The sequence below is a fragment of the Oryctolagus cuniculus genome, chromosome 6, assembly GCF_051225735.1.
Source record: "Oryctolagus cuniculus isolate XC-2025 breed Fujian yellow rabbit chromosome 6, ASM5122573v1, whole genome shotgun sequence".
Classification (NCBI taxonomy): domain Eukaryota; kingdom Metazoa; phylum Chordata; class Mammalia; order Lagomorpha; family Leporidae; genus Oryctolagus; species Oryctolagus cuniculus.
The window spans coordinates 50,934,683-51,006,771 of record NC_142872.1 but is presented as its reverse complement, the minus strand read 5'-3'; the positions used below and the strand labels follow the sequence as shown (position 1 = coordinate 51,006,771).

The following is a 72,089-nucleotide window of genomic DNA, read 5'->3' as shown; positions in this document are numbered from 1 at the left end:
ACAAGAAGAAAAGTAGGAATCATCTTGGAGAAGCTCTACCATTTTGTGGTTAGATAGTGAAAAGTTAAGGGAAAGAGAGAGGAGGAAAATTAGGAAGAAAAAGGGAGGAAAGTAGGATAAAAAAAGGGGGGAGGGAGATGGAGAAGACAAAAGGAAGAGGAGGGAGGGAGAGGAAGAAGGAGGAGACACAGAAAGGAAGGAGGGAAGGAGAGGGAGGAAGAAAATTCTAGCAAGAAAGGTAGAGAAGGAGATTGTTGTGCACAGGAACCAAGGAAAGGAAGTTCAGTGTTAGGCTTGGAAATGCAAGTATGCAGCTGAGTGAAAGAATAAGTGTCAGTGGCCTCTCCAAGAATCTTAGCTATGAAGGGGAGATGAAGGACTGGACAGGGGTTAAGATAAACATTAATTTGGGTGGCTATTCAGCCTACCAGTTAAGACACAGGTTAATGTGCTCACCTGACAGTTTGAATCTGGCTCTGGCTCCTGAATTCAGCTTCCTGCTAATACAGACCCTGAGAAGCAGCAGGTAATGGCTCAGATAACTGGGCTCATAACATTCATGTGTTAGACTTGGACTGTAAATCTGACCCCTGACTTCAAATTGGCCCAGTGTCAGTTGTGGGGTTTTGGAGAGTGAATAACCTGATTGTTACCACCACATCCCAGTCTTTCTATCTCTTATCTCTCTTTCTGAGCCTCTCAAATAAATAAATAAATAAAAACTAAGTGACAAAAGAGATAAACATAAGTGTTCATTATAAATTAATGAATATTTTAAAAAGTGGGTAATGCAAATGAAAAGGATCTATTTAAGAGGGCTTAAACATTCTGGAGAGAAAAGTTATTATTATAGAGAAAGGCATAACTAGAAAAGTAATTCTTAACTGGGAGTCATTTGACTTTGCCCTTGCTGTCCGGACATTCAGGAAACTCTCGAGATATTTTTGGTTTTCACAATGATGAACAGTGATACTACTGGCATCTGCTGGATTGATACCAGGGCTACTGTTAAGCATTCTGCAATGCATAGGACAGACACCTAAAACAAATAAACATTCAGTCCAAAAATTCAGTAGTACCCAAGATGATAAGCCATGCTCAGAAGGACAGAAAATAATTCCAGTGTAGAGAAAGGAAGAAGGATGGGATGAGAAAGAAGTAGGCACATTTTACATTCCACATTAAATGCATAGTTAGCACTTAATAAATGTTGGTCTTGATTTTTATTTTTTATTTCTTCCCAACTCATTTTTTTTTACTGAGATCCATCCTCAGTTGACTTTATACACATATGATTATATCTGTGTTATGTCAAGAGTTCAACAAATAGTATGAAGGGAAAAAAAAAAACAAAAAAATAATTAAAAAATGGAACTGTTCCTCGACAGTCATGACAAAGGCAGCTCAAGTCATCCCTTCTCAAAGTGTCAATTTAGGTGCTCGATTAGTACTTACAGATCAGGGGGAACATATGGTATTTGTCCCTTTGGGGCTGGCTTATTTCACTAAATATGATTTTTCCAGATTCATCCATTTTGTTGCAAATGATTGGATTTCATTTTTTTTTACCGCTGTGTAGCATTCCATACTGTACATATCCCACAACTGCTTTATCCAGTCTTTGGTTGACAGGCATTCAAATTGATACCATGTCTTAAGTATTGTGAATTGAGCTGTAATAAACATGGGGGTAGAGATAACTCTTTTATTTGCTGTTTTCATTTCTCTTGGGTAAATTCCCAGGAGTGGGACAGCTGGGTTATATCATAGGCCTATAGTCATATTTGTGAGGTATCTCCAAACTATATTCTATAGTGGATTTACCAGTTTACATTCCCACCAACAGTGGATTAGGATGCTTTTTTCCCCACATCCTCCCCAGCATTTGTTGTTTGATAATTTCTGTATGAAAGCCATTCTAATCAGGGTGAGATGAAACCTCATCGTGGTTTTGATTTGCATTTCCCTGAGCATTTTCTCCTGTGTCTGCTGGTCATTTGGATTTCCTCTTTTGAAAAATGTCTATTGAAGTCATTTACCAATTTATTACCTGGGGTGTTTATTTTGTTGTTGTGGAGTTCCTTGATCTCTTTATATATTCTGGTTATTAATCCTTTATCAGTTGCATATTTTACAAATAATTTCTCCCATTCTGTTGTCTGCTTCTTCACTTTTCCTGAGTATTTCTTTGGCAGTACAGAAACTTTTCAATTTGATGTCATCTTATTTGGTAATATTGGCACTGACGGCTTGTGCCTCTGCAGTCTTTTCCAAGAATTCTTTGCCTGTACCAATATCTTGCAGTGTTTCCCAATGTTCTCTACTTATTTGGTAGTGTAGGGTCATAGATTTAGATCTTCAATCCAATTGATTGGATTTTTGTGTAAGGTGTAATGTAGGGGTCTTGCTTCATGCTCCTGTTCATGGAAATACAGTTTTTCTAGCACCATTTGTTGAAGAGACTGTCCTTGCTCCAGAGATTTGTTTTAGCTCCCTGGTCAAATATAAGTTAGTTGTAGATGCTTGAATTGATTTCTGGCATTTCTATTCTGTGCCATTGATCTATCCCTCTGTTTTTATAACAGTAACAGGCTGTTTGAATATAACTGCCTTGTAGTATGTCTTGAAATCTGTTATTGTGATGCTTCCGGCTTTGTTTTTGTTGTATAAGATTGCTTTGGCTATTCAAGATATTTTTTTTGTATTCACTTTTGTTGATTTCTCCTCTAACCTTAATTATTTCTTTCTCCTGCTAGTTTTGGGTTTGATTTGTTGTTGTTTTTCTAGGTCATTGAGATGCATTTGATAGCTCATTTATTTGGTGCCTTTCCAATTTCTTGATGTAGGCACTGATCAGTATAAACTTTCCTCTTAACACTGTTTTTGCTGTATCCCATAAATTTTGATATGTTGTATTGTTGTCTTTATTTGTTTCCAGAAATTTTTTCATTACTCTTTTGGTTTCTTCTATGACCCACTGTTCATTCAAGAACACGTTGTTCAGTCTCCATGTGTTTGCATATGTTCTAGGCATTCTTGAGTTGCTTGTTTCCAGGCTCATTCCTTTGTGGTTCGAGAAGAGGCATGGTATGATTTTGATTTTTTTGATTTTGTTGAGACTTGTTTATGGCCTAGCATGTGGTCATCCTAGAGAAAGCTCCATGCACTGGTGATAAGAATGTATATTCTGCAATTGTAGAATGAAAAATTCTGTAGATCTCTGTTAGGTGCATTTGGTCAATTAACTCTACTGTTTCTTTGCTGATTTTCTGTCTGGTTGATCTTTCCATTGCTGAATGTGGGATATTGAAGTCCCCCATTAGTATTGTATTTGGGTCTATGTCTCCCTTTATATCTGTTAACATTTCTTTTAAATAGCCAGATGCCCTGTAATTAGGTGCATATATGGTTATAATAGTTACATCTCTCTGTTGAATTGGTTCTTTGTCTCTTTTAACAGTTTTTGTGTTAAAGTCTATTTTGTCTAATATTAGGATGGTTATACCAGCTCTTTTTTTGTTTCTGTTGGCATGGAATATGTTGTTCCATCCTTTCACTTTCAGTCTGCATGCATCTTTGTTGGTGAAATGTGTTTCTTGAAGGCATCAAATAGATGGGTATTGTTTTTTTAATGCATTCAGCCAGTATGTGTTTTTTAACTGGAGCTTTGAGGTCATTTACATTCAAGGTGACTATTGATTAATAATGACTTTGCCCTGCCATTTTTACAAAAATATTCCTATTTTTTACTTTGAATTTCCTTTGAACTTTTACTGGGAGATTTTCTTCCTTTACCTTCTTTCTTAGTGATTACCATGTTTCTGTGTTTGAGTGCAGCACATCCTTAAGCTTCTTTTGTAAGGATGAATGGGTGGTGACACATTCCTTCAATTTCTGTTTGTTGTGGAAGGTCTTTTTTCACTTTCATTCATAAATGAGAGCTTTGTAGGTTATGGTATTCTGCGTTGACAGTTTTTTTTTTCTCTTATGATGTGGAATATATTCTACCATTCTCTCCTAGCCTGCAGAGTTTCTGATGAGTAGTCTGCTGTGAGTCTAATTGGAGATCCTCTGAAAGTAATCTGGTATTTCTCTTGTGTACATTTTAGAATCTTTATGTTTTACTGTGGTGAGTTTGACTACAATGTGAGGGTCTTTTCTGGTCATGTCTATCAGGAGTTCTATGTGCTTCCTATACTTGTATGTTCCTTTCTTTGTCCAAATTAGGAAAGTTTTCTGTTATTATTTCACTAAAAAAGCCATCTAATCCTTTCTCTCTTTTAGAAACTTCAGGAACTACTAGAACTAGTATGTTGAGTCATTTGATAGTATCTTGTAGGTTTCCAACAGTGGTTTTTAGTTTTCTAATTTCCTCTTCTTGTTTTTGGTTTGTCTGTATAATTTCCTGTGCTTTGTCTTCTAAGTCAGATATTCTTTCTTCTGCTCCACTATTCTGTTGTTAAGGCTTTCTGCTGCATTTTTATTTGTTCTGTTGAATTCTTCATTTCATTTTGATTTCTCTTTAAGATCTCAAATTCATGGGAGAAGTTTTTTTCATGTCCTGTATGGACTTTAGTAGTTCATGCATTTGCTTCTGATTGCCTGTATGTAATCTTATGATCAATTTTTTTAATTCCATTTCTGGCATTTGTTCCATCTCATGATCTTCAAAATCTGGTATTGAAGTGTTGGGGCTGTCATGTTGTCTTCCTTATTCTTGTTTCTTGAATTGGTGCATTTTTTATTAGGCATTTGTGGAGATACTTGTTGGTTTCTTCTTTGTTTTTTCACTGTGGTGGATTTTATCTTTGTGCTATGCCTCTGTAGATTCGTGGAGTATCTGCTTTCAATGACTACATAGTGGTTAGGGAGCTCTGTTCAGTGCTTCAGGGTGAAGGGCATGTCTAAGGTGACACACCCGCATTAGCGTAGTAAATGTGCTCTTTTTTTTTTTTTTATCAGAAATGAGGTTTATTCTGCTCAGCAGAGCTCTTCCCCTCAAAGACCAGTGTCTGACCGCTAGCCCCAGTGGATATAACATTCTTCTGCTCTGCCCCAAGGACCACACAAATTATCTGTTCAGTCCTCAGTGTAGGCTCAGATTCCCAAGTGATGTCCCTCACCAGGTGATGAAACCCTGAGCATGTGGCGTCTCCCACAGTGACTGCCAAAAGTCTCAGCCACACCATGAGCCCTCCCATATAGCTTTAGCTTTTTTTCACAGTACTGGTACAGAAGCATCTTACAGTCACATGATCCTAGCCCCCTGTTACTTCTCCCCACCAGAGTCAGGAGTCTCCACTTGGCTGGTTCCTGGGTGTGGACACGACATGATTTTTATCATTTGGTTATATTATGTCTCTGGTTATGTGATTACTTCCTGGTAAGATCTGAATAATGGGCATTTGAAAAAAGATTACTAGCTGAATTTACTAAAGGATTATTTTTATTTATTTTTATACTGTGAGATTTGAATGTAATAGGTGTTCTTGAACCTCCTGCATTTAATACTATTTAAATAAAATTATAGATACCATCTGGGACTAAGTCAGTTGAATTATGTTTGAGGATTCTGATGAGAATCAATTCAATAAATTTCTCTTAAATAAGAATCAAAACAGTCTGGTGACTTTTACATGGTGGGTAAAAACTCAGGTCTGAGAAGCCTATCTTTAATTCTAAGTTCTAAAATATTACTCCAATTAAATGATTATATATATATATGTTGCTTAACTACTCTAGGCTTCAGTTTCTTTTTCTATAAAATAGAAATAGGGCCATACTTCAAAACTAGATGCAAGCATAGAGAGTCATGTTTGTGTTTCAAGAACATACTAGAACTTTAGAAAATACTACTCTGTTAATGATGACACTGAGGATTTCTTACAAGCCTACTAACCACATTATAAAGTAGTCATTGGTCAAACTGCCTACTGTAGCATATTGGATAGATAAAAGAGTTTTTATGTGTTCTTGGCTAGTAAATAAATATACCTAATATCCTAATTTTCACATCAAGTTAAAAATTGGTGAGTCTCAAAATAAGAAATTGTCTCTTAGGCCTGTAGTGTTACAAAGCATGTATTTTCCTTGTTTAATACTATTTCTGTTATGTTAAAACCACATAATTGTTTTTAATGATGCTCAGAAACTGTTGACAATAAGAAGGCAAGTTTTTATACCATACAATAAAATAAAAACATATGCATTTTAAAAATTATTTTATTTAAGGAATACAAGCTTCATGCATTTAATATATACAAATTTGGTGACATAGTGATTCTTCCCCCCTACCTCCCTCCCACCCATTCTCAAAACCCTTCTTCCTCCTCCATCTACCTTTCCCATTCTTATTTTTTACAAAGACCTATTTTCAGTTGCTTTTATACTCATAAGATTAACCCTACACTAAGTAGAGAGTTCACTTAATAGTATGAAGAAAAAAGAAAAAAAAGAACAAAAACTAACAAACAAACAAGAAAAACATTGTTTCTAAATAGTTAGGACAAGGGCTGTTAAAAATCATCACATCTTAAGGTGCCAGTTCATTCCTTAAGGTACTCTATTAGTTACCTCAGATCAGAGAGACCATATGGTGTTTGTCTTTCACACATACATATTTGCATCTGGCCTCTGCTGGAAGGGTCTGTGGCTGTTTGATTTCCTTATCATACCAGCAAGCGTGAAATAGCAAGAGTTCCGCATTGCAGGGTTGGTTCCTAGACTGAAGTATTGAAATAACATCTGCAGGAAGATAACTGGTGTAGAGTAAGAAGACAAATCAAGAGATGTGAACAAAATCCCTCACGGAGATTATTGACCTCTAATGGAATCTGCTTTCTCAATCTTATGTTAATCAAAGAGAAAATATGAAGGTCATTGGAGTGTGTAATTGTTATATATTCCTTTTCACATTTGAAAACAGTACTCCCATTTTTTTGAAGAATTACTTTTCCTCTATGCAGTTTTGTTTGAAAGGCCCATCAAAACATTCTACCTTCTCTCAGCATAGTGTCTCAAACTAGGCAAGACACACTCTTTTGTGCATTTGAGTATTAAGTACAGTTTCCCGAATTCTTGTCCTTTCACGAATTTTACACCCTAATAGTATAAACTTCGAGTCTGTGTGCTACATGGCAACCTTGTAGTAAATTGGCTTTCTTTTTCAGCTATTGAATGATAGTTTTTATTGGTTATAACCCACACACTCCTAATTGACTCACACTGTACTGTGACTAGAGACTAGAAAAAAATAAACTATTAATTTTGGGACCAAGGTATGATTGAATAATTGTAATTGTTTGCTAACTAAGGAGCAGTAGGCAAAATCTGTATACAGTTGTTTACACTCTAGACAAGAACATCTGTGCTCTTTTAAAAATTCCAGTGAGTGGTTTTATTTCCATTAAGATACCAATGAGTACTTCCTTGTATAACTTTCCCATTTTATTAAAACTCTTTTACCAGATCAAAGTGTTATTCAATCAAACAAGACACATTTTTGAATGAACATATTTATTCTAATGGTCTCAGTCACATTTGCCAAAAAAGGAAATCAAACCAACTCATTCACAGGAATAGGTTGGGTTATATCCTCTCATCTCTCATCATTGTGTACATGGTAGAATTATGCTTCTATTTTAAGAACAAAGAACACATTTCTAGAAAAGAAAAGATAAATTGGTATTGAAGAATTCCTATGCAATCAGAAGCCTTAGAGACAAATAAAATTTGCAGTTTGGAACCAGAAATTGATTCCGTTTTGATAATGATACTCAGTAGGTTTTTTTTATTTCCCTTCTCTGGCTTATATAGGAGCAGCAATTGCTTAATGTCTTGATGCACATAACCAATGTAAACAGGATGATGATTACTCATATAATGTCATCTTTGTAGATCACCATATTGAAGGCTCCAGTTTCTTCCCACATCTCATCTAAGCAAAACTGAATTTTTCCCAAAATGCAATGACACATGTTTTGGTTGTGCAAAAAGCAAATAAATAAAAAAGTATGATGAGCCTATGTGAAGTTGGTTTGCTTGCCGGAAAACATTTGTTATTTTTTGGTTGTTCTTAACAAATTTTCTTTTATTAAAAGCCAACTGTGAATATTTATGCCAGGCCAATCAGGGGATTATAAAATGTTTTTTTTTATCCCTAAGTAACTATACAAATATAGCAGAATTAGATATTAATAAAGAGTATCATAGGATAAATTTTCATTATTAATTATGTCTGTTCTCTCACAGAACAGACTTCACATTTGGTTCTTTGTAACTTACAAAATAGTATAATATTTGCAACAAAATATAGATGAATACCTAGTAAATGTGTTTATAAGATTTCTTCACTATATTTTACTTCACATAGTAATCTTTTCTTAATGGAAAAAACAAAAGACACCAGAAATTATGTTTATGAAAACATTAATGCACAATTAAACCATTTTATATGCACAATAATATTTTAAAGGCTAGAGCTATAGGTTTTGGATTTCCAAATGGAGTCAATTTTGTAACTTAAAGTCATATAACCAAATGACAAAAACACCTAAAATGTAGATCTGGCTTTTCCAAAACTGGTAATATGATTTTGAATAGGTAGACTTATGTAACTTAATTTCTACTTCACTTGTGTTATCAGTAAAGTAAAATGGCTTCACACCTAGTTGGCTCTGAATCAGATCGGGTTCAGAGAGACGTTTTGTTTGATCATCTTGTAGTTTTTGTACATCCAATGTGATGCAATTAGTCAAGGGATAGTCTATAATTCAACACAAGGTTCATCACTCTCTGATGTCTTTCATCTTTTTATTACCTGACTGATCCCTAAAGACAATTGATTCTGTGATTCTCTGAAGGACTTATTCCCTGAGGGCAGATGATGTCTCAGAATCTTAAGAAACAACTGTGAATTTGGACTGGGACAGTTAACTCTGTTTTGAATTTTACTTAATGTACTTGAATAGCAAAGAAGAGAGAGAACCAAATTATTTATATATATGTAATCTAACCACAGTCATTTATGACTGGAGAGTGAATTTCTTTTTTTTTAAGTTTTATTTATTTATTTGAAAGGAAGAGGCAGAGATAGGCAGAGGGATAGAAGTCTTCCATCCACTGGTTTAATCCCCAAATGGCTGCAACTGCCACAGTATGGCCGATGCAAACCCAGGAGTCAAGAGCTTTTTCTGAGTCTCCCACGTGGGTGCAGGGGCCCAGGGACTTGGGCCATCTTCCACTGCTTTCCCAGGCCATAACAGAGAGCTGGATTGGAAGTGGAGAAGCCTGGACAAGAACAAGAACCCATATGGGATGACGCCACTTGCAGGCTGTGCCTTTAACTGCTGAGTCACAGTGCCAGCCCCTGTGTTGAGTGAATTTCTAGTTTTCCCTTATAGTTCAATAAAATGCAAGGAAGTTTTTTTTATTTAAAACTATATTTGTTTTCCAAATTCCTAACAGGGATCACTTTTCAGTTAAAATTTAAACACCTAAGAATAATTGTGTGTTAATTATAGAGTTCAACCAATGGTACTAGAACTAAAAAAATACTAAAATGGATAAAGTATTACATTGTACATCAACAGTCGGGACAAGAGCTGATCAAGTCACTGTTTCTCATAGTGTCCATTTCACTTCAACAAGTTTCCCCTTCGGTGCTCAGTTAGTTGTCACCGATCAGGGAGAATATACGATATTTGTCCCTTTGGGACTGGCTTAATTCACTCAGCATGATGTTTTCCAAATTCCTCCATCTTGTTGCAAATGACCGGGTTTCATTGTTTTTGACTGCTGTATAGTATTCTATAGAGTACATGTCCCATAATTTCTTTATCCAGTCTACTGTTGATGGGCATTTGGGTTGGTAAATAAGCCAATCCCAAAGGGACAAATACCACATGTTCTCCCTGATAGGTGACAACTAACTGAGCACCAAAAAGGAAACCTGTTAAAGTGAAATGAACACTATGAGAAACGGTGACTTGATCAGCCCTCACCCTGACTGTTGATGAGCAACTTAATATGTTATCCCTCTTAGTATTTTTTTTGTTTGTTCTACTTAATACTTTTGGTTGAATACTGTAATCAATACACAATTCTTCTTAAGTGCTGAAACTTAACTGAAAAGTGATTGCTGTTAAATATAAGAGTGGGAATAAGTGGGAATAAGAGAGGGAAGAGATGTGCAATTCGGGACATGCTCAAGCTGACTTACCTCAAACGGTAGACTTAGAAACATACCAGGGGATTCCAATTCAATCCCATCGAGGTGGCAGGTACCAATGCCATCTCACTAGTCCCAGTGATCAATTTCTGTTCACAATTGATCATAATGATAGGACTAAGAACCAAAGGGATCACATAAACAAGAATAGTGTCTGCAAATACTAGCTGATAGAATAAAAAAGGGAGAGAACGATCCAACATGGGAAGTGAGATACACAGCAGACCCAGAGAACGGCAGATGTCCTAAACAGCACTCTGGCCTCAGAATCAGCCCTTAAGGCATGCGGATCTGGCTGAAACTTACCATTAAACTAACATTAAGGCATTAGTAACAGGGAGAAATTGCCAACAATGAAGTTTATAAAGAAATAACTGGCTGCCACTTGACATTATTACCCTGTGATCCTATGCTTCTAAATATCATGTTACTTTATTACTGAGTGTAATCTGAGTTCAAACACAGGAAGGATGAGGCTTTAAATTATATGCTAGTTTTTTCTCTAGGAAATGCTAAATGTGCACAAAATCAAGAAGTAAAGATTGATTTAAAAAAGTCATACCAAGACATAAATTTCAAAGTAATTATTGAAAAACAATTTACCATTACATTCCTAAGCCATGGAGATACCACAGCATTCTGTGTAAAAACTTGAAGATACAGGACCTATCCTGAAAATATATTTGGAGGTATTAAGGAAGATAGAGCTGAGTTAACTTAAAAGTGTTAGTCCTTGGTTACTTAAAATATTTGGTAATTGGTAAAGAAGTGCCTCTTGACATTAGATTGAAATTAAGTGAGAGGGGGACCAGCTTCATAAATTGCGGGTGTGCCAGAATAATCTTTCTGAATTCAAAAAGAAAATGATTGAATTTGGGAAATAAAGCCAGATTTCTAAATCTCATCCTTATCATCTTTGGTGTGCTCTTAAATAAATAAATTAAAATAAAATAAATCTCTTAAAGATTTATTCATTTGAAAGTCAGAGAGAGAGACAGAGAGAGAGAGAGAGATCCATCTGCTGGTCCAGCCCCACAAATGGCAGCAATGGCCAGGCTGTGCCAGGCTGTGCCAGGCCTAAGCCAGGAGCCAGGAGCTTCATCCGGGTCTCCCACATGGGTGCAAGAACTTGGGCCATCTTTCACTTCTTTCCTAGGGCACATTAACAAGGAGCTAGATTGGAAGTAGAGCAACCAGGGCTCAAAATGATACCCATACGGGATGCCAGTGCTGCACAGCTGACATCTCACTATGCCACAGTGCCAGCCTTGCATGTTCATTTCTTTAGGTCCGTCCTGGGACTTGAATGCATTGGCTTATAGGAAGACTGCAAATAACAGACTCAAACAGGGTAAAATTGAGGAAGTTCAAATATGCAATGAAAATACATTTTAAAAGCAATGGAAAATGGCCCCAGTACTTGCACCCATGTGGGAGACCTGGATATAATTTTCAGTACTCAAATGGCAGACAGTTCAGATTCTTCTCCTCCCTCCCAATGTGCACATTAAAAGAAAACCAAAACCCAACACATTCACTTACCTGCTATAGATAGCTCCCGGCGTTAGCCAGGAACAACATCTTTTAACAGCCAAGTCATGAACCACTGACAATAGAGAGAAACTGAGATTCTCAACTATAGAAGTATCACATGGGCCACTATAATAACAACTGAGGTAACCGTCAAAAATATTTTTGTTTCTTGGATTGCTACATGTCATAACTTGTCAAATTTGATTACTTCAGCAATAAAGAATTTGGCTTAAACAATTAAAACGCAATAAATAGAAGGACAAATTAATGAAACAGACATATCATTAAGGGATCTTTTGATTTGACTCTTGAATTTCAAATAAAATGATCTAACTGTTATTTAATTTAAAAAATGAAGGATTTTTCTAAGAAAACATATTTTGGGCATTCGTTTTCATGAATCCTCACAAACCATCCAGTAACCTAAAAGTCTCATGTGGTCAAGAGCTAATTTATGCTTCCATTAATGGGAATTATAGACAAATTGCACGTTCACATTGAAACATATGCTTATAATCATAAATGTATGCTTATAATTATAAACTTAATAGTTACATCCAAGCCACACTGAAAACAGTGTGGTGAGCAAAAGCTAATTTTCTTCTCTCCTTTTAACTATTCAGAACCATCTTCCTAAGAATAGACAGCATATTATTCAATGATTTTTCCTTTGAAAAAGTCTTTTCCCACAACATGTCAGTGTAGCTTCTTCATACCGTATTGATAATTTAAAAATGACTATTTATAATTTAAAATTTGTGTGGTCAAAGAGACTTTGGGGCACTTCTATACAGTCTGTACAACACTCTGACACTTGGTTGATTTGCTATCCTACACTTGAACCTTTCTACTAACAGGAAGATGATGATTTTGCAGCATTGTCTCTTTGCTTATGGATAGTTATAATTGCTAGATATATTTTCAATTCAAAGTTCTTTTTTCTGATGTAGTATTCTGATGAAAACACTCTAGAATATTTATTTTTCATGGATAATCATCCCTGATAGTTTCAAAACTTCTTGTGACAGTTTCCAAATAATTCAGCTACTTCTTCTTTGAAGAGAGGCTCTTAATGTTCTGAACATGTTTGCTTGTTGTAGATGGTACCATACAGGGTGTTTAGTTTTCTCCTCTGAGATACACAGCAACTCCATTTTCATAGATTAGGACTTCATTAGGTGTTTTGCAGCTAATTAATTCTGTGAGAGATCATGCTCTCTCTATTTTAAACTGTATTCTTAAGTATTCTTTCCTGTCTTTGTATATGATTAACTTATTTTGAAAAATTGAGTTTTTTAACTTAAGTGAAGAACTTGACATATTTCTACTAAGCTTGTTTTATCCTTAAAATGATACTCAAGATAGGGAGGAAAGATATTTACATTTTATTGGCAAAAATAGTGATTTAGAGTGAAACATGTCTGGAATAGCAAGTTAGTGGCTACTTTATGTCTCTGAACTGATTTTTATTTTGTGAGTAAATGTCTAACAGTAATAACTTAGAAACATGAATTCTGTTCATAACAGAGTTAAAATAAGAAATAAAAGTGCTGATTGTACATGAAGGAGGTAGCTGCACTCCCATGTTTATAGCAGTTCAATTCACAATAATTAAGATATGGAATCAACCTAGATATCCACCAACTGATGATTACATAAAGAAAATATTGTATATATACACAATGGGCTATTATTCAACCATAAAAATCAAAATGGAATCCTGACCCTTGAAACAAAATGGATGCAACTGGAGATCATTTTGCTAAGTGAAATACCGTACCCAAAAAAGAAAATATTACATATTTTATTCAATTTGTGGAAGTTAACACACGTTGAGTCATATCATTTGGTATATAGTTATAAGCATTGCTTCACTGAATCATACCATGTACATAACAGTGTATCCTTCTTTCTCCTCACTATGATCATTGTCATAAATCCCTCACTTGCGATTAATCGATATCTCTGTTTTCAGGGGAAAAGTGTATATGCATGTATATAATGTCTACTTATGAAGTAAATGTGGCAAAATGTTAAATTTTAAAGCTAAAAAATGAACATTAAAAAAGAAATGACTGATAGTTATATAATGCATTATCCTCTTTTTACTTCAGTTTTATTATAAATTGCTTCATGTTTCTATAAAACTTAATTATCAATAGCATTCTTCTCTATCCTGTTAGAGAAATCAGTCATTTAGCAAAAATGTTTGCATGTGCCTTTGCTTTATTCTATGGAAATGTAGGCATTACATTTTAGATCTAAATAGTTCTTTCTAGATCAACAGCTACAGTTGTTGGCGCCAAACTGAAAATTTACTGAGTTTGAATCTCGACTTTGGCTGCTTATATGAAAAATCTCTGATGATCAAGGTAGGAATTACAGCACATTTTAGCTTTTACTTAAAAGGTTTAATTAGTACTTGACAAAATGGTTTCAGTGACTTGTAGATTAGCATCTCCCCATTTCCAGAAAGTTCCATAAATATTTTACTTATTTCTTTTGCATGTGTTTTGGTAATAACTGGTACCTTCCCCTGAGGTAGAAAGAGCATCCATTTACCAGTCTCAAGCAACAGCAACAGTGAAGGATCTCTCTCTCTCTCTTTTTTTTTTTTTTTTTTTTTTTTTTTTTTTTTTTTTTGACAGGCAGAGTGGATAGTGTGAGAGAGAGACAGAGAGAAAGGTCTTCCTTTTGCCGTTGGTTCACCCTCCAATGGCTGCCACAGCTGGCGCGCTGCGGCCGGCGCACTGCGCTGATCCAAAGGCAGGAGCCAGGTGCTTCTCCTGGTCTCCCATGTGGTGCAGGACCCAAGCACTTGGGCCATCAGTGCAGGATCTCTTATAAGGACATAGAAAATACTTACCTGGAAATAAGTTTATTTCTTTGCACAATCATATGTAACCCTGATGTGATGGCTTATTACCCATCCCCATATAGAGATTGACGTGGGCAGGTGCTACTGACAAATTTGTCAGTTCCAGCCTAGAGCTACAAAATTCCTTGTCCAAGGACACAGTGTCGACTAATTCTGTAATAACGCTGAAAAATGCCAAAGACAGTTCTGTTCTCTCAAGCATTCCATTTGGTCTAATTGAGCTTTGCTAACCTTTTCTCTCTGACAGAACAACTTTGAATGTGTGTCAGGAGGGAGCTTTATAAATATTTATTGAATAAAATAGCTTGTTTGGATATGAAATGAGTTTAGAGACAGGAATTAAGGCCAGTAAAACTCTAACTTTCTGGTGTGGAAAATGTGAGCTGGGAGAATGCCCAGCATCAAATTTTAAATCCTAACTGATTTTGGTTTTGGTATTAAACTTAATATGATGCTTTATTGAAACTACAGAACTTGCATTTGTCGGTAACCTGTAAAAATCTGAGGGGAATATGGAAATCTTCAGTTTCTAATTCTTTAATTTAGTTGCTTTTTTTCATTCTTTTTTTTTTTTTTGACTGGCTTAAGGTCATTTATGAAACTATGTCTGAGTTCCTTCTTATGTCTTTGAACGTAAACCCAGGATACTAAAAACTAATTGTTCTTTCATATTCCCAAGTTCTCAAGGTGATGTTTATTTGGCAGCTACGTTTCTTTTTAAATAAAAATTTCTATGATTTAAATGTGTCCCCTCTACAATTCAGGTGTTGCCAATGTGATAACAGGTGTGGCCTTTAAGAGGTCATTAGGCCATTTGATAGCTCTTATACCCATGGTATTGGGTAATCTTGTAAAGTGGTGTCGGTGAGTTTCTTCTATGTGGAGATCCAGCAAAAAGTTTTTACCAGATGCCTTGATCTTGGACTTGTCAGCCTCTAAAACTGTAAGAAACAATTATTTTTATTCTTTATAAAGTATTGAGTCTATTATAGTAGCACAAACAGACTAAGAAAGCCAAATAACTGAATCAAAAGATTTTCTTAGGTAAATTACCAAATACTGGAGAGCTGGCTAATAAACTTGAATTTTCTTGTAAGATAACAGACACCATATCCCTGTTCCAGTAAACCATTTAAGAGCTGCACTTGGAAAATATGAAGCTTGTACCCTTTGTTGTCCTGTTTAACATGGATCAGAATGAATCAACATGCATAAAGCTTTGTATACTATAGATGACTTTCCAGAATTATAGAGGTTAAAACACTGAGTCATACATTGCCTTTTACATCGGCATTAAGAGATGTGGGGTTATGGGGATAGAAGAAATTTTCTGGGAGTATAGAGTTGTAGATTTCTTTAGTTGCTCCCTTAGAAACATTTCATGGATGCTGGTATGTTTGGGAGGTGCAAGATCGCAGATTTTGAATGGAGTATGGTCTCTTGCATCAGGACTTTATAATGTATTGCCCATAAATCATTGCAGCAAGTTCTACAATTAAGAAGGTTACCAATCTGGTGAAAGACATTTTGTGTAATGGCCTAGCTGCCTCTTGAGATACCAGCATTTCACTTTACATTGCCCTGGGTTTCTGTCCATGCTCTACTCCGTTTCCTGCTTCTTATTAGTGTGTATCCTGAGAGGCAGGAGGTGAAGGCTCATATACTGGGATCACTGCCACCCATGTGGGAGACCTGGATTGCCTTTCAGACTTCAGGCTTTGGCCTGGCCAACAACTAGCCTTTGAGAACGTTTGGGAGTTACTCAGCAGATGGGTGATCCAGTCTGTCTCTATGCCTTTCAAATAAGTAAATAAAATATGTTTTTTTTTTATTTGACAGGTAGAGCTATAGACAGTGAGAGATAGAGAGACAGAGAGAAAGGTTTTCCTTCTATTGGTTCACTCCCCACATGGCTGCTACAGCTGGCGCTGTGCCCATCCGAAGCCAAGAACCAGGTGCTTCTTCCTGGTCTCCCATGTGGGTGCAGGGGCCCAAGCACTTGGGCCATCCTCCACTGCCCTCCCGAGCTACAGGATAACGGTGAGTAAAATAAAGTATTATAAAGCACAGTAAAGCGTGACACTGTGGAAGGTTAGGTGGGAAAGGCCTCTCTGAAGAGGTGACATTTTTAGAACCTCTACAGGACAACTAATGGTGCCAATTTTTAATTCTCTGATCTTCCTTTAGAGTTCTTAGGTCAATAATTGCTTGATATAAGCAAAAGTAAGTAAGTTCTCACATATGAATAATTAATTTATTTTCAAATTCCAATTTCACTTTCTTAGCTGCCCTAAAACTGGACCCCTGAGCAGATGCCACATATTTTTACATTTATTTTTGTTACAGAAGCTCCTGAACATTCCTGGTATCAAGTTTGTTATTTTTTAACATAATTAGTTATAGCTGCTAAAAAATGCAGATTTCATAATCTCAGTTGTTTGAGCCAATAGAAGTGTGTGTCTCATCTCACAGCTGAATGCAGCTGTGGCATCTCTTCTAATGGTGCCTCATGAACCTAAACATCTTCAGTCTTCTTATCTGTGCCATTGGGATATGTAGTCATCAAATCTCCACAGCTGAAGAAGAGAGTGACAAAGGAGACACACCAGTTCCCAGGTGCCTTAGAATAGGAATGAAACTGTTGGCAGTTACTTTAGCTTGACTTAATTCCATGGTTCCAACCTAATTATGTGGGGATTGGGACACGTGGAGAAGACTTGAGATACTTTTTATTTTAAAGACTAACAGTTATTTCTATCAGAAATGTGTTTTCAAAATAGTGCCTAAGGCTATGGTGATGGGTGGATGGACTCATAAGAATGTGAGAAAGTGTAAAATGAAACAATGGTTCTTAAGTTTTGGCCTGTGTAGTTGGGGAAATAGATGGTAAAGGATACAGACATAGCTACAAATCTGAGTTTAGTAGTGTGCAAAGGTATCTTACTTTATCTGTAGCCATAGCTGTTATTGCTTTGTAACATTATCTATAATTGATTTAGTGAGATGGTGATATGCTTTAGCTTATGTGTTTCTTTTTAGCTCATAAAGATTTAGTGCTTTTTCTAAATTTGATTTTCAGCTCCATCCCTAGCTTGTAGAGCATGAAAAATTTCATGTTCATTTATTCATTCTATATGCTGTTCAGTAACTTACATTGAATGTTGACTGTGCACTAGGCACAGGAGTTACAAAATAAATGAGATGTAATTCTTTATCTCAAGGAGTTCAAAAGTAAGCATAAATTTAAAAATAGTGATAAGTATAGGTTTATGAAATTTTTAACCCATGTGAAGACCTTTTTTCCCTAGCTGCCTGTGGTTTCTGTCTAGGACGCTTTGGAGCACTTTACTCCACCTGCATTTATTTTAGCGTCTGATTTAAGCTGTAAGCTGTGTGAATCTGGCTTTGATGGTGTTGACATTGTTACTTAGAAGCTTAGTGGCAAACATGAAGCAGATACTCAAAAACATTTTAGAAAATCATACTTTGGTTACTAACAGTATTATGTAAGAATGAATTTCCTTTTAGGTTATCATGTGGAGCCAAATAAAATAACTTGATGATGACGAAAATTCTTCAAGACACTTACAGTCCCTGGGGATCCTACCAGCAATGAAGAGGTCACAAGTCACTGAAATAATTAACTGTTAATTAAACAAACAGAAAAATAAGCACTGTTTTAGGTTCTTTGGATGAAGTATTGACCCAAATGAACAGAATTCCTATTTCAAGGTTCATTCATTTGAGATGAATATAGTAGGCAGAATAATGACCCCAGAGACTCCCACATCCTAATCTGTGGAACCTGTGAATATGTTACCTGAGGTAGCTAAAGGGATTTTGCATGTGTGATTAAGTGAATGGTTTCCATATGGGAGAGTACGCTGAATGATCAAGGTGTGTCTAATTCCTGGATCTTTATAAAAGGAAGAGGAAGGCAGGGGAGTTAGAATCAGAGCGGATGTGAATACCGAGGGTTTGTGGCTCTTCAGTGCTCCATTCATGCTCACCCTCTGGAGTCTTCATCAGAGCCAAGTAAATACTTGTGCCTTGCTTTTGTATCTCCAAAACCGTAAGGTAAATATGCTTGTTTTCTTTAAAAACTGCCAAGCTTCGGGTGTTTAACTGTACTAATAGAAAACTGGCTAACGAAGAGGCCCCAAGCCAAAAACTAGTATACATTTTCCAGAAGTTGGAGAGAGTAAGAAAACATTGTTTTCTAGATCTTCTAGAAGGAACAGAGGCCCTCTGACACTTCTATTTTATTTCAAGTATTTACTTGGAATGGGACAGAGGGAAAGGGAGGGAGAAGGGGTGGAGAGAGAGAGAGAGAGAGATTGTATCTGCTGGTTCACTTTATATGTCTGCAATCATCCAGGGCAGGTCCAGATTAAAGCCAGGAACTAGGAACTCCATCTAGGTCTCCCATGTAGGTGCTCAGGACCCAGATAACTAGAACTACCGTTTGCTGCCTCCCAGGGTGTGTATTAGTTGGAAACTGGTTCTGAAGTGAAGGTGGGACTCAAACTCAGGAACTCCTATATGAGGTGTGGGTGTCCAAACACAGCTTAACTGCTATACCACAAGACCTACCCCCTGAGAACTTCATTTTAGCATGTTAATATTCACTTCTGGACTTCTGACCTCCATATCTGTAAGATAATACATTTCTGTTGGCTTAAGATCCCACAGTTGTGGAAATGTGTTGTAACAGCATTAGAAAACTAGCACATGAAGCTAAATCATACCAAATAAGTACACTTAATGGCGTAAGATAAATGGTTTGGAGAAAATAAGATGGAAAAGCAGTTGAGAGGGAGACTAGGTCAGGCGATGACTCTGTGATTCTTTAAGAGCTGCAGCTGGTGAACGAATGACCTATGCAGGTAAACGGGTTGGAAGGTTTCCAGTCAGTGGAAGGAAAAGTCACTCTTTGAACTGGGCGCTTCGTATAGTGTGTTCAAAGAAGGGAAAGTGGTCTAAGGGAGGATATAGCTCAGCACAATGTGGGGGGAGGGGGATGTGGTTGAGAATAAAGACACTTCTAAAGCAGTACCTCCCTACTCTAGATGTTCTTCTGAAGAGCTAACATTAGCATTGCCTGCAAGCAGTGCTACTTGATTTGTTTGTGCTGGGGCTCAGGCTTGAGTCACTTTAAAATCTTACCAGGTGATTCTTAGATACATCCAGGATTGAGATCCGCTAGTGTCAGGCTTTGTAGACTTGCAGCAAAACAAAACAAAAAACTGGATTTGAATCTAATAAGATAAGCTGTGGAATGATCTTCAGTGAAGGAGTGATATACTTTGTGTTTTAATGTGAATGTCTATTGTTTAATTGGGAATAGACTTCATGGTATTTATTTTTAATTTTAGGGATGAGGGAGTTTTAGAGGTAAAGGGATAGAGGAATACTCCATTTGCTAGTTGACTCCCCCAAATGATCACAAGGATCCAGGTAGAAACTTAGGCCTGGAGCTAGGAACTTGTCTCGTGCATGGAGGGCAGGGAACCAACTACTTCAGGTATCACCAGTTCCTCCCAGAGTCATTATTAATTAGAAGCTGGAATCAAGTCCTCTGACAGGAGATGTGAGTATCTTAATTGAGCCAAAACAGTTTTGGGAAGAGAAATTCCTCAAGTGAAAGTTAAGTTCTGGGTCCCTGTGATCATTTTTTTCTGATTGACTACTGAAGGGAATGCGAGCCTAGTTGTTTATAACGAAACAGGCTCTGTGACTCTGATATTTGGCTTTCAGTTGCCTCTTTATTGCTTCGATGCTTTTTTTCTTTGCCTAGCATGTCAGTGGAGCTTCATTGAACAGTGTAGAATTCATTAGTAAATGTGTTTCATTATGTAGGTTTACTTATTGGAAGGACAGAGCAACCAAGTTAGAAGAGGGATGGGTGGTGGGGGGAAGGTAGAGAGGGAGAGAGAGCACAAGGAAGCTGCTGTTGGCTGTTCCACTCCCCCAAATGGCCACAACAGCCAGGTCTGGACCAACTAGAAGACCACTCTGGTCTCCAACATTGGTGGCAGGAGCCCAAGTACTGTGCCTTTCCAGATGTATTAGCAGGGAGCTAAATAGGAAGAGGAGTAGTGGGGCTTGAATAGCAGTGTGGTCAGGGATGATAGCTTAACTCACGGCGACGTAGTATCAGTTCTGTCTTTGAACATTTAACCTTGATCAGATATAAAAAGTAAGGAAATGAGAGCCAATATGACTGACCCTTTGGGAAAGGGAATGACAGGGGCCGGCGCTGTGGCGTAAAGGGTAAAGCTGCCGCCTGCAGTGTCCCCATCCCATATGGGTGCCGGTTCTAGTCCCAGCTCCTCCACTTGAGATCTAGCTATCTGCTATGGCCTTGGAGAGCAGTAGAAGATGGCCCAGGTCCTTGAGCCCCTGTATCTACATGGGAGACCTGGAAGAAGTGCCTGGCTCCTGGCTTCAGATCGACTCTGCTCTAGTCATTGCTACCAATTGGGGAGTGAACCAGTGTATGGAAGACCTGTCTGTCTGTGCCTCTCCTTCTCTATGTAACTCTGAATTTCAAATTTCAAAAAACTATGGGTACTTAATAAGTTTGTATGTGTATATATACGTGTGAGGAACATGGCATGATTCAAACTGAACTGTGGTACTATGTCACTGACGCTTTACAAAATGATACATAAGGAAGAAAACTTGGAGAACATAAACGGAAATGTAAAACTTGTATTCTTTTGTCCCTCTTCTTATATTCAACCTTTTCTTTAAGAATAATGTCTTTTTTTTTTTTAGCAAAAACAAAAAGTAACAGTGTTTTTTGCAATAGGTGTTGGTGAAAGTCTGTTTCCTTATGAGGGAGGGAGAGAGATCTTCCATCTGCTGAGTCATTCCCCAAATGGCCACAACAGCTGAGGTTGGGCCAAGTTGAAGCCAGGAGCCTGGAGCTCTGTTTGACTCTCCAGTGTGGATGTTGGATCTCGAGTACTTGGAGCTTCTTCCACTGCTTCCCTCAGTGCAGTAGCCAGGAGCTGGGTTGAAAGTAGAGTATGTGAGACCTGAACTAGCTTCCAGTTGTATGCAGCCGATTAACATGCTACACTACAGTGCCACAGGTCTCTAAACTTTTTCATAAACATAAAACAATTGAAAATTTCACTTAATTTATCACTTAATTGATTTGCATCTTTTGAATAAGAATCGTTGTTTTTGGGAACAAGTCATGTCCATAGATGGAAAACACGACATAACTTCAGCATTGCACTTGTTTGATGCACTGCCTTGTAAACAGACACATAAGGACCTCAGGGAAACATCACGGTGCACATGAATGATCTATGTACATAGTGAAATCTAAAGGAGATCAGCCCTTTACTCATTTTATCTCAAAATCCCCAAATCAACCATGCAATGAAATGAAGTGGTTCAGGGAAATGATGACCAGTGTCATCTCTGAAACCTTACTGGGGCAAGCATAACTACGTGAACTTCTTTGCTGTGCTTGACACCTCCTTGGTTTGTGCTTTGGGTGTGTGAAAATTAAGAGAAAATGCTCATTTCTATCAAATAACGTTTTTAAAATATTCCTCTAAAGTAAAAAGATTGAAATATTTTTAAGTTTCTTGAGGTTGAAGCACTGAGGAAAAATTACTGAGATAATCTTGCTCACCTACAGAGTAGTCTGTGGCAGCTGGTTTTTTCCAAGGGTAACTTAAAGGTGAAAGCAAATGCCATGCTTTCCTTACACTAGTTTTATGGTCCTGGGGAAATAAAATGGAATGCAAAGTATGTTAAAATACCAGTAAACAAATAATGATGTATGTAACCTTGGGCGTTCAAATGCTGAGTATTAGAGCTTTTCTGTCCCTTGGAGTAGTGGTCCGGTCTGGGTCATTGTATATCCCAGTTTATGTGGCACATGACACAACTTCAAGCAGTACTGTTTACCTTCCTGTCTTGTGAAGGTATGCAATACACCAGGAGAAAATACTAGCTACAGTAAGGTAGAAGGCAAATTATTTGGAGAGCTAGAAGAATTCAGTTCATTACTGACTTGGCTAGTGTTGAGTTGTGATGAAATTTTAAAGAATAAAAGGATAATCTGCATCACCTGGGTGATATGAATAATGTGCATTCTATTTTAATGCCTTTTTCTATCTTTAAGAATATCAACAAGTAGACACTTAAAATGTCAGCAGTGGGAATTCTGAAAATAACGGCTTTATTAAGTAGATGAATTGTATGTTATATAAACTAATGTACAGTTTAATAGGTTTTATCGTACATGCACAAAACTGTTAATGTAATCACATTTCTTGACCATTACATGACCACACAAATAGATCTCATTCCCATTAGAAATTCAGTCCCTATTTATCTGCAAATGTTGACCGGCCTAGGAAGCCACAAATCTACCTTGGATTTTTCTGAACATTAATGCAATAGATAGTCTACTTATTCATCAACAGTTTATGGAACTTGAATTCTCAACTTGAGGCCACCATGAATAATGCTGATATGAACATGTGTGGAAGCTTTTGTGTGACCATATGTCTTAATTTTCTTTATTTGGAAAGAGTGGAGGCAGGGAGAGAAAGAAAAACTTTATCTGCTGATTACCTCTACAATAGCCAGGGTTGGGTAACTCTAGAGCCAAGAGCCCAGAGACCTTCCTGTGTCTCCCATGTTGGTAGCAAGGAACCAGTCATTTGAGTCATCACCTGCTGCTTCCGAGGGTACGCATTAATCGCAAGCTAAGACATGAACCCTGGCAGTCTGATGTGGGGTACTGGTGTCTCTAGCAGCAGCTTGCTTGCTGTCGCATCATGCCAACCACTGAAAATGTGTTTATTTGAATATATGTCTCTAATGTAATTTCTGAGTAAATGGTAATAACCTGATGCTTAAACTTTTATGGCACTGCTAGACTATTTTCCAAAGTAGCTGTACCATTTTATAATTTCACCAGCAGTTTGTGATGGTTCTGTTTCTCCACATCTTTAAGAACATGTTATGTATCTTTTTTATTATAGCAATCCTAATACATATAAAGTAGCACCTCAGTATATTTTTTAATTGGCATTGCCCTGTGCTAGTTCACTATTGTATATTTTTAGGAGAAATTTCTGTTCACCAAAATAATCAACTGGTGATTCTCAACCAGAAACATAGGAGTTTGAGAATCTCATATACTTAAAATCTAGAAGTATTAGATTTTTCCATCCAGGCCTTAATATTCTATTTTATATGATGTATATGTAGGCAGCTTGCATTATCTCTCACCACCAGACCATAAGCTCCAAGTAGATGAGTATTATCTTGATCAGTTTTACTATTTGAGATTTTAGCACCTAATAATGTGCTTTTAATATAATATACTAAAGAAGTATTTGGATGAATGAACATGAGAACATTTACCCCAAAACACTGTCCCAGTCTTTATCGTGGTTGGCTATAAGATCTTACTATCTCCCCAGATCACATATATTCAAAATGTAACAGTAATCATAAACCTTACTTGTAGCATAATAAAAATAGTTACTATTGACTAAATATAAACCTCAGAGAAATACCAGTCTACCTGGGAGTGATGAATTTTTGAATCATAGCTTTCGGGTCTTTTTGAGTATTATTTCTGTGTCTAGTCCATATTCACCATGCGTCGGGCACGAAACATCTAGCTTAATGCCATTGATAGTAATCACAGGACCGTGTTTTTCCAATTAAGCAATATTCTGTATTTCCCTCCTGAGAGCTCTATGCAGTGCCTTCTACAAGTCCAATAGAATGGAGAGGTGAACACCAAGATGGCTGTAGGCAACATTCTCAGTGATCAGCCTCATTAAGTGAAATGTTTATTCTATCACAGGAAGAAATGATAATTCTAGGTGTTATGCACAGAATTGTATCATTACAAATGTTTATATGTTGACTTCCTAATCTGTCATACTCCAGAACCATAACAGTATAAGGAAATATAGCTTGTAAAGCAGTAATTAAGTTAATATTACATCATTAGGATATGCTCTACTTCAGTATGACTGGTATTCTTAGAAGAGATTAGGACACAGATGCATGCAGAAGTAAAATCACAAGAAAATAGAGTAGGACCCTCCACAAGCCCAGGAAGGGGGCTCCAGAAGATAACAACCCTGCCAATACCTTGACCTGAGACTTTGAGCTTTCAGGAATTAAGAGGAAAAAAAACTGAATTCTTACACAACTAAGCCACTTGATTTGCTTTCTGTGTGGCTGCCCTAGTAAACTAATGCACCAGTTAGGAGTTAGATGAAAGTATAGGAGGAGTCTTAAGATTGTAGCAGTACTGTTGGCTTTCTATTAGAGTCAGAGATAGGGGCAGCTGAGACAATGTGTATCTTCAAAAACCAGAATAATCTAGAAAAAAGGCATTTGACTTTTTATTCAACATTGCTTTAACATCTCATTGTGTTAAGAGCCAGGACTATTTTCTAGTTACAATGACCACTTTTAACTGAAAGAGCAAGATACATATTGAGAAAAGGAAATGTAACTTTGGTGCTAAACATAAGTAGTAGATTGCTAAATGGTTTTTTAATTTTGTTCATTTCCTATGTTCCTGTTGGGCATAATTATCACAGAATAACCTGGTGATGATTTTTAAACTGTGGGAAAACATGTAGCATGAAATTTGTGCTATTTAACTCTTTGTGACTGTAATTCTGTCACACTTATATTCATGTGCTTGTTGTGAAACCATTACCATCATCCACCTTTGGAGCTTTATTTATTGCTTTTTTAAAGATTTATTTTATTTGAAAGGCAGAGTTAACAGAGGCTGAAGCAGAGAGAGAGGTCTTCGATTTGCTGGTTCACTACCCATGTGGCTGCAGTGGCTAGAGGTGCACCAATCTGAAGCCAGGAGCTTCCTCCAGGTCTCCCACACGGGTGCAGGGGCCCAAGGACTTGAGCCATCTTCAGCTGCTTCCCCAGGCCATAGCAGAGAGCTGGATCAGAACTGGAGCAGCCCGGATGTGAACGCCCTTATGGGATGCTGGCACTGCATGCGGCTGCTTTACCCACTATGCCACAGCGCTGGCCCAAGGAACTTTATTTTTTATTATTTCCCAACTCTGGTGATAACTTTGAAAATAAGTTTTGCTTTTAACTTGTACCTGGATGAATAATTCTAAGAAGCATAGAAGGAAGTTCCTAGTGAAGTTCTTCAGGGTTTCTTCCTCCTTCTATAAAATTCCCACTTCTCATTCCTGTGTCCCTCATAAATAATGATATTTCATCAGTGTGGCTACACTGAAGATCAATCCTTGTTTTTTTTTAAATATATATTTGCATTTACAAATAGAAATGTTTTACATGTTTACATTTAGCATAAAGTAGATGTAATAGATTTTCATTCTTTGGTTCATGTATGCCCATGGTTTAAATAACATTGTTTCCAGTTTTCTATTTGATAATTTTTTTGGTGGGAACAAGTGGCTTGTCATTATATATTGTGTATTCTGTTACTCTAAAGACCACTTACTACTGTTAATAGATTTTTCTGTTCCCTTATTTTCTGAAGACATCCTACTCCCATTTTAATGCTTTATGTATTTTTTTTTCTGTGATAGCTTAGTTCTTTTAGTTCCAGATAATTACTGTGTTTTCTACAATGTCTTCGCTGTGCCACGCCCTTAGTTGCCACTTCAATTACATACTCCCAGCCACCGTATCATTACACATTTAGTTTAAGGTATGTACATTGCTTTACGCTTACAATTTCTTCTCGTATATCTATATATTTGTGCTTCACTTAACATTTTCCCTGAGAATTTTTCTCAGAAAATTTCCTTTAGTTTATTTAACCATGATCTCTCTATGTTGACTTACTCTTTCCTTCTTTATAACATTATTTGTGAGTAGAGCTGTTAGATTCATTTTGTAAGTCTCTAATTTTTTTATTTCCCATATTCTTGCTTTACATTACATCTTTCAGATAACTAATGTGGATTTTAACAATACCTATCTAATTTCTGATTTTTAGAGTTAGGTACTGTCAGTTTCAACTTAGGAGTTTCTTAACGTTCAGTGGTCTTAGGAAAGACGTTAGTTAGCATCGATAATCAGCAATTGTCTGCCTAGTAAGATAGTTTCACGATCTGAAGCCAATGTTAGATTTCATTGGTATTTCATACTTCTGTAGCATCTTTTGTAGATGTCATTTCATAGGAAGTTTTTAAGTCACTAATGCAGTTTTGACTGGAGATAGAGATTTTTGACAGGATTTATCTTATTTACTATTAAATACTAGATCATATCTTATGCCATTAATTACTGATGTTACTTTTTTTTTTAATTGGCCCCTATCAAGGCTTAGCAAGAAGCTTTGTGATTACTAAAAGATGATCCAGTTGTCATTTTAGAGTAGTGTTCTCTTTTTGAGAGATGGAGAACTCCGATCCACTGGTTGACTGCCCAAATGCCTACCATTGCCAGGAATTTGCCAGGTTGAAATTCAATCCACATTTCCAATATGGGTGGCAGGAAGCCAGTCATTTAAGCCATCACATACTGCCCTCCAGAGTCTGTATTAGCAGCAAAATGAATAAGGAAAGCCAGGACTCAACCCAAGGACTTGGTCCAATATGGTATGCTATTGTTTCAACCAACATCTTAACTGTTAGGCTGAATACCTACCCCTAGAAACCTTTTTCTTAACTTTGACTTTGAAAGCAGCAAACTAAGTTTTTGGTGTTGTTGTGTGGTTGCTTTGAGAGTGGCAACTCATGGAGTTCTGTGGTGGTTTTGCAATGTCTACAAATTGCTTAGTACTTTTTTCAAAATTTAACTCATGTTACTCTGGGCATAGGGTGTACTTCCTTAATACTTCCTATTCTAATGAAAAGAATATAGAAGTGACAATGAGTGTCTAGAAAAGAATTGGGCTTTCTCCTTGCTCCCATCTCACGTAAGTCACCCTAGGAAAAACTATTTCCTGTGCCATGAAGTCACTTAAGCAGTTATCTGGAGAGGTCTTATAGTCTCCATAGTGTTTGAAGACAGAGGCACTGTTAGATAATTTGTGTATTGTGTATGTGTGTATGTATATATGTATGGAGTTTTTTATCCTTAAGATTATGAATCCTGGTCTAGGAAAATTATTTTGATATGGCAAGGTTAAGATTGAATATTAGAAATACCACCTTCTAATAGAAATTTTGGAAAACTATTTAGTTCTCTAATTCTAAAACAAGCGGAAGTTACGGTAGCCTCAGGAAAAAATTGCAGAGGAAACTTCTGGATCTAGTGGCTGTGACTCGGACCTACGGGGAGAGCAAGGTCACCCAAGGAAGACACTATGACACCCCCAAATGAAAGACACCCCAATTCAAGATTATGAAGATGATGAGATAGAAGAAATGCAAGAAGCGGATCTCAAAAAATTGATAAGAACATTAAGAAGTTCTCAAAAACAAATTCTTGAACTACAGAAATCCTTAATGGACAAGATAGAAAATCTCTCTCATGGAAAAAACATTAAGGAGGAATCAAAATGAAATGAAACAACTAGTAGAACAGGAAACTGATGGTGATGAGAAATCATAATGAAATAAAGAATTCAATAGATCAAATGACAAACACATTAGAGCCTTAAAAACAGAATGGGTGAAGCAGAAGAGAATATCAGACTTAGAAGACAGAGAAAAGAAAGCAAACAGTCAAGCCAAAGAAAAGAGGGAATTAGAAATCTAAAAAATACTGTGGGGAATCTACAGGATACCATTAAAAAACCCAACATTCAGGTTCTAGGAGTTCCCGAAGGCATGGTGAGGCAGAAAGGATTAGAATGCCTTTTTAGTGAGATACTAGCAGAAAATTTCCCAGGTTTGGAGAAGGACAGAGACATCCTAGTACAGGAAGCACATAGAACCCCTAGTAAACATGACCAAAAGAGATCCTCAGCACAACACGTTGTAATTAAACTCACCACAGTGCAACAAAGAAAAGATCATAAAATGTGCAAGAGAAATGTCAGATTACTTTCAGAGCATCTCCAATTAGACTCACAGAAGATTTCTCATCAGAAACCCTACAAGCTAGAAGGCAATGGTGAGACATAGCCCAGGTACTAAGAGAAAAACTGCCAGCCCAGAATATTATATCCTGCAAAGCTCTCATTTGTGAATGAAGGTGAAATCAAGACTTTTCATAGCAAACAGAAATTGAAAGAATTTGTCGCCACTCGTCCAGCCCTGCAAAAGATGCTTAAAGATGTGTAGCCCACAGAAACACGGTCATCAGGCCGGCGCCGCGGCTCACTAGGCTAATCCTCCGCCTAGCGGCGCTGGCACACCAGATTCTAGTCCCGGTTGCCCCTCTTCCAGGCCAGCTCTGCTGTGGCCAGGGAGTGCAGTGGAGGATGGCCCAGGTGCGTGGGCCCTGCACCTCATGGGAGACCAGGAGAAGCACCTGGCTCCTGCCATCGAATCAGCGTGGTGCACCGGCCGCAGCGCGCTGGCCGCGGCGGCCATTGGAGGATGAACCAACGGCAAAGGAAGACCTTTCTCTCACTGTCCACTCTGCCTGTCAAAAAATAAAAAATAAAAAAACACGGTCATCAATATGAAAGAAGGTGAAGGAAGGAAACCTCACAGCAAAAGATCACAGGGAATTCAAAGCATATATTAGAAAATATCTTTGGCAAATGGCAGGGCAAAGTTACCACTTATCATTAGTCACATTGAACGTTAAAGGCCTGAACTGTCCAGTTAAAAGACACCGATTGGCTGATTGGCTTAAGGAACAAAACCCATCTATTTGCTGCTTACAAGAAACACATCTTTCCAACAAAGATGCATACAGACTGAAAGTGAAAGGCTGGAAAAAGATACCATGCCAACAGAAATGAAAAAAGAGCGGGCATAGCCATCTTAATATCGGACAACATAAACTTTACCACAAAAACTGTTAAGAGACAGAGGGGCACTATATAATGATTAAGGGATCAATTCAACAGGAAGATATAACAGTTATCAATGTATATGCACCTAACTACAGGGCACCGGTTTATCTAAAAGATTTGTTAAGGGACTTAAAGGGAGACTTAGACCCCAATACAATAGTACTGGGGGACTTCAATACTCCACTCTCAGAAATAGACAGATCATCCGGTCAGAAGATCAACAAGGATACAGTAGATTTAAACGACACTATAGCCCAAATGGATCTAACAGATATCTACAGAACTTTTCGTCCTACATATAAAGCATTTACATTCTTCTCAGCAGTACATGGAACCTTCTCTAGGATGGACCACATACTAGGCCATAAAGCAAGTCTCAGCAAATTCAAAAGAATTAATCATATGATAGTCTGAGAGCTAATTTCCAACTTCATTCCTTTATGCAGCAACTCAGGAATCCCTAGAGCATATGCAAACGCATGGAGATTGAATAACATGCTCCTGATGAACATAGCATAGAAATTAAAAGAAATCAAAAATTTGCTGGAAGTAAATGAGGATAACAGCACAACATACCAAAACTTATGGGATGCAGCAAAAGCAGTGTTAAGAGGAAAGTTTATATCAATAGGTGCCTACATCAAGAAATTGGAAAGGCACCAAATAGATGAGCTTTCAATTCACCTCAAGGATCTAGAAAACCTACAGCAAACCAGACCCAAATCTAGAAGGAGAAGAGAAATAATTAAAACCAGAAGAAATCAACAGGATTGAAACAAATAAAAACATTACAAAAAAATCAGCCAAACGAGGAGCTGGTTTTTTGAAAAAATTAACAAAGTTGACACCCCATTGGCCCAACTAACTAAAAAAAGAAAAGACCCAAATCAATAAAATTAGATGAAAAAGGAAATGTAAAAACAGACACCACAGAAATAGAATCATCAGAAATTACTACAAGGACTTGTATGCCAGCAAACAGGGAAATCTATTAGAAATGGATAGATTCCTGGACACATGCAACCTACCTAATTTGAACCAGGAAGACATCGAAAACCTAAAAGGACCCATAACTGAGACAGAAATTGAAACAGTAATGAAGGCCCTCCCAACAAAGAAAAGCCCAGGACCAGACGGATTCACTGCTGAATTCTACCAGACACTTAAAGAAGAACTGACTCCAATACTTCTCAAACTATTCAGAACAATCGAAATAGAGGGAATCCTCCCAAATTCTTCCTATGAAGCCAGCATCACCTTAATTCCTAAGCCAGAAAAAGATGCAGCATTGAAAGAGAATTACAGACCAATATCCCTGATGAACATAGATGCAAAAATCCTCAATAAAATTCTGGCCAATAGAATGCAACAACACATCAGAAAGATCATCGACCCAGACCAAGTGGGATTTCTCCCTGTATGCAGGGATGGTTCAATGTGTGCAAAACAATCAACATGATACACCACATTAACAGACTGCAGAAGAAAAACCATATGATTATCTCAATAGATGCAGAGAAAGCATTTGATAAAATACAACACCCGTTCATGATGAAAACTCTAAGCAAACTGGGTATGGAAGGAACATTCCTCAATACAATCAAAGCAATTTATGAAAAACCCACAGCCAATATCCTATTGAATGGGGAAAAGTTGGAAGCATTTCCACTGAGATCTGGTACCAGACAGGGATGCCCACTGTCACCACTGCTATTCAATATAGTTCTGGAAGTTCTAGCCAGAGCCATTAGGCAAGAAAAAGAAATTAAAGGGATACAAATTGGGAAGGAAGAAGTCAAGCTATCCCTCTTTGCAGACGATAGGATTCTTTATTTAGGGGATCCAAAGAACTCTACTAAGAGACTACTGGAACTCATAGAAGAGTTTGGCAAAGTAGCAGGATATAAAATCAATGCACAAAAATCAACAGCCTTTGTATACACAAGCAATGCCATGACTGAGAAAGAACTGCTAAGACCAATCCCATTCACAATAGCTACAAAAACAATCAAATACCTTGGAATAAACTTAACCAAGGACATTAAGGATCTCTACGATGAAAATTATGAAACCTTAAAGAAAGAAATAGAAGAGGATACCAAGAAATGGAAAAATCTTCCATGCTCATGGATTGGAAGAATCAATAGCATCAAAATGTCCCTTCTTCCAAAAGCAATTTATAGACTCAATGCGATACCAATCAAGATACTGAAGACCTTCTCAGATCTGGAAAAAATGATGCTGAAATTCATATGGAGGCACAGGAAACCTCAAATAGCTAAAGCAATCTTGTACAACAAAAACAAAGCTGTAGGCATCACAATACCAGATTTCAGGACATACTACAGGGCAGTTGTGATCAAAACAGCATGGTACTGGTACAGAAACAGATGGATAGACCAATGGAACAGAATTGAAACACCAGAAATCAATCCAAACATCTACAGCCAACTCTTATTTGCTCAAGGATCCAAAACCAATCCCTGGAGTAAGGACAGTCTATTCAATAAATGGTGCTGGGAAAATTGGATTTCCATGTGTAGAATCATGAAGCAAAACCCCTGCCTTTCACCTTACACAAAAATTCACTCAACATGGATTAAAGACTTAAATCTACATCCCAACACCATCAAGTTACTTGAGAGCATTGGAAAAACACTGCAAGATATAGGTACGGGCAAAGACTTCATGGAAAATACCCCAGAAGCACAGGCAGTCAAAGCCAAAATTAGCATTTGGGATTGCATTAAATTGAAGAGTTTCTGTACTCCAAAAGAAACAGTCAGGAAAGTGAAGAGGCAACCAACAGAATGGGAAAAGATATTTGCAAACTATGCAACAGAAAAGGGGTTGATAACCAGAATCTACAAAGAAATCAAGAAACTCCACAACATCATAACAACCCACTTAAGAGATGGGCCAAGGACCTCAATAGACATTTTTCAACAGAGGAAATCCAAAGGGCCAGCAGACACATGAAAAAATGTTCAAGATCACTAGCAATCGGGGAAATGCAAATCAAAACCACAATGAGGTTTCTCCTCACTGTGGTTAGAATGGCTCACATTCAGAAATCTACCAACAACAGATGCTGGAGAGGATGTGGGGGAAAAGGGAAACTAACCCACTGTTGGTGGGAATGCAAATTGGTTAAGCACTATGGAAGTCAGTCTGGAGATTCCTCAGAAACCTGAATATAACCCTAGCATTCAACCCAACCATCCCACTCCTTGGAATTTACCCAAAGGAAATGAAATTGTCAAACAAAAAAGTTGTCTGCACCTTAATGTTTATTGCAGCTCAATTCACAATAGCTAAGACCTGGAACCAACCCAAATGCCCATCAACAGTAGACTGGATAAAGAAATTATGGGACATGCACTCTATAGAATACTATACAGCAGTCAAAAACAATGAAATCCGGTCATTTGCAACTAGATGGAGGAATCTGGAAAACATTATGCTGAGTGAATGAAGCCAGTCCCAAAGGGACAAATAGCATATGTTCTCCCTGATTGGTGCTCAGTTGTCACCAAAGGGGAAACCTGTTGAAGCGAAATGGACACTATGAGAAACAGTGACTTGATGAGCTCTTGTCCTGACTGTTGATGTACAATGTAATACTTTATCCATTTTAGTATTTTCTTTTTGTTTTGTTCTAGTACTATTGGTTGAACTCTGTGATTAGCACACAATTATTCTTAGGTGTTTAACAGGGAACACTTTTCAGTTAAAATTTAAATATAAGAGTGGGAATAAGAGAGGGAGGAGATGTACAATTTGGGACATGCTCAAGCTGACTTGCCCCAAATGGTGGAGTTAGAATCGTGCCAGGGGATCCCATCAAGGTGGCATGTACCAATGCCATCTCACTAGTCTAGGTGATCAATTTCAGTTCACAATTGATCATACGATAGGTCCAAGAGTCAAAGGGATGACACAAGTCCTGTGTCTGCTAATACTTGCTGATAGAATCAAAAAGGGAGAGAACGATCCATCAAGGGAAGCGGGATACACAGTAGACTCATAGAATGGCAGATGTCCTGAATAGCACTCTGGCCTCAGAATCAGCCCTTAAGGCAGTTGGATATGGCTGAAGAGCCCATGAGAGTGTTTTAGGTATGGAAAGCCAAGACACCCTGGGGAAAAAAAAAAAAGACCTAAATGGAAGATATCTGAGAGTGAGATCACAGTGGAAAGAACCGGGCCATCAAAGAAGAAGGTACCTTTCTCTGAAGGGAGGAGAGAACTTCCACTTTGAATATGACACTGTCAGAATAAGATCGAATTTGGCGAACTCAAAAGGCTTCCATAGCCTTGGCCACTCATGACAAGAGCCTAGGGAGATTACTGATGCCATAAACAAGAGTGTCAGTTTGTTAAGTCAATAACAGGAGTCACTGTATACCCACTTCTCATGTGGGATCTGTCCTTAGTGTGTTGTCCAATGTGAAGTAATGCTATAACTACTTCTGAAACAGTATTTTACACTTTGTGTTTCTATGTGGGTGCAAACTGATGAAATCTTTGCTTAATATATACTGAATTGATCTTCTGTATATAAAGATACTTGAAAATGAATCTTGATGTGAATGGAATGGGAGAGGGAGGGGGAGATGGGAGGGATGTGAGTGGGAGGGAAGCCATTGTAATGCATTAACTGTACTTTGAAAATTTATATTTACTAAATAAAAAATTAAAAACTCTAAAACAAGGTTACCGTTTGTCTTTCAAAGGATTTTCATGATTATGTAATATGTTATAGTAATATATAAATATTTAAGAAATTCAGTGACTATATATAATGAAAGAATCATAAGTGATTTTTCTGTAACAAGAATTTTAAAAAACTAAGGATTGTTTATAATCTTTGTAGTGGTGAGGAACAAATTTTTTATAGTTGTTGAACTCTCAATGTAGGGTTAATATTACAAGTTAAATTAGATGAAAGTAGATCATTGTAAAAAATGTGAATAGGAGAGGAAAGAGGATTCAGACAGGTGGGAGGGAGTGTTGAGTGAGGAGTATCACTATGTTCCTGAATCTGTTTGTGTTAAATACATGAAATTAGTATAGCTTAAATAAAATTTTAAAAATTTAAAAAGACAAATGTAAATTACATGAAGTGGGGGGAAAATGTTCCACAAAACATCATCCTTTCCTTTTGAAGGTTGTATAATTCTCATATGACCCACTGTTTATTTTAGGAGCATGTTGTTCCGTCTTGTGTTTACTTATTTCCAGCATTTAACTGTTTTATTTCATTTTTTTTCCCATCATGGTCACAAAAGTTATATAGTATGATTTCAAAATTTAGTCAATTTAAGTGATTACTTATTATATATAATACTAACTTTTTATCCTGTCAGTGGCATGTAGAAGGCTAAGAGAATCTGAAGAACACGTTTTATTGTAGCTTACGTATTTTTGACTTAATGTGGATGTTTGAACTAAAGCCTATTTCATAAATAACACTTGAGCTGTAAGTCATACTGAGACAAAAATATGAACATGAGTAGGTCCTGCTTAGATAAGTTTCCTCGTATAAATTAGACATCCTGTATAAAAATCTAACATGAACCCTATTTCTCATTGTTTTAAATGAGAAAATAGACACTATATATACATATATAGTAATCTGCCCAATCAACTTCCTGAAACATGGTTGAACACAGTGAAAGACTTAGATGTGGGGCTGGTGCTGTGGCATAGTAGGTTAAACCTCCCCTGCTGCACTTGAATCCCATAAGGGGGCAGGTTTGAGTCTAGGCTGCCCCACTTGTGATCCAGATCCCTGCTAATGGCCTGGGAGAGCAGTGAAGAATGTCCCAAGTGCTTGACCCCTGTACTAACATGGGATGCCTAGAAGAAGCTTCTCACTCCTGGCTTCACATAGGCTCAACTCCAGCTGTTGTGATCTGAGGAGTGAACCCGCGAATGGAAGACTGCTCTGTCTCTCCCTCTTTCTATTTGCATCTCAAATACTAAAAAAGTTACATGCTAATGGAAACTGCTATGTTAGTATGTAATATGCTTAAAACATTATTTATTGCGGCCATTAAAATAATGTTTCTAACAAAAAGAATAGTAGGAAAACCCAAATTGAGAAATTTCTAGAAAACACAGTACAAGTAATATTAGCTGTATCCTTAGTTTCAGCACTACTGAAAATCGGTGTCTGTTAAAAAGAAAAACATTTCCAAATAATACATTTCCCAGGAAAGCCCTATAAGAAAAAAATTATTATAGGCAGCAAGGTCTGAAAGAGTTGGCTGCAAGCTGGTGTGTAGAGTGATTGAGTAGTGCTTAGGTTAAGATGTGAACTAATTTATCCAGATAAATTGGGAGATGCAGAATACTATGAATGAGTTTTGGGGAGATAAATTATTGTGGTGTACTCCAGTTAAATTTAGGGACAGATGAGGAGTTTTGATATTACAAAGGCAAAATTTTTCTCCTTCCTCAAGCAATTCAAAGAGTTATATTTACTTCATCATTCCCCCAGATTAACTCTTAGAACTCTAGTTTTTTATTCACTTCTAGGGAGATGAGATATTTTTCTTAGATGTAGGAAATACACTCTAGATTCCAGCATGAATCAAAGAACTCATTGATAGATACTTAAAATGAATGAAACAGTCTATACTAAATTGATCATTGAATGTATGTTGTGTTTCTCATCTACAATGAAAGATAAACCAAAGGAGCAATGTCTAAAATGGGCCAAAGAGGAAAGATATTATAGATGGAATACAGTATCATGGAGAACAGGTGAGAGGTGATGATAGCTTATCCTGGAATGGTAGCAATGAAGATTTTATGAGGTAATGGGAATCTTGGTATGTTATGAAGGGTTGTATTTTCTGATATAAGGGATTTTTGTTGTACATTAAAAGTCAAGGATAACTTGAAACTTGGCTTAAACGACTGACGAACTATAAGTGCAGAGGAGATAGGAGACCCTGGTTTGGGGAACAACTCAATTCTTGTGATCTGATTAGGTTGAGAGGTCAGTCAGACCTCAGTAGAGTAGGTGGTATAAAATGAGTCTGGGGGCCAGCACCGTGGTTCACTTGGTTAATCCTCTGCCTGCGGTGCCGGCATCCCATATGGGCACCAGGTTCTAGTCCCGGTTGCTCCTCTTCCAGTCCAGCTCTCTGCTGTGGCCTGGGAGGGCAGTGGAGGATGGCACAAGTGCTTGGGCCCCTACACCCGCATGGGAGACCAGGAGAAAGCTCCTGGCTTCTGGCTTTGGATCGGCACAGTGCTGGCCGTGGCAGCCATTTGGGGAGTGAATCAATGGAAGGAGGAGCTTTCTCTCTGTTTCTCTATCTTACTGTCTGTAACTCAACTTGTCAAATAAATAAGAAAGAAAATGAGTCTGGATTTTGTGTGATACCTAACTTGTATATGGAAATACAGAACTGTTTTCATTAATAACTTAGCAGAACAGACCAAAATGATTACGGTAAGATGAACGAGAGAAAGCAAGGTTAATTGATTAGGAGGTTAGAGACCAAGTAAAGCTTTAAATAGAAAGGAGTTATCAAATGCCACATCTTTTTTGAAAAAAAAAAAAAAAGTAAAATGAGGATTGATCATTCACCGCTGGATTTGATAAAAGTAGTGAAAAAGATTTTGTTAAGAATTTTTTAGAAGCATTGAATAATGAGAGCATGAACAGCCTTTTAGAGTTTTATTACATAGGAGAGCAGGGTTTGGAGGCAGTAAATGGAGCAGTAGGTGATAGGGAAGAAGAGTTGATCAGCTGTACAGTTATTAAGGTATTAAAGTATGTTTTGATGCTCATATCACTGAGATAGTAAAGAACGGCATATTGAGAAGAAAAAAAGTTGACATTATATATAAAATAAACACAGTACTCTGAAATGAATAGAAGGTAAACAAACTAGGAACCTTGATATTCAAAGAATGAAATAAATAGTGGTGAATTTCCTAGTGTTTTTTTTTTTTCTTCTAAACCTCAGACATGGAAGTAAAAAGGCCAGCAAGCTGGAAATACTGATGAAGGCCAAAACTACTAGGAGAAAAATAATTTCCCTCTAGTCAAAGGACCAGGAAGTAACTCTTTCTCTTGATCAAGACCTAGCAATGTGTGAACTTGTGGGAATAGCCATGTTATTTTGCCAAATAACACACACACACACACACACACATACACACAATACCTGTAGAAACAGTGGGCATTTGATACAGCAATTAAGATGTCTGTTAGCATCTGTATCCCATGTCAGGTGACATCTGGATCCCATATCAGCTGTGAGTTCAATATTCTGCTCTTGGGAGCCAGCAGAAGATGGCTGTAATAGTTCATCTTTGCCATTCATACGTGAAAACCTAATTGAATTGCTAATTCCTGGCTTCTCCTGGCACAGTCCTAGCCATCGAAGGCATTTGTGGAGTGAACCAGTGGTTGGTAAATTTCAGTCTCTGTTTATCTCTGTCTCTGTTTATCTCTCTGCCTTTCAAGTAAAATGATTAAAGGAAAAAAAAAAAAGCTGTAGTCCCACCCTGATTCTGACGATTAAAGGCCAAGAAACGAGCTTAGATTGTAGATGCTATGATTGATTAAAACCCCATTACAAAGCAATATCCCTCTAAACAAGATGCAAAATCATTAAAATATTAGCAAATCAAATTGATCAGTATAGAAAAATAATATTCCATTACAAAGTTGTCTTTATTCCAGTGATGCAAACTGGCTTTAATATTTAAAAATCTAAGCATGTAATATTATTATATTAATCAGCTGCAGAGGAAAAAAATCAAATGTTAGCAATCCTTGAAAATTCAATATTAATTCATAATGAAATATTTTAGCCAGGAACAGAGGCGACCTTCGTAAGTTTGAAAAACCCATTCGTACTTTTGAGAGCTCAGACATGCTTAGAAGAGATTCTACATAGCATAAATTTGGAAACCCTTAGCAGCACTGAAGACTTTTAAGAAGTCTTCAAAGATTCATGGAAGTACATGTGAAACTGCATGGATTTTGGTCGGTTCCACGGCTCACTTGGCTAGTCTTCCGCCTGCAGTGCCAGCACCCCGGGTTCTAGTCCCAGTTGGGGTGCCAGTTCTGTCCCGGTTGTTCCTCTTCCAGTCCAGCTCTCTGCTGTAGTCCGGGAAGGCAGTGGAGGATGGCCCAAGTGCTTGGGCCCTGCACCCGCATGGGAGACCAGGAGGAAGCACCTGGCTCTTGGCTTCGGATGGACACAGCGCCAGCCCTAGCGGTCATTTGGGGAGTGAACCAACTGAAGGAAGACCTTTCTGTCTCTACCTCTCTCTCACTAACTGTGCCGGTTAAAAAAAAAAAAATACTGCATGGATTTCAAAAATTTTTGCTCCAAATTAAACATCTTTTTAGCTCGACTTTTTCATCAAGATTTTAAAGTACCCTTGGTAATAACATAGCCAGTATGCTGGGTTATCACTGACCTTAAAGAATTTATAGAGATTGATGATTTACTATGTATATGTTTTTTCTTCGGTAATTTGGACTTAGCAAAACCTTGACTTCATATTTACATGGTAAAGAAGACTTACTATTTTTTGTGTTTCCAGTATAGTTAAGGCCAGTAAGATAAATATGCTGAGGGATTTGCTGTGGACTTTTAAAGTGATGTCAATAGTCTCCTTCTCTTCAGAATCTTAATAACTGATTATTCAGACTTGTGAAATGATTTGTCTCTAATGATTTCCTAAAAATTATTTTGGGGTCTTAGATAAGTCAGTACTCACCAGTATGATCTTTGTATTACAGGGTTAGATTCTCAAAAGTCTTAGTTTTTATTCTCAAATAATTTCTGTGGAGTGACAGAGATAACTATTCTGTGTCATAGGGGCGTTCAAAATGATTTGTTGATTTATGCTGATGCTGGGACATCTGAAATTAGTTAACTAAAAAATTTTCAAACCAGATTGCCTGTTTATAAATACCTTGGTTTCCTACCCAGTATCCTGTTGCCGGTTTGAGATCATTGCTGTGACTCAATCTTGGTTTTTGAGAGCTGCTAAAAGCCCTTTTGGGCACTGATTACTGAGGCTGCATTGGATGGTGCTCTAGCGTGCCTGCTCTGGGGTCCACCTGTCAGACACGTCATGTGGCAGACTCCACTTCTCTCTCACTGGACTTGTCTGCTTTATACTAATTGTACCTTATTGATATAAGTTGATGACTCTGAATAGTATGGGATATGTAGAAATATTGCTTAAGTGGTGAATTCATTTGTGCAAATAAGGCATCGTATATTGACATAAACCAATTCTTTGTAGTTTTAAAAACTTGCCATAAAAGTGTATGTGTTTGGGTACTATATGATGTTTCAGTAACTATCTACTTTGTATGGTGTTCAGTTAGGCTAAATATGTTGTCTTCAACATTTGACATTTTATTGTGTGAGTAAAAAAACTGCCTTCAAGCTTTGTAGTAAAAAATATAGTATTTTAACATTATCTAATCACTCTCCTGTGCAGTAGTACTATAGAAGTACTTATTCCTACTATAACATAAAAAGATTAAATTACAGTAAATTATGTAATAGTATAATTAGCTTGGAATGACAGGGATCACTAAATATTTGCTGCTTTGAGTATTTTATATATTAGTACTGATTCAAGAGCTTAATTATATATTGTTCAAATTGCATACATCAGGTATTGTACATGAAGATGTTCAGAGCATAGTGGGTAGATTAAAAAATGATATCCAGTAAACAAACTAATGTAATGAATTGTCTTTTAAAATGTATTTCATGTAGTTAGAGAGGTACAGAGACAAAGAGAGATAGAGAGAGAGACAGAGACAGAATTGTCCTCAAAGGGCCACACTGAGATATGGTTTGGTTCAACCAAACTACTCAACCCAGGTCTCCGACGTAGGTAGCGGTGACCTACTTAAAAACTTAACCTCCTTGTGAATTACTGTCAAAGAATCCTATTAACATAAAACAGTTTATTTCTGATTTGTTTTCAGGTCATACATCATTTTTTGATTGGCTTAACACTATGACTTTTAAATGATTTATGGATTTTTATAGTCAATATACCTTACAACAATGGGGTTTATGTTCTGAATGTTTCTGCAATAAATTATTATCTTCAAAGTAAAAAAAAACACGCGTATCAGAGGATAAGGAGATACAAAAGTTTTTAAATTCCTATGGAGACTTATGCAATCATTTTATTTGAAATTGGATATTTCAAAGACTTATTTTGTGATGTTTGGGACCCAAAAGTGCTTGAAGTTAGATTTTTTTTTCCTTTTAATCGTATTCTCTCTGATCTAGGTATGTCGGCTAAACCCAAAACTCCGTATATGAGCTGTTGTCACCATAGCAACCAGATCAGTTTCCAGTATCTGTGTAATGAAGTCCTGACACATTTTCAAAACAAGGTGCTAAGTGGAGGTTTGTTTCACTAATTATATGGCAAAAATAATCAGCTCCTTTATAATTAACTGTGGCAAATTATGCAGTAGACAAACTTGAAATAATTTATTATACTTCATATCTTCAATCAGTAAAATGATAAAAATCATTGGAAAATTCTTTTAGTTAACCAGTAGGATAATTATTGTACCCTTCAATTAATACCTTTAGGGTGAGCTGAACATCATCTTGGTCCTTTACTGGTTTTAAATGTGGGTGAACTATGAGATAAAGACAAAACTTTTATGAAATCCTTTCCAATACTATATGGACAAAAGCTACTCAATCAAGAGCAAGTGGGAAAAATGATAAAACACTTCCTAAATCTGGGAGCCCTTCAGGAACTTAAAAGTTACCAGGACTGTTAATATAGTAGATTCTCCTTAGACAATGGATTGTCCTTTTTCCAGGACAATTTCAAGTGTTGTCCTTTATCCCCCTTCACTGATCCTCAGGAATACATACTTCTTTATTCGTTGATTAATCATACCCCTCTACTTGGTTTTCCCTCTGTCTCCCTCTGGTCCTTCCTGAAAACTTGGATTTATTAAAGCATAGGGTGAATGATCTAGAAAAGGAAATAGAAGGCAATTCTGGGGATAAATACTTTGTCTAATTTTGAAAGGAAATAAGCCAAGATGTGTAGGTCAACACCTTGGAGTCCATGTTTCTGCTTTGGACTAGGCTAGGAAAAGGGGAATACTGTTAGGTTATACCATGAGACAGAATCCAGGTACATATTTCCCATATACCTAGCACATTATATGTAAAAAGTAAATCACCTATCATTCAAAAATCAGTAGTGGTCATGATGATATAATATGGTATAGGCTATATATGTTGCCATAATACTGGGTAGGCTATACATAATAAGATGGGATAGACTCGTGTGGTCCAATGATGATGGATTAGGCCACACATGGTTCAATAATTTAGTGAGATTATTTCAAAATGTCTTGATTGAATTGTTAAATAAAGTAGAACTATTTTAATGAGCAGAAGAGAATTTTAGAAGGATGTTCTTGATGATTATGACCTAGGAAATTAGAAGCAGAGAATGCATAATACTAATATGAAGGAAAACGTCAGAGTGGCAATATGGGTGACCTGTGTGGTTGGTCATATGTGAGGCTGATAGGGAAAGGTAAGAATGAATAGCAATCCCGTTACCATAACTGTCTCAGTACTATGTAATTTATCTGTCTAGTTAGATGACATCTCTTCTATCACTGGATGTCTTACCTGAAGCTGTGGACTTGGATACAAAGAATATTTTACAAGAATACCATTTTTGGTCAAAGACTGCTCCAGGACAGACCACCACCCACTAGTGACCTGTGGGGAGCAACTGGGAGCAACTCGGACTAGACTAAGTTACTGGAATTAAGACTTATTCTATGCATCTGCTCTCCCACAATATGGCGCTGGGAGAGAAGAAAACAGCTTCTACGCAGCTGCCTCTTGCCAACTTGAGTGATGACCTCCAGGAGCTGATCCTGCTCCTGATTGGAGGAGAGCAGCGTACTCGGCGTGTGGGTAGCAGAGTTGGGATTGGCGGAGGAGGACTATAAAGGAGGAGAGACAACATCAGGAACATCTAAGGGGAACATCTGAGGGAACACCTGAGCAGCCCCCAAGAGAGCCGGCCGGTGGTGTGCCGCTCCCCCGCGGAAGTGGGGAAAGTGGCAGGGGGAACCGCCCTTCCACGGAGGTGGAAGGGTCGGTAGCCAACCCGGGAAGAACCAGCAGCAAACCCGGGGAGGGCCGAGCAGACAAAAGAACAGCGCAGGGTCCTGTGTCGTTCCTCCACGAAGAGGGGGAGCGACATAATGGTGCCGTGACTCGGATATGAAGCCTAGGCAGGGTTTAGTGTCATTCCTCCACGAAGAGGGGGAGCGACAGTGACCCTCAAACCATATCCTCTGCACATGTAGTAGATTGCTCGTGCAGAGGGTCTGTGAGTTATTTTAAATGATCTAGGTGTGTGATGGAGACCATATATAACCCACTGTTGGGTTACTCTTAGGTCTTCCTAACATATTAAATGTAAATTCAATTCTTCACATAATTAGTTCAAATCAGCATCAACTACAGTGGAGCCATGTGTGTGCTTATTGTTCAGAAAATTGATATTACCTATGTTTTGAAAGACATTTCACTACAGCACAGTTACTGACTAATAATTCCCTTATTCACTAAACCTGAGTTCCCCCAAATTTTATTGAGCCAATACTCTTGACGGGCATTTTGCTCAGCATTAGGAACACAAAAATGAATAACCAATGAGCTTAGAGTCATCATTCTTTAGAAAAAAAGCATTTTGTTATTGTCTTAGAATTATTCAGATTTAACCATGCTTATAAACACTGAAGAGCGCCGGCGTTGTGGCTCACTTGGCTAATCCCCTGCCTGCAGCACTGGCACCCCAGGGTTCTAGTCCCGGTTGGGGCGCTGGATTCTGTCCTAGTTGCTCCTCTTCCAGTCCAGCTCTCTGCTGTGGCCTGGGAAGGCAGTGGAGGATGGCCCAAGTGCTTGGGCCCTGCACCCGCATGGGAGACCAGGAGGAGACACCTGGCTCCTGGCTTCAGATCGATTGGCACAGCGTGCCAGCTGTAGCGGCCATTTGGGGGGTGAACCAACAGAAAAGGAAGACCTTTCTCTAACTCTGCCTGTCAAAAAAAAAAAAAAAAAACAACACTTAAGACAACCTTGAGTTTATCTCTAAAGGGAAAAGGAGAATAGCCATTAAGAAAGATGTATCAGTACTCATTTATTTTTAAAAGTCACAGTGTTAGGAAAAACTAATATCGATTATCTGAGTTCCTACTAGTTGATTTATTTGGAGTTACTGTTTTGTGTATTTTGTTTTTTCTCTTTTAACATGATTTGTTTGAAAGGCAAAGTTAGAGAGGCAGAGAGAGGTCTTCCATCACTGGTTCTCTCCCCAGATGGCTGCAACAGCTGGAGCTGCACCGATCCAAAGCCAGGAGCTTCTGTGAGGTCTCCCACATGGGTGCAGGGGTCCAAGGACTTGGGCCATATCTACTGCTTTCCCAGGCCACAGCAGAGACCTGGATGAGAAGTGGAGCAGCTGGGACTCAAACCTGTGCCCATAAGCGATGCTGGCGCTGCAGGCAACAGCTTTACCCTTTACGCCACAGTGCTGTCCCCACATTTGTATATTTTCAATAATGGTAGCCCTCCCTAAGAATCTCAGTTCTTTAGAAATCACTCTTGTTTTCTTGAATGAGATAATGCAAAATTCATCATAGTTGGTTGGGAGTAGGTTGTCCTTCTAAAGCGTTTCTGGTCCTTGCAGCTGCAATATGCATGGTTATGCTAATAAGAGTTGGAGGTTGAGTGGACAGCAAAGTTCCAGAAATCACACAGCCTACTGTATAAACTGCAAATGGTCTTTCTTGAAAAAAGCTCTCTGAACTTGTAGGGATCTACCTTGGAGATTCGTAAACCTTGCAATTTTGCAAAACTCACCCTTTATTTTCTCCTTTACTTTTTCTTTATTCCTTCTATCAAATCAGAGCGACAAGTACTTAGGCATGAACATTTTAAAATACCCTTATCTTTTCAATTAATCTGGCTTAATTCAAGAGCGAGTTCTCCAATTTTCAAAAATTTAATTGCCTATTGTTACTGCATTACCGTGGCAACACACAAAATGACAATGAATTGCCATTGCAACAACAAAAAGGAGTATTTGATAAATTCTAAATCTTCTCCGTGTTAATGTGCCATTGCTAAATAGAGGGTTAGGATGCTTTCAAAAACAACTGTTATAAAACCCTCTCAAGTAGCTTCAATATTAAAGGCAGATATTCACCTTATATGACCAGAAGAATGGTGTTAGGTGGCTCCAAGTGTGGCTGTGTGGCAGTTGCTGGTGTAGTATTCCTGATTCTTCTATCTCTATCGCAATAACTAGAAGATCATGGCAGCGATATTACATCTGTAGATGTAAGATATTTTTAATCTTCAAGGAGGAAGACATTTATTTGGTACCTACAGTGTATCTAACTTAATTTTCCTTGGCCTGAACTGAATCATGGATTCATCATGAAGGCAATTGTAGTTATGGGAAGTATAATGATTTGCTTTGAAAAATTAAAATTAATTCCTCAGGGCTACGCTTATGGCTGTGCAAGAAAACTTGAATTCTGTTTGTGTGGGAGAGAAGGAAAATGTGTTTTGTTTAGGCAATTAAGAATGTCCACTGTAGGATCCTAATCTAAACAAATGACTTTAGTTACTATAGATTTAGTTCATTACTAGTTTGCCTTAGTATTGGTAAATATTTTTAGTTTCACATTTTTACAAGGAATTAACGCATTTCATTGTTTTGTTCTTTATTAACACTCAGATAAGAAGATAGAAGTAGATACCATTATTAGTGTTTCACTGACCATGAAAGTGATATTTATCTGGGTAAAGCAATTTTTAATCAGGACAGCTTAGTTCAAGAAAAAATAGTGATGGGGTTTTTGAATTTTTTCAGAATTCAAGACTGGATGGCCCTTTGAAAGCTACTCCATTGAAATCCTCTTTGTTAGGAATAAAAGTAATTTTGTTGGCACATGACCATGCCTGAGACTAGTGGAAGAAATTCTTGACTTTGTCTTCACCTCATGCTGCAGGAGTGTTGAGGTTATAAACAAGGTTGCTTATTGTCTCAATAAACCATAAGCTCTTCATTAATTAAAAATAATTAAGTTATTAAGAACAGTTTATTAAGTTTACCTCTAAAAAGCACTGTGTAAAGTTATGGAGATAACAAAACAGAAAAGACACTGATGGTTACTGGAGCTTAGAATCTGAGCAAGGTGACAGAACATTAGATAATCTATCACACTAAACTGTGAAACATACTCTGAAGGGGAAGTAAAGAGTGTGTTGAAAGCACTCAGGCAATGCATCAAATGAAGTCATTGGGGAAGGTTAAGGTTAGAAAAGCTTAAGAGAATAGCTGTTTTATCTGATTATGTAAATGTCAAAAAAAGACAGTATTCAATATTTGTGATTTGCTCAATAAACATTTTAATGGTTTCTTAAAAGCAACTCTTGAGATGTAATTCATAAAGTATATAAATCACCTATTTAAAATATCTGGGTCACTGGCTTTCAGTATATTCTGAGTTTTGCATCTGAGAACACAATTGTACTTTTTCATTTTCCCCCAAAAGAAACGCCATACCCCTTAGCCTTTACACTTAAAAATCTTCATATTCTGATTGCATCCCCCAAACTCTTCTTGCCTCTCTTGTAAGGAACATTACACAACATGTAGTCCTTTGTCACTGAATTTTTCATTTAGAACATTTTCAGTTTTCATGTTTACTAAATATCAGTACTCCTTTCGCATTTGTTGTCAGTGTTCCATTATATGAACATAGCATGTGTAAATTATATTCGCATTATTTGGACATTAGTGTGTTGACTTTTTGGCTATTAAGTTGAATGCTGCTTTGAGTTTTTATGTTTTTGGTTTTAAGACATACTTTTATAAATGCATGGGAGAACAATTGCTTGGTCATGGTAATTATATATTTAAAATTTTAAAGAATTCCTGGACTTTTTTTTGGAGGGACTATACCATTTTACATCAGAGCATGTTATCATATAAATGTCTCCATATCTTCCCTGGCACTTGATATTTTTCTTTGTTTTGATTGTGTCCATTCTAGCATATGTGGTTTCTCATGAATATTTCCTTTTGCTTTTTAAAAATCATTGTTTATCCAGGAGTGAGATCCCGGTGGAAAGAACTGGTCATCAAAGAAGGAGGTACCTTTCTCTGAAGGGAGGAGAGAACTTCCACTCTGAATACGACCTTGTCTAAATATGATCAGAGTCGGTGAACTCAAAAGGCTTCCATAGCCTTGGCAACTCATGGCAAGAGCCTAGGGAGATTACTGATGCCATAAACAAGAGTGTCATCAACAACAGGAGTCACTGTGCACTTATTCCTCATGTAGGATCTCTGTCCTTAATGTGCTGTACATTGTGATTTAATGCTATAACTAGAACCCAAACAGTATTTTTCACTTTGTGTTTCTGTGTGGGTGAAAACTGTTAATATTTACTTAATATATGCTGAACTGATCTTCTGTATATAAAGAGAATTGAAAATGAATCTTGATGTGGATGGAAGCAGGGGAGAGGGAGCGGGAAAGGGGAGGGTTGCGGGTGGGAGGGACGTTATCGGGGGGGGAAAGCTATTGTAATCCATAAGCTGTACTTTGGAAATTTATATTCATTAAATAAAAGTTTTAAAAAAATCATCATTGTTTAGAGATCAAGAATTGGAAACACAGAAATTCATACATAAATTTCTCATCTACTAGTTTACTGCCCAAATGCCACGATGGCTGGGGACCCAAAGGTGTGAGTCAGTAAGTGAATCCAAGTCTCCCATGTTGAGTTGTCACTTCTGTCTCCAAGGGTTTGTGTTAGCAAGAAGCTGGAGCAGAGATTCAAATCACTCTGATGTGGGTCACAGGCATCTTAACCTGCATCATAACTGCTAGGCCAGACATTGGCCCCTCTTGGGAGTTGTGATTTTTTATTTCCTTAATGACTAATGAAGTTGGATCTTTGCATGTTGTATATGTTTCATGTGCATATATTTTTTGAGAAACACAAATCTCTTGCTAATTAACTTTTTGAATTGTTGTAGAATTCTTTTTTAAAGATTTATTTTACTTATTTGAAAGTCAGAGTTACACAGAGGAGAGGAAGAGAGAGAGAGAGGTCTTCTATCCAATGGTTCACTCCCCAATTGCCCTCAACAGCCAGAGCTGCTCCGATCTGGACCCAGGAGCTTCTTTCGGGTCTCCCACGTGGGTGCAGGTCCCAAGGACCCGGGCCATCTTCTACTGCTTTCCCAGGCCACAGCAGAGAGCTGGATCAGAAGTAGAGCAGGCAGGGCTAGAACCAGCGCCCATATGCGATGCTGGCACTTCAGGCCAGGGTGTTAACCTGCTGTGCCACAGCACTGGCCCCTGTAGAATTTTTTATATTCTTGGTTTAAATCCCTTAACAGCTATGTCTGTCTGTGTGAGTGTGTATTTATGATTTTCAAAATCTTTATCCTATTTTGATTTCTTTCCATTGTTATTACCGATTTTTGAAACAAAGTTACTAGTTCTCATGTTTGTGTATTAGGCTTGTTTTTTTTTTTCTCTTTGGTGTTCTGTATAAGAAACTGTATATTGCAAAATGATGAAGTTATCTTAAGTTTGAAATTTTAGATTTTCGTTATAACCCTGGTATTTGCATGTTTGATTACATCATGAGCTACTTTTTATGTGTAATGTGAATTGAATGTCTTTTAAATGGTTAGTCTATACTCTGCAAAATATGGTATATGTACCAGTAACTTCAACATCATCTAGTATCTTGTTAGAAATGTAAATACTGTTTTTCATCCCAAGCCCTATGAGACAGAACATTGCATGTGTAACTCAAAAATCTGCATTTCACAAGTTACCAGGTAATTCAATCTAAAATTTTTTATTTTTTATTTATTTTTTTTTTTTGACAGGCAGAGTGGACAGTGAGAGAGAGAGACAGAGAGAAAGGTCTTCCTTTGCCGCTGGTTCACCCTCCAATGGCCGCCGCTGCAGCCGGCGCACCGCGCTGATCCTGGCAGGAGCCAGGAGCCAGGTGCTTTTCCTGGTCTCCCATGGGGTGCAGGGCCCAAGCACCTGGGCCATCCTCCACTGCACTCCCTGGCCATAGCAGAGAGCTGGCCTGGAAGAGGGGCAACCGGGACAGAATCCGGCGCCCCAACCGGGACTAGAACCCGGTGTGCCGGCGCCGCAAGGTGGAGGATTAGCCTATTGAGCCACGGCGCCGGCTCGTAAAATTTTTTATTTTGAGATAGCATATTTTTAAAATTATAGTCAAAGGCTTAATGGTACACTAATAGAATTGAACAAGTAAAGTAGAAAAATGACAATTGAGTGGAAATATCCATAAGGGCTATAAACCATAACTGAATGAGAAGGTGTCCATTTGACTCATGTGCTGTAAATTTTAAAACAATTACAGGTTGGCCAGTGCTGGGGCTCAACAGGCTAATCCTCCACCTGTGGCGCTGGCCTACCAGGTTCTAGTCACAGTCGGGGCGCCGGATTCTGTCCGGTTGCCCCTCTTCAGGCCAGCTCTCTGCTGTGGCCAGGGAGTACAGTGCAGGATGGCCCAAGTCCTTGGGCCCTGCACCCCATGGGAGAGCAGGAAAAGCACCTGGCTCCTGGCTTTGGATCAGCGTGGTGCACTGGCCGCAGCGTGCTGGCCGCGGCGGCCATTGGAGGGTGAACCAATGGCAAAGGAAGACCTTTCTCTGTCTCTCACTGTCCACTCTGCCTGTCAAAAAAATCACAGGTCATGTAAACAATAATGGTATATGCTCTAATGTTTAGAAAGCAGTACCTTAGAGAGCTGAAAGCAACATTACTTTTCACTCCTACTAACCTACTGTTCAGCTCTATCACTTTAGTGCTAACTGGAAGCCCCTCTGATTTAAAATGGCAGAGAAAATTTCTCAGCATTCAGCAAAGGGTGACCATGGATCTCAGAGTGCTTAAAACAAGCAGAGATCAGTAATCTTCTTGTTCAGCTCTTGTGTGTTGTTGTGCTGAGTGCCATGCTGTGTTCAGAGTTCTCAGGAAAATGAAAATAAAAATCGAATTTCTTTCAGTGCAAAATTTTTGAGAACCATGCTCAGTTTTTTTAATAACATACCTTCTTAGGAATATTTTGACTCAATTTTTCATGAACTTTTCAAACTAGACCTGACTCGGGGTGGGGGAGGGGGTGAATTAACAGGAGATTTGGACCTAGTGAATGTGTGGTGCTACTGAACTGAGACTGAAAGAAGAGACGGTGGGGGAGAGAACTCACGGAATTCACGTGAGTACTCTCCAGAGATGCTACAATTCGGTAACCTTGGCAACCCAGTGGGAGACTGCAGGAGGAGAATTTGAACCCACACTGAGGGCAGGACAGATTCCCTGTGTGGTCCTTGGGAAAGAGCTTCCAATCTCTGGCTCCTGTGGGTATATCATTTGCCTGCTAACTACCTCCAATTGCATTCAGCTGTGAGGAATTACTTCCTTTTTGAATCAAAAGATTTACCATGCCTAACCTGGGAGTGTCACCTTTGGCACACCCTTAACCCTGAGGAACCAAACAGAGCTCTCAGGCCACACCCATCTCAAGCCTCTAAGGCTCCATCAAAAGCAGACAGTCCACTTAATCTAGAGTCATAGTATAACAAGAAAAAACACCACAGTGAAGAAACCAAAGAATATCTCCAATATGCCAAACAACAATCGCAAAAACTAAGGTAACAAGAACAAGGAAGACACTATGATGCCCACAAATGAAAGACACCCCAATTCAAGATTATGAAGATGATGAGATAGAAGAAATGCAAGAAGTGGACTCAAAAAATTGATAAGAACATTAAGAAGTTCTCAAATTCTTGAACTACAGAAATCCTTAATGGACAAGATAGAAAATCTTTCTCGTGAAAATGAAATACTAAGGAGGAATCAAGATGAAATGAAACAACTAGTAAAACAGGAAACTGATAGTGACGAGAAATCATAATGAAATGAAGAATTCAATAGATCAAATGACAAACACATTAGAGAGCCTTAAAAACAGAATGGGTGAAGCAGAAGAGAATATCGGACTTAAGACAGAGAACAGGAAAGGATAGAGTCAAGCCAAAGAAAAGAGGGAATTAGAAATCTAAAAAATACTGTGGGGAATCTACAGGATACTATTAAAAAACCCAACATTCGGGTTCTAGGAGTTCCTGAAGGCATGGAGAGGGAGAAAGGATTAGAAGGCATTTTTTAGTGAGATATTAGCAGAAAATTTCCAAGGTTTGGAGAAGGACAGACATCCTAGTACAGGAAGCACATGGAACCCCTAGTAAACATGACCAAAAGAGATCCTCGCCACAACACGTTGTAACTAAACTCACCACAGTGAAACAGAAAAGATCCTAAAATATGCAAGAGAGAAACGTCAGAAACCTTACACAAAAATCCACTCAACATGGATTAAAGACTTAAATCTATGACACAACACCATCAAATTATTAGAGAGCATTGGAGAAACTCTGCAAGATATAGGTACCGGCAATGACTTCTTGGAAAACACCCCAGAAGCACAGGCAGTCAAAGCCAAAATTAGCATTTGGGATTGCATCAAATTGAGAAGTTTCTGTACTGCAAAAGAAACAGTCAGGAAAGTGAAGAGGCCACCAACAGAATGGGAAAATATATTCGCAAACTATGCAACAGATAAAGGGTTGATAACCAGAATCTACAAAGAAATCAAACTCCACAACATCAAAACAAACAACCCACTTAAGAGATGGGCCAAGGACCTCAACAGACATTTTTCAACAGAGGAAATCCAAAGGGCCAGCAGACACATGAAAAAATGTTCAAGATCACTAGCAATCAGGGAAATGCAAATCAAAACCACAATGAGGTTTCACCTCACTCTGGTGAGAATGGCTCACATTCAGAAATCTACCAACAATAGATGCTGGAGAGAATGTGGGGAAAAAGGGAAACTAACCCACTGTTGGTGGGAATGCAAACTGGTTAAGCCACTATGGAAGTCAGTCTGGAGATTCCTCAGAAACCTGAATATAACCCTAGCATTCAACCCAGACATCCCACTCCTTGGAATTTACCCAAAGGAAATGAAATTGGCAAAAAAACAAGCGGTCCGCACCTTAATGTTTGTTGTAGCTCAATTCACAATAGCTAAGACCTGGACCCAACCCAAATGCTCATCAACATTAGACTGAATAAAGAAAATATGGGACATGTACTCTATAGAATACTATACAGCAGTCAAAAACAATGAAATCCGGTCATTTGCAACAAGATGGAGGAATCTGGAAAACATTATGCTGAGTGAATGAAGCCAGTCCCAAATGGACAAATATCATATGTTCTCCCTGATTGGCAACAACTAACTGAGCACCAAAAGGGAAACCTGTTGAAGCAAAATGGACACTATGAGAAACAGTGACTTGATGAACTCTTGTGCTGACTGTTGATGTACAATGTAATACTTTATCCATTTTAGTATTTTCTTTTTGTTCTAGTAATATTGTTTGAACTCTGTAATTAACACACAATTATTCTTAGGTGTTTAACTGAAAAGTGATCCCTGTTAAATATAAGAGTGGGAATAAGAGAGGGAGGAGATGTACAATTTGGGACATGCTCAATCGGACTTGCCCCAAATGGTGGAGTTAGAATCGTGCCAGGGGATCCCATCAAGGTGGCATGTACCAATGCCATCTCACTAGTCCAAGTGATCAATTTCAGTTCACAATTGATCACACAGATAGGTCCAAGAGTCAAAGGGATCACACAAACAAGACTGGTGTCTGCTAATACTAACTGATAGAATCAAAAAGGGAGAGAACGATCCATCATGGGAAGCAGGATACACAGTAGACTCATAGAATGGCAGATGTCCTAAACAGCACTCTGGCCTCAGAATCAGCCCTTAAGGCATTTGGATATGGCTGAAGAGCCCATGAGAGTATTTTAGGTATGGAAAGCCAAGACACCCTGGGGGAAAAAAAAAAAAAAAACTAAATGGAAGATATCTGAGAGTGAGATCGCAGTGGAAAGAACGGGGCCATCAAAGAAGGAGGTACCTTTCTCTGAAGGGAGGAGAGAACTTCCACTTTGAATATGACACTGTCAGAATAAGATCGAAGTTGGCGAACTCAAAAGGCTTCCATAGCCTTGCAACTCATGACTAGAGCCTAGGGAGATTACTGACGCCATAAACAAGAGTGTCAAATTGTTAAGTCAACAACAGGAGTCACTGTGTACTTACTTCTCATGTGGGATCTGTCCTTAATGTGTTGTCCAATGTGAAGTAATGCTATAACTAGTTCTGAAACAGTATTTTACACTTTGTGTTTCTGTGTGGGTGCAAACTGATGAAATCTTAATATATACTGAATTGATCTTCTGTATATAAAGATAATTGAAAATGAATCTTGATGTGAATGGAATGGGAGAGGGAGCGGGAGATGGGAGGGATGTGAGTGGGAGGGAAATTATGGAGGAGGGAAGCCATTGTAATCCATTAACTGTACTTTGAAAATTTATATTTAATAAATTAAAAAAAAACTTTGTGGACCAACCAAGGCCTGTGAATGTTAATTTTGTGACCTCTTCTGTATTAACTACACACACACACACACGCACACACACAAACTAGGTCTTAAATTTTTTCTTTAAAATATATTAGGAAATGAAGAGAGAAATAATGTTTGTTACTGAAATGTCTGTTCTAAGTAATAGACTGTTTATCAGTTTAGCACTTTGCTTGTAATGTGGCTAACCGTTTCAGATTTTTCTAATGTACTTCAAGCCTCAGAACAGTAACTAAAACTCAGAAAATGTAATGAAAGAGTATGCCATCTGATTGCTTTTTAAATCAAAACAGTAAAATTAAAACTCTTGCATAAATTGCAGGATATGTGTTCTTGAATAAGAGACTAAAATACCCTATTTCCTGAAGACATGTATCATTTGATAATACAATAATTCTGTGAGACTAATGTTGATTATTTTTTCCAAATGACTTACAAACCCACAGGTGCACATATACATTAAAAATAAGACATACAAACCATCTCACTTCAGTTTGCACCCGAGATAAACTCTATCCCAGTCCCTTTGATAATACTGCAGGAGTGAATCAACATATCATTGTTTACAAGTACAGTGTGTTCGATGTTATCTGTGAAGCTTTTAGACAGAGATTATTATCATTATAGGCTAAGCAGATGCCCTGTGTGAATTGATACTTATGTCATGTCCTTTAGGGAAGTTTCAACACTTCTCTCTGTTTTTAGAAAGTAAGACCAATTTTTATTGCACAGATGGAAAAAAAAATCTGGACTATGCCTGAATGACTTCACTTCACATTGCCAAAGATAAAAAGCACAATTATCGTTACTCTGTTTAGAACCAGTCTGCAAGGTGGTTTGATTTGTGTGACTAACATTTATCACAAACATTTTGTGGCTCTCCATAGAGATGATATGTTTTAAAGACTCTGTAGCTACATGGACCTGTGTTCAAATACTGCTTCTACCAGCTCATTGTTGTGCAACTCTTAGCGAGTAATAATTCTCTGCTTCATTTACCAGCTACTTGTTATAGTTAAATAATGCAGATACTTAACTGAAAGGTACTTTAGGAAAACTAAAATGTTAGATTTTATCTGGTATATGTTGTTACTGTTAGAGCATTTGTTTTTCCAGGCAAAATACAGAACAATCAAGGAGAATCATACTTGGAGAAACAGAAGTAAAAAGTTCAGATAATTTTCCTACAAATTATTTTACTTTATCATACATACTAGGTCAATAGATGGGATAAATCACTATATGTTAGATCGGTTTGCCACTCGTTTATAGAATATCAAGTTTGTTGTAAATACTGGATCCAAAGTTAGCTAGTTTGTTAAAACATTGCATTATAGGGCTCAAATTGATTACTGCAGGGAGATGATAAAAAAAAAAATTGTTCCTTAACTAGGGATGAACAATTGAATTAGCATACACACATTAAGATGCCTGCATCGGGGCCCGCACTGTGGTGTAGCAGGTAAAGCCGCTGCCTGCCGTGCTGGTATCCCATATGGGCGCTGGATCGAGTCCTGGCTGCTCCACTTCAGATCCAGCTTTCTGCTGTGGTTTGGGAAAGCAGTACAAGATGGGGATACCCAGAAGAAGCTCTTGGTTCCTGGCTTCAGATCAGCACAGCTCCAGCCATTGTGGCCGATTAGGGAATGAACCAGCGGATGGAAGTCCTCTCTCTGTATCTAACTATGCCTTTCAAATAAATAAATCTTTTAAAAAATGCCTGCATCACATTGTGAAATTTCCTGGGTTAGATATTTGTCTCTAGTTCCTGACTCCAGCTGCCTGCTGATGGAGATCTTGAAGTGGCAGTGGTGGCTCAAGTAATTTGGCTCCAACTACCTGTGTAGAAATCTGGATTGAATTCTTGGCTCCAAGCTTTTGCCAAAGCTCAGTCATAGTCATGGCTATTACAAATATTTGTGACATGAACCAGTTGATTGAATCAATGTCTCTCTCCTCAACAAATACTTTTTCTAAAAAAAATTGTATCTATAGAACTGTGAAAAATGTCAGCTATGAAAAGTGACATGTTTGAAAGTGTTTTACTAAAAATCTTAAATTTGTTTCAAAGTGAGCTAATTAAAACCATAAATCCATATTGTAATCTCGAGATTAACCAGAGAAGAGTTAATGATGGATTTAAAGAGAAGCACAATTAAAATGACAACTTTTTAAGAGCGTACTCATCCTAATGATTTTTTGGTTGTCTGATCCCACATGAAGTTGGGGTTGGTAATTGATTTTCAATTTGAGCCATCTTAGAGATTTCACAAAGCTTCACTCATTTTTATAAACCCAGTGCCAGTTCCAATAGCATTTCCCATTGCAAATGCCCAACTGCCTCCCTTCCTCCTGGCTGATTTAACTTTCCCAATGCCTAACCTGCAGGCAGTGGCATTAACTTGGCAGATAGGAGATATTTTTGACTTTTCCTTTCCCTGTGGATCCTACTGAGAGAATTGCTGAAAAGCCCCTTTGAGAATAGAAAGGAGAGAAGCTCTTCATTGTGGTTTGACCAATGACTGCTGTTTTTAGAGTGCCATTTCCCTTGGGCAAACACAAAAAGAAAATTGTACTTAAAAAATAGTGTTCCATGTGATATGTAGGAAAGTTTGGAAATTCACTTTGCTCCCTTGGGAAATTAAAGAGGAGAAAAAATTGGACCGAAGAGATTAAGACAGTTTTTAGATTACAAACGCTTTCTGGGAAAGAATTCAAACTAATTCAAATAAGCAGCATGGAGGAGAACAAGGGAGGATTCAAGGACAACTGGGTGAAACTAAATTGTGGGGTTAGGTTAATTGGTATGGGCGGGAGGGCTTTCTATCAGGTTTAAGCAGTGAGCGTGTCTAAATAATGCTGAGAAAATTGAGTTAGAAAGTGTACACACAACACTTTGAAAGCATGATGATTGCATTTCTGCTTAAACCAGAGATCTAGCTAACGGAAATCATTTTCCTATTTATTCACATGTGCAAGAGAGAAAGGACATCTAGAATTAAATCTGAAGGCAAGAGCGTGAGCCTGACTTGGTTGTCTGTATCTTTAATATAACGATAGTAGTTCTGGAGCGTTTTAAAGCTGCTTTTACTTACTTAGCTCCTCATTTACGTCAAATAAAATTCGAATAGTTCAAATACATAAGCTCACTTGGGGAAGCTTGAGGGTACAAATACTCATTTTTCTAAAATTCTTTTATATAATCATGGTAGTACTCAAAGTTGATGTTATAAACATTTGTTTAATTTTTCATTTTCTCCTTATAAACAGGTACATATGGCTGTCTTTTAAACCTGATGTTTTCTTAAAAGAGTATGATCTTATTTGAAAAATGAGATGCATAGCATGTTTTTAAAGCTATTTAAAAAGGAGGTGGAAAGGCAAGGAGGAGTCAGAATCTCTTAATATTTGTGAACCTAGCAACATATTCTTTATCATGCCCTTCACTGTCATACACAATTCCCTTTCCTGAATATCTATTATTATGAGCATTCAATGCCATCCTTTAAACTTGCTGGTGTGTAAATTGGGACCCTTGAGATTCTAGTTTATTGTCAACAATTGAAACAAGCTCGAGGTTTTTTTTTTATTTTTTATTTTTTTTTTGGAAGAATTTAACACTAACCTAGGAATGCACAGACTAAAGACTAGAGAATTGGACTTGCAGTTTATGGGGGGCAGGAGAGGTAGAACAAAAGCTTACCTGAGAGGAAGAAGCAAGGAACTTGGTAACTTTATTTTTTTTAAAGATTGATTTATTTTGAAAGACTTAGATCTTCTATCTGCTGATTAACTCGTGAAATGACTGCAATGCCCAGCATTAGGCCAGGCCAAAACCAGGAGTCAGGAGCTTTGTCTGGGTCTCCCACGTGGGTGACAGGGGCCCAAGCATTTGGGACATATTCTGCTTTTCCCAGGCCTGTAGCAGGGAGATGGATCAGAATTAGAGTAGCTGGGACAGGAACTGGTACCCATCTGGGTTGCCAGCCTCCTAGGTGGTATTTTCACTAGCTGTGCCACAATGCCAGCTCCCTCACAAAGATATCTAAGAAGGTAACTACTCTTACTCAGCACCTCAAAATCAAGTCACTAAGAAATATTTAGGACTTTATGATTGGTGACCTACTCTGTATTTGCACGTGACTGTGAATTGGACAGAACCAGAACTCTATAACCCTCCCTACCTAGCTCTCAATATAAGGATACATTCTAAGTGTTCTATTATTAATGTTTGTAATGAAGGAATCTCCCTAAAGATGAAGGGCTTTGAAGGTGGACACACACAAACACACACACCCTGATACATACATATTAGTACTTAGAAAATATTTTTATGTTAAAATCAAGATAAGAAAGGCGAAATGAATTCAGTATAGCAAGATAGTCATCTGGAATAGTTGCCAATCAAGGTTTTAAAGGCTATTTACAATATACAGTAGAAAATTGTAGAATGTGTCCTATGCACCATAGACAGAAAATAAATAGTACTTACGGCAAAGTTTCTTCTGAAAATGTTGGGAAGAAATATAATTCAAATAGTCCATGCTTTGAAGAATTTCTTAGTATTAGCATGACCTTTAAAGATGTTTCTAATACACCAATCTCAGACCTTCTGTCCAGATTCAGAATCGGGTTTCTTTTAAGGTGGAATAGAAATGCAAAGATGTTTTCTGAGTAACTTAGCTTTTTATTGTTTGGTATGATTTTCGTGGGTCCTCTCTCAAACTCACGTTGAACCAGTACTCACTCTGGTGATACTTTTGGGGGAGCGATTCCATGTTCCCTGTGAATGGGTTGGTGTCTTGTAAAGAGACTGAGAACTTTTCCTCTTTGGCCACGTGAAAACAGTGTTTAAGGTGCCATATTTGAAGTGGAGACATGTACACATGAGACACTAGACATGCAGGCATTTTGATCTTGGGCTTTCCAGCTTTCATATCTGTGAGAAATTAATGTATCTTTATAAATAATGCAGCCTCCGGTATTCTGTTCTACAGACAGACTACAATACTTCTAAAGTGGTATCCATAAGCAATCAGTATTTTTGGGTGATTTGTATGCTCTTTATCTTTTTCCTAGTGCTTATTTCTAAAGAGATCTGCCTAAAAACTTCCCTGTCAGACAATTTTGAGAAAAAAATTGCTAGAATTAGATACCTGGTCTCTCTTAGCTCCTTGTGACGTGAAAAAAGAAAGTGAAAAAAATGCACTGTGGGGAGCTGGCATTGTACCATAGAAGGCAAATACACTGCCTGTGACAGCAGCATCCCATAGCGATGTTCCTGCTAATGGCCTAGGAAAAGCAGTGAAAAATACTCCAAGTAGTGGAGCTCCCACCACCCATGGGGGGAAATGGATGAAGCTCCTGGCTCAGCCCAGACTATTGCACATACGGAGTAGTAAACCAGAGATAGAATATGGAAGATCTATCTGTTTGTCTCTAAGGACTTCAAATAAATCCTTATAAAATTGCATTGGGTAGCAAAATCAATAATTTAGGCTAGGTACGATATTTATACAATATTTATGCTTTAGCTTTTATGATCTCTATTGCCATTGAACCTTTAATGGCTTGCCTCAGAGCATGTAGTTTACTTTTCTAGATGAAAAATTCCATATTTCATCTAAAGAAAAAATAAGCATGGTTTTCCACCTAAATTACTGTGACTGAATTATTTCCCTGGAATGCTACTTAAAATCATTAAACAAATTTCTTATGCAAATGTGTCGGAATTGACAAATTTTAATTTGCTTATAACTCACTGCATAATCATGTAAATGGAAAAAATGACTTGATATCAAAACAAAATGTTGGAATTAAGTTGATAATTTCTAAAATATCAGTTTTTTAAAATGAAAATCATGAATGGCAGAAATCCATCAGATCATTGGTTTTCACTTGCATAGAAACTGACCCGTGGAATTCAATAAATCAGGTTCTTGATGAAGTGACATTTGCTGCTTCAGAATCTTCATTAGCATATTAAATCTTGTTTGTTTTACTCGGTGTTGTTGCTTCAGATTGAGCATTGAGTTTATGGAAAGATAATGTGAATTTGTAAAATTGTTGAGATACTTAAAAATCAGACTTCAGTTTACATTGCCAGAAATCCTTTCAAACACTGAATCATTCAACAAGCTTATTGATAAAACTTAGTTTTTCTTGACCTATGATGTTAGGGTGCTGCTGAAGTTGGGGTAAATAGAAAGAGATCATTCCAGAACCGTCACTGTTAAAATTACCAGCTCTAATGCACATCACACGTTGAAGCTAGGTCATGTGCCTATTTCATAACATTGAAGCCAAGGAAAGTGAATATATCTAGCATTTTCCAGCTCTTACAGTGGAAAATGGATGTTCATAAAATGGAAAACTCCCAAAACATAGGAAGTTGGTTCAGTGTTTAAAAACAGGAATAAAAAAGATCTATCACCTGCTGGGATTCTTAGGAAGAAACAAAGACTATGAATCCGAGGTAAAACATAATTTAGAGATGTTTAAAGAATCTCAAGAAAATTTCCTCATTAGAATAACCATTAATTGCATATATTATATGCATATTTTGAAGGCTACAATTCAAATTTCTTGAACCATCAATGCTAAGTAATATTTATGTAGAACTGATCATAGATTACCTTATGAAGGATGGTGGAATGCTGTAGGCAAATGTCTAAGAAGACCCTTTCCACATCAACATCTCCTTAATTTTTAATCAAATACTAATCGACTATGAAGTAATTTTGTTGTAAGAATTCTATCAATTGATCATAAGGAGATTACCCTGGTAGGCCCAATACAATCATGTGAGTCTTAGAAAACAAGTGTCAGAGAGATACGGTAGAAAGGGGGATAGAGGAGAAGTGAGGCTAATGGAGAAGCCAGGAAGATTGAGAGCATGAACACAAGCTGTTTCTGGTTTAGAAAATTGAGGAAGAAGGCCATCTCCCTGCCAGAAATTGAAAACTACAGTCCCAAACTTTCCCACCTTTACCAACAAACCAGGAAATGAGGACCCCAGAGTTAGAATCCAGAAGAACCAAATTTGGTCAACAACCTGAATAAACATGGAAATGGATTTGTCCCTAGAAATGCCAGAAAGTAATGTAGCCCTGATACTGATTTTTGCTGATTCTGGCCTTAAAAAACCTGGAGCAGAAAACTAACCGAACCAGGATATTCCCAGAGTTCAGGAAAGGTCTGTAAAAATCAATGTGAAAACTTTTCCAGACATTTATTCAAGTTAGTAATACCTCACTCAGTAGATAGGAGAATGCTTCAGAAAAGGTCACTGAAAACATACAGGAAGAAACTGCAACCTGGATTGCAAAAAATTTTCGTATCCAAATATACCTTTGAACTGTATTTTCCCATACTCTTCTGAAGTGCTTCGTGTTAGTGTCATTTACAGATCAGCAGATTCTTATACTGTATCTGCAAAAAGCATCAGTGAAAACGGAGTATAATTTGAAACTTCTGTTTGATTAATTGAGCAACATATACTAATTAATTGACCACTATAGTCAGAATTCTTTTCAAAATTTTTCTGTTAAATGAGTGGTTATGCTCCCATATTCATTAAGCCAATAATGAATATTCAGTATTTATGTAGGAGGGCCCGTCACTACACAAAAAAGCATTTTTAAATAATACAATATTCCTTCTTATTTATCCTATGATTAAAAAATATTTGAGAAAACTTTGCTTTAAAAACCACTACCAAAAAACCACTACCAAATACTAATAGACATGTTGAGTTATTTTCAAATACACATTTTAGTTACCTGTGATAAGTTCATTTGCTCATAAGGTTTTATCTTAACACTGTTAAACTCTGTTGTCAGATTTTAATGTATGAACACATTGAGAAGTCTGAAATATTGACGGAAAGTCAGATTTAGGATACCTGTAGTGCCCCAGGGTTTACAACATCTAGCATTTTGATTATAGGGAGAAAGTATTGAAATGCAGCAGCTTGGTTCCTGTGTTCCTTGATCCTGACGTAGGATCAGGGTACAGTATTTTCATTCTCAATGTCCTTTGAACCATCACCTGAGGCTGCATATTAATGGCTGCAAAACACTGAGAAATCTGGTCACTTTAAAGTTGGATACTAGGAACACTACATATCACAAACAAAACAATTAAGCAACAGAAATAATACTCTAAATAAGCCAGAACTTTGTGTTGAAATAATTTAAAGGATCACAATTCAAAGTAATTTAAAAAATAACCTTACTGACTCTGAAAATTGGAAATTCTAGGGCTTAATGTAGCCTTAGAAGTGGTTTTTGTCATGGGTTCTTAGACTTCATCAGTAACAACGAGTCGTCAGCCACATCTTTCTGTCCTGGCAGAAAAATGAACTTGGCAGTTCCAGCTCTTAAACGATATCACACTATTTGAGATAAGCAATGGCTTCTGACAACTTTTTTTTTTTTTAACCAAAAGGCCAGGAAAAAAAATTCTCTCAACCCATAGAAAACATCCACTTTTACTGGTTAAATCAAACACATGCACATTTGCTACACAATCATAATTGCAGGAAATTGCTGTGTGCTGTCTTGGGCCTAATTAGTTCAAACAATTGATCTTGGAACTGGGTGATGAAGTCTTTCTCCATAAACCACATGGCTCTCACACAATGAATGTTGGGATGACCATCTTAATGTCCGTTTTGATCTCCCTGTGGAAATCTAAGAATTGTTCCTAGATGCCTTAGATGAGGTTTGCCTCCATAGTATTTTGTACATCTCTTGTAATAACAAAGTTTTGCACTTCATAGGTTTTACTTTGTTTCTCTACTATGGAATTTTTAGCTAAAATTTTACTATGAGAACTATCAAACATACAGAAAAGTTGAAATAGTTAGAATAAACTTCTGTACTTATTTTACTCATTACCTAGGTTACAAATTAACACTGTTAACTTTGCATCACCACATGTGTATCTCATGATTCAGTTTATTGTTTTCTGGATTTAATCTTCTTGAGGAGATCTTTATTGTTTGTGTTGCATCCTGTGCACACTAGCATGATATCTGACACGTAGAAATCTCAATCATTACCGCTGAAAAAAGAAGAAAGGGCAGGTGGTAATAACCAAAGAAGGGGAACTGTTTACTGTAAGTACAAAGCTTACTTTTAGCTTACCTAAAGCAATCTGTACCATTCTTGGAAATGTTGCAATTCAAGGGACCACAAAGCTAACTGAATGCCAAAGTTAACAAGTTTAAAATGTATCTTTGGAAATAAGCACAAACTTTTGATGTTAATGTTTCACTAGTAATTGGCTACACGATCTACATGTTGGCCACATAGATTACTGATACATGACATAAAAGTAATCATATGTATTTTTTAGCCACATATTATTCACAACATAGCTTATGAAATAATTTTGGTAAAATCAGTCTTGATAGTCTAGAAATGTTCACAATTATGTAATTATCAGCTTTTATTATGGTTGGTAATTAATGCAAGTTCATAAGCATGTCATTTTCTACAGTCAGCTGCCGATCAGTAAGCGTAAGAAGGATGATGGTTTGTGTGTGGCCCTAAATTCAAGAATCCTGTGGCTTCTGAGACACCTCTGACATTTTCTGAAGAGGAGTGGAGTCACATTTGAACTTTGCTCTCAACTATAGACAGTTATTTATCTTGGGAAAAGACATCATCAGTTCAGGTGCTACCACAGACACACGTGGAGAAATGATAGTGGCAGTGCGACAGCCACAGGAGGCTACATGTGGTAGAGTGGGGGTGGGGGGGTGACTTCTGATAGCATTTACAAAGAACAACCTTAAAACCTTAAGTTCATGTGGTAGTATGGTAGGAATAACATGAAAGCCCTTTTAAAATAGGAAAATAATTTTGCAGTTGGAATCTGAGCCCTCTGTTTCTGCAGGTTCAGAGGTGAAATGGTTACCCATATAAAGAAAGTAGACATGTTTAATTTTGTTCATTTTCTTATGCCCCAAGTGAGATATAAGTATAGTAGTCATAACTTAAGTAAACTATTTTTAAAAAAATTCTTTTAATATAAAGGAAACAGATTTCATAGGTACAATTCTAAGATAACCATACTTCCCTCCCTCCCTTCTCTCAACCCCCCTTTCTTTTTTTCTTCAATTTTTGAGGCAACATAATTTCAATTTACTTTATACTCACAAGTTTAATGCACCACTAACCATAATAGTCAACACATAAAAAGTAGAAAGACTACTATTCCATAGAAATGCAGACAAGGGCTATAAACAATAATCAAATGATAAGATGCCAGCTTCATTCTTAATTTTTTTGCATTCTATATTAACTATCACTATCAGAGAAAACATGGGATTTGGATATGGTGTGGCGATGCATATATATATATATATATATATATGCGCAATAGAATAGCAGTCCGCCATAAAACAGAATGAAATGCCATGTTTTGCAACAAAATGGTTGCAACTGGAGACTATTATGCGCAGTGAAATAAGCCAGTCCCCAAAATACAAATATCATGTACTTTCTCTGATATGTATTTTTTTTATTTTCATGGAAGATATTCCTCTTGGGAAGGTATGAACTCTTATATTTATGATTTAAAGTCATAATTCTGTTGTGAAGTAGATTTTAGCAATTAATGCAGACAATGCTTTTAAAGTTTATATACTTGTCATCTCACTGATTACACATAAGTACTTATTTGTGCTATTTATTAATAATAGTGATAGATATTTAGGACTAGGCTTACTGACTCCTTAATGACTCTCCTATAGTAAATGATCTATTGTTTGACAATTATACCTCCCTTTTAAGAGAGTTAATTTTTTCAATTAATAATGCTATACTTTCACAATGAAAAGAATCTGAAAGGTTTTTGGAGCCAACCACAGGATAAGTATATATATTCAAGTACAGTATATTGGGTTTGTTTACTAATTTGGTGCTAGGTCTAGAAATTTATTCTATCAGCTGCCATCCTTTGTTTCCCTAAATTGCCTTCTAACACTTAGAGAAGAACTTCTTTATGGCGGCTATTTCTAATAAAAAGTAAGCAACTGTCTCAATTTTGCACATTCCACACCTTGGTAATTATTTCTTTTCTTTGAGTTAAAATATATTAGCAGAAGGTTTATGATGCAGGTGTCAGAAATCCAACTCAGATGGACTATAAAAATCAGGGAGTTTACAGATTCAGAAATCAAAATTTACCTGGAAATAAATAAGCTCTGGGCACAACTGAATCCAGGTACTTAAATGATATGTTTAGAAATCTTTTTATGTTCTTGGATCTTCCTCTCTGTAGGTTGATTTCTGACTGACAACCTTTCCTCTAACATAGACAAAGGAATAACAGCAGACACAGGCTCATTTCCTACCCATTGGACAGCCTTCTTTGATTTTTCATGAGTGAGCACATATTTTGGATGAATACAATTGTATATATTGTGTACAATGATATTTTGAAAGATGTGTATGCCGGGGCAAATACTTGGTGCGGCAGTTAAGATGCTGCTTGGGCCACCTGCCTGGAATGCCTGTATAACGGAGTTCCCTGGGTACAAGTCATGCTGAAAATTCCAGCTTCCTGGTAATTTTTACCTGGGGAGGCATAGGACATGGTTGAATTCCACCCACTTTGGAAACCCAGATTGAATTCCTGTATCTTGTCTTCAGCCTTGCACAGACCTGGCTGTTGTGGGCATTTTGGCTATAAACAAGCAAAAGGGAGATTCTGTTTTCCATTTACAATGAAATAGGCAATAATACTTTAAAGATGCGTATTTTGTGAAATAATTGCCATAGCCAAGATAATTAATACATAAACATACACACACACACACATCCTTCCCTTGTTATTGTATGTGGTAAAAATATTTAACTCCTGTACCAACAAATTTCAAGTATACAAAACATTATTTTAGTTACGATGTATATACTACTTTTCCAGAACTTAAAAATGAAAGTTCGCATCCTATGTCCAACACACCTTTCCATTTACTACACCCTTTAATCATTGAAAACTACCCTTCTACTGAGTGTAATATTTTAAGATTCTATACATGTGGTATTTTTCTGTGTCCAGCTTACTTCACATAATACATTGTTATGCAGGTTCATCCATATTGTTGCAAGTGATAGAATTTCTTTCTTTTCAAAGAGTATAATTCTATTTTCTGTGTATACCTATGTATTTAATATGTATTAGAATTTCCGTATATGCAATATATAACTGTCAATAGAACAATGTATTAAAATTATAAAATATATTCATATAATACATATACATAAACATGGGAGTATAGATACTTCTTTGGATAGTGACTTGATTTCTTCTGGAAAGAAATAGGAAAGAAATACTTAGAGATGGGATTTCTAGATCATATGGTATTTCTGTTTTTAATTTACTTGAATTTACATACTGTTTTTCATTATTACTATTGGTATTCTTATTCCCACACATGCTTACCAGTGCTTATATCATTTGTCCTGTTTTTTAAAAAAGGTATCTATTATATATCTATTATGTATCTATTATATAAAATATTTGAAATAAGAAATATTTATTCAATATCAATAATGACTATAGTATTTCAGAATCCAGTCTTCCTTTAAATATTTTAAGAATAAGCACTAGAAAGCTTGTTTATTAATGTCATATCACACTTATTAACTACTAAAATAGGTTGAAATGGAATTTTCCACAATTTACTACCTTTTATTTCTTCTGGTTATTTCACACTTGCCTATTTCATATGTACCTTTCTAAAATGCATACTATGTAAAGTTCTAGAATCTTTTATATGAATTTCAATTTTCACTTTTACCATGCTGAGAAAAGAATTCAGAAAATATATCCATTAAGACTTGACAACTTGGTTTTCTATATTCACAAGCTAGAATTGTTTTATAAACAAATTTCTGGGTGAAAATTAGTTTCCTCTAATTCACTCAGGTTGCTCAGCCACAATGAGTTATAACTGAATGGGATACACCAAATGCAGTCCTTAACCACATTCTCTATGATTGAGGCCCAAATGATTAAGTCCCAAATGTATCACTTACCAATTAGGTGTCTTTGAATGGTATGCCTGTCTTTTCCTCAGTTTTCTCACCTTTGAAATTAATAAATATGATATCCTTCAAAATGTTTCCAGGATTATGAGATAAAGTGATAGAAATATTCATTACAGTTCCTGGTACAAAAGAAGCATTCCACTGGTCATCTTTTATGTTTATACTGAAATCACGAATGATTTAAACCACATTAAGTTGGTATCACCTTTCTCACTGGACTGTCCGAAACAATTTTGAGTCCACGGACTACCTTGTCATAAGAGAAAACTTTAGTAAATACACCATTCATTTATTATATGACTGTTTGAATCAGATTATTGACAGTTTTAGTATGCAGAAAACTGTAATAAGCAAACATAGACCTTATAAAATTTACTAAAATGAGGGGTAAAATTGTTTGATTACAAGTAAAGTTGCTTATATAGTTATTCGATTAGGAGAAAACATTTGGGAAAAAAGATGAAATCTGTTCTGTTTATGTTATCCCTTTATCCTACAATCACATCACTCTTCCTCTTTCTCTCTGGTTCTTTGGCTCTTTGCCTCCTTCTCTCTCTCTCAGGCACTCATTTATACACGTGTACACATTTTCAAGCACCTTTTGAGCTAGTGCCTGTGCTGTTACTATGACGAGTCAAGAAGAAATAAGAATATGTCTGCCTTAAAACTGCATGAAGCCCTCCAGAAGATTATGTAGATTCAATAATTATTTAATAATCCAAAGACTAATACATTAGTATCATGTTAAACTATTCCTTAAATCCAAAGGCTGGATTAAAATCATGACTGATTTGTGACATAAGATAATGGTATAAGATCTAGTAAAGGGTATAAGCAGTGAATAGCGTTCATTTTTTTTTTTTTCAGTAAAACTAATTCTTTGGACCATATTTTATTTTCAAATGTTAAATCATAGAAAACTGAAAAAAATTTGTAGAGATACCATATCTCCTGCATTGGGATTCTTCCATTAAACTTTGAACATTCTTTGTCACTCATCTATCAGCCTATCCAGGGTAACCCATTTTAAATTTCAATCTTAAATGGAACACCATAATTTCCCAATGTAAGTAGTAAATTCAGCACTTTTTGATCACAACGGAGTTCAATTCTCAGAGGCCTATTTGCACTGGTTAGCTTTTCCTTGAAAGAAGGCCTATATGCGTTCTACTGTACACAATTTAGCAACCAGTGACAGAGTCAAAATTCAATATGTTGCATTTTAAAGAAAAACCCTGAGATGCACACACTTTCAGTGACTAACATAAAAACTACCTTTAAAGCTCCTGCTAGAACTAGAACTTAAATTGACTTTTTTTGTCCCTGTTGTTGAAATAGTTTCAGTAAATATTATCAGGGTGATTACACAAGGACAGACTAGAGTAATCAGTCTGTACATTTTGTATTTTGGAAGATTGAAAACGTGTGATGCTTATTAGAAGTGTGAAATAACCCATGTGATGTAAGCAAAATAGCTCCTTGGAGGTAAAGGTCGGGATTGTACTTAAGCCGATCAAAATACCAAAGACATTCTTCTCAGATCTGGAAAAAGTGACGCTGAGATTCATATGGAGACACAGGAGACCTCCAACAGCTAAAGCAATCTTGTACAACAAAAACAAAGCTGGAGGCATCACAATACCAGATTTTAGGACATACTACAGGGCAGTTGTTATCAAAACAGCATGGTACTGGTAGAGAAACAGATGGATAGACCAATGGAATAGAATGGAAACACCAGAAATCAATCCAAACATCTACAGCCAGCTTATATTTGATCAAGGATCTTAAACCAATTCCTGGAGCAAGGACAATCTATTCAATAAGTGGTGCTGGGAAAACTGGATTTCCATGTGCGTAAGCATGAAGCAAGTATACATATAGTATACATTTATAAAAACCCTCTCTATTGTGCACTTGAAGAGGGCAGATCTCATCTTAGGTATTCTTCAGAAATAAAACAAAAAAAATGAGCAAAGAGCACATTTTTAGAGCTGATAGAAATACCCATTACTTTGTGGTGGCTGTTTGATGGATACATGCTTATATCCATAGTCTCAAACTGATACTTTATATGGGCTCTTTGTATTTTTTTGTATAAATTATACCTCCATAAAGATGTCATATGTTAATATTAACATAGTAATATACTGGATATCATTATTCTTTACAAGTTTTTTTAACCATGAAATCTAGACAAGTTTAATGGTTTTTTAGGGAGAGGAAAAAACTATGGAGTTTGTGAACATATTAATTTTGATGCTTCTGTTATGCACCCTAGGAAATAAATTAAGGGGGGAAGATAGGTATTAGTCTTAAGTTCAAGAGAAAGACAAAGTAGTAGCTGGTAATATGGTGCAGTGAGTAAACCTGCTACCTGCAATGCTGGCGTGCCATATTGGTGCCAGTTTAAGTCCCTGCTGTTCCCCTTCCAATCTTGCTTTCTGCTAATGGCTTGAGAAAAGCCAAAGGTGGCCCAAGTTCTTGGACCCCTATATCCCACAGGGAGACTGAGATGAAGCTCCTGGATCCTAGTTTCTGCCTTGCCCAGTGCTGTTGGTTGAGGCCATCTGGAGGGTGAAACAGTAGACGGATGATATCTGTCCGTCCCTCTCTTGCTGTAACTCTGACCAAGAAAATTAATAAATCCATGGAAAGATACAGTTGAGAAGCTAAACTATGTGCAAAATGTATAAAGATGGTATGTAAACAACAGAGCAGTCTAAGGTCACCTTGGGTTCAAGTATTACTAGTAAAAAGAAAATATCCAAGGAAAGAGCCTCTGTACCTTATCATAGAGTTTGGGAAGAGACTAAAGATTCTGCGAAGAAGGCATTGAAGTAGGAAAAAACAATATGGTATTGTACAAATAAAGTGAGTAGTTTTTGAAAACAATAGTGATTGGCTACATCAAAATGTTAGTTATCTTGTAGAATCATTCAAGAGCTAAATATAGATTAGCTACAAGATTCCTTCATGTGCAGGTCTGGACTGCCCTTGCAAGAACGTATCTGCTGATTATATTGGGTTAAAAAAGGATGAAAGAGTACTGAATGTAGACAGCTTTGTAAATAGCTGTCCCTTAATAAGTAGACAAATCGGTGCTAACTGAAGACAGGTGTGGAACAGAGATTGTTATTAAATGCAGCATTATCACAAAACATTTGTTTGAAAATTATTCAGAAGGAAACATTAATAATGAATGAGATAGAAGAGACAACTGCAGAAAAAAATAGTGTGATCAAGAGGTGAAAGATGGACAAAGGAAAATTGTTCTTTAAGGAGGGGGGCCATGAACTTGAGGACTTCTGTAAACTAGTGATTAAAATGGTAGAATTGAAATCTATATTGGAGGCCAGCGCCGTGGCTCAATAGGCTAATCTTCCAGCTGTGGCGCTGGCACACCGGGTTCTAGTCCCGGTCGGGGTGCCAGATTCTGTCCCAGTTGCCCCTCTTCCAGGCCAGCTCTCTGCTATGGCCCGGGAGTGCAGTGGAGGATGGCCCAAATGCTTGGGCCCTGCACCAGCATGGGAGACGAGGAGAAGCACCTGGCTCCTGGCTTCGAATCAGTGCAGTGCGCCGGCTGCAGCGCATTGGCCGCAGCGGCCACTGGAGGGTGGACCAACGGCAAAAGAAGACCCTTCTCTGTGTCTCTCACTGTCCACTCTGTCAAAAATAAAAAATAAAAAACTTAGACTATGTTGGGAGATTTTTATTTATATGTACATTTGTGTATTCCTCCCTTTATAGTTGTCTGCCTCCCATTGTTTTATTAAAGTGCATTGTTGCCTGCCCCCATTCCTAAAGTGGTAACACTAATGAGTAAAGATCAGAAAAGTATGGCACTGATGTTTAGTAAAAGTTCTGAGATGCTATAAAGGAGATACATGGGTTGGTGACAAGACACTAGTTTGAACATTGAGATCAGGTGCTAAGATTTTGTTTTCCTGTGTTGTAATTTCTCATGTCATTCAAAGTGAGCCAATTAAGGTATTGGTTGTGTTGAGTTGAGGGGATGGCAGTAACAAGTTTGAAGCAAATGGTGCACTGTACCACTAAGAACTGGGGGCTGTGTTGGGAAAAAGGGGAGGGAATTGAGGCAAGGCAATGTTGTTATTTACCCCACCTCTAGGTGTGGTATGTGATGACTGAAACAACCAATAATTGAGAGAATTTCCAAGAATTCCAGGGGAAAGATAGGTTTCTTTTAGTGCAAAAAGGTGAAGGAAATATTTGATCAGTACTTTACATTGCATGAAATTTGACAATCAAAGACAAAAGTGCTCAATAAATATTTAAGTGAACAGTGCTTTGGATTCAGATCACTCTTTACCACAGTGACCTTATTGAACTGGCTTAATAATTATTTGAACATCTCTTTACCTTATTTAATATATCTATAGTGGAATATTAACAAAATAATTTTATTGGTTCTGAGTGCCAGCTCAGGAATTCAATCATTATAGATGTTAGGTTTAGGTAAAGATGTGGGTTCAGATCCCATTGATGAGTTATAGGCCACACAAAGGGATAGTGGCAATCAATGACAGCAAAACAGTTACCTACAAAGTCTGCAATAGCTGGCCTGGAAGTTGAACGTACAATTTGTGCAGCAATTATCCTAGAATGATTAGGACTGGGCCAAGAACTGCCATTTCCCTGTGGTTTGATCCTGCTTACAACTCAAGATCAATTAGAAGAAGTCAAATATTCTTCCCTAAAATTAGTCACGTGAAATATCTTCTTTCTTAAACTCTGGCTCCCCTGGGCTTTTTATAGTCAGATAATATTTGAAAACATTCCCCTTTTTCACTTCTAAGCTTACTGTTTCCACTGTCTGCTTGAGTCTTTGCTGTAACCAAGTAATGCTGACCAACTTCATTGCTATTGCAAGATAATGAATAAATAACTTCTGTTTGGGTTTTACTGTGGAATGAATGTGTTCCCCCAAAATTAATAATTGAAAACTTAATTACCAATACATTAGCATTAGGAGATGTGGAAAGTTTAAGAGGTATTAAATTACAAGGGGGAAGTCATCATAAATGGATTAGTGCTTTTATGAAAGAGGCCATAGAGAACTGCTTTGATCTTTCCGCTATGTGAGGACACAGCGAAAGCCTCACCAGACTGCCAGCCCCTTCATATGGTATTCTCAGCTAGCAGAATTATGAGAGATAAATTTCTGTTTATTAACTGCCCAGTGTATGACATGTTATTTTAGCAGCCACAGTGAACTAAAACAAGTGGGCTCAATTTATTTCTGTTAAAAAAATGAATGATAATAACAGCCATTAAACTTTAAAGCATATAATAATGAAGTATTTTAATAGAATATTCTAATATAGGTAGTTGTGTTGATGAAGAATATTAATAGCTGTTATTTTATTTGAAGATCTAAGGGCAGTAAATTTGTTAAATACTAATGTGATCCTTAAAGGGAAAATTTGTTTTGTAAATAAACTAAATTCAGTATACTTAAAAATAATTTTATTCCATAGAAGATTTAAGTGCAGTTTATGGGTATGAAAACACACCTGAATATATTAAAATGCATTTGAAGTAATGTTTCTACAAAAATATTATTTGCTTAAGGAAAAAAATATTATAATGTGGAACATGGACTTGAAGAAAACATAGTTTTGAAAATGAGAGCAGAAAATCTAGCCAGAGCATATGTACCCAAATTATTTTAAAGTTTTATTTTTACTAAACAATTTATTCTTGCAATATTTTTTAAAAAAAACTGGTCTCTTCTAGGCCTTTTGCAATATTTATAGTTCTACT

The 72,089-nt window shown here is 37.2% G+C and overlaps 1 long non-coding RNA gene across 1 annotated transcript; it reads left to right on the top strand.

Moving 5' to 3' along the window:
• The first annotated feature begins 18,499 nt into the window (after positions 1-18,499).
• On the top strand, positions 18,500-47,135 carry LOC149126137 (uncharacterized). The gene is made up of 2 exons (XR_016234897.1): positions 18,500-18,716; positions 46,767-47,135. It is a non-coding gene; the product is annotated as an uncharacterized LOC149126137 (long non-coding RNA).
• The last annotated feature ends 24,954 nt before the right edge of the window (positions 47,136-72,089 follow it).